At 43.9% G+C, this 72,089-nt stretch overlaps 2 protein-coding genes across 2 annotated transcripts in view; both read right to left on the reverse strand.

Moving 5' to 3' along the window:
• Positions 1-305, reverse strand: part of LOC112219604 (ornithine decarboxylase antizyme 2-like) — a 10,461-nt gene extending 10,156 nt beyond the window's left edge. The window contains 1 exon segment of the mRNA XM_024380973.2: positions 30-305. Coding sequence (XP_024236741.1) covers positions 30-160 — 131 coding nt within the window. The 5' untranslated portion in view covers positions 161-305.
• Positions 306-6,808: 6,503 nt separating this feature from the next.
• LOC112219603 (inactive tyrosine-protein kinase PRAG1) lies at positions 6,809-49,973 on the reverse strand. The gene is made up of 7 exons (XM_024380972.2): positions 49,635-49,973; positions 41,912-42,295; positions 39,906-41,716; positions 27,076-27,242; positions 12,788-13,554; positions 9,650-9,931; positions 6,809-9,437 (listed from the first exon to the last, which is right to left on the reverse strand). Exons 2-7 carry the CDS (start codon positions 42,176-42,178, stop codon positions 8,637-8,639), a joined length of 4,095 nt encoding a protein of 1,364 aa, XP_024236740.1. The 5' UTR covers positions 42,179-42,295; positions 49,635-49,973; the 3' UTR covers positions 6,809-8,636.
• Positions 49,974-72,089: the final 22,116 nt, after the last annotated feature.

Genomic DNA, 72,089 nt, shown 5'->3' on the forward strand with positions numbered 1-72,089 from the left:
CTTCGCTATTTTCTCCCGTCTTCACTTACTTGCCAATCATGTCACAAATATTAACGTTACTACTTAAATCCGCCATTGTAGTACAGAACTGTGGTTTTCCTTCTTTCTCGCGAGCAAAGCAATGACTGTTTAAGATCCGCTGGAGGTTGGATTTTACCATCCGGCCTCGGAGAGAGACACGACTGGCTTCTGACTGCTCGCTGCAATGGTCGGCTGAGGAATAGAGCTTGATCACTTCTGAACTCCAGCTATGAGCTACGTAGGGGAAACAAGCGATACGTAGCTACTTAGAGGTGAAGTTAGCTACATGGGGGCGTCTTCCGTGCGAGTGGAAAAATACCACGGCAAGTAAACTAACAAAGACAGGCAGACAGCAGGGTTGATGTTTGTCATCAAGGTGAGACGAGTTGAATGTGCAGTCTCCATGCAACATTATAATTAGCCTTTCAGTTACATTTCATTTGTTTGAAAGGTACAGCATCATTGATGGCTTGAACACAGTGGGTGAATTAAAACCTGGCTTTATTCATATTATTGTCAATTTAATGTAATACAGTAGCTACATATTTGTATAGGTTTGCATATTGTTCCCCTGCAGTATAAAATACTACTTTGCCATAACAAACTAGACATTTTGGCTAAAAACATTTTCTCTGTGAACCCAACAGTGGACTGGAGAGACTGCATACCTATGTTCTCTCCGAGCAGGTTAATCTCCTTGGGATGAGGATATAGCCTTGGATTGTTTATCTGGCTCTAAAAGGTGTCAATGTCAGTATGTTTGGTGGATAAGCTTTGAGGAGTAGCTATTTATCTTGGATGCTATTACCAGAGGCAAAGCAAGAATACGTCCCAAATGGCACCCTATTCCCTGGGTGTCATTTGGAACGTGACCCAAGACAAGTCAGTGCTTAAATTGACCCCAGTGACTTTTTTTTATTTATCTCGGAGTAAAACATAACATTCATACATAACTGTTGAAAGGCTGACAAAGCAACTGGCCTATACCTATTGCCTCATCCAATCTGGCCACTGCCATTATGATGTGTACTTACCGGTAGTCTTATATTGGTATGTGAAGCCTATGGAGAGAAATGCAGCAACATTCACGCTTTAGGCTGATTCATTTCCTTTCATGTCTTTAGCCAGCCCCAAATCAAAATGCCAGACTATGCTTATCATATTAACCATGGCATGAACTGGGTACTGTCCCAAATGGCACCCTATTTCCTATATAGTGCAGTACTTTTGACCAGAGCCCTATGGGCAGTGTACACTTTTGCACTATAAAGGGAATAGGGTGTAATGCCTAAAGTATTTCAGTTCATAATAGCCAACTTGTTGTGATGTTGAGCGGTCTGCTGCTTGCTCCAAGTAAGGGTAGCTGCAGCCCAATATGGTGACCGGAGTATGGGCGAGTGGGTGTGTCGAAAGTAGTGGGTGTATGGAATGCGAATCAGCTAATTGGGCAGATTTGTTGCCACTTTGCCATAACTAATATTGATAACCGTCTAGATGTCACCTTGATACATACAGTACCAGTCAAAACGTTGGACACACCTACTCATTCAAGTAGAAGGCCATTGTGTTCATCAAAACTATGAAATAACACAAATTGAATCATGTAGTAACCAAAAAAGTGTTTAACAAATCAAAATATATTTTAGATTATTCAAAGTAGCCAACCTTTGCCTTGATGACAGCTTTGCACACTCTTGGCATTCTCGCAACCAGCTTCACGTGGAATGCTTTTCCAACCGTCTTGAAGGAGTTCTTATTCTAAAATGGTTTAAAATAATTCCTCATCAATCTACACACTATACCCCATAATGACAAAGCGAAAACAGGTTTTTAGAAATGTTTACTAATTTATTAAAAATAAAAACTGAAAAACCTTATTTACATAAGGCCCTTTGCTATGAGACTCAATTGAGCTCAGGTGCATCCTGTTTCCATTGATCATTCTTGAGATGTTTCGACAACTTGATTGGAGTCCACCTGTGGTAAATTTAATTGATTGGACATGATTTGGAATTGCACACACCTGTCGATAAAAGGTCCCACAGTTGACAGTGCATGTCAGAGCAAAAACCAAGCCATCAGGTCGAATGAATTGTCAGTAGTGTGCCGAGACACGATTGTATCGAGGCACAAACCTGGTGACGGGTACCAAAAAATGTCTGTATAATTGAATGTCCCCAAGAACACAGTGAACTCCATTCTTAAATGGAAGAAGTTTGGAACGTACAAGACTCTTCCTAGAGCCAGACTCCCGTCCAAACTGAGCAATCGGGGGATAAGGGCCTTGGTCAGGGAGGTAACCAAGATGGTCACTCTGACAGAGCTCCAGAGTTCCTCTGTGGAGATGGGAGAACCTTCCAGAAGGACAGCCATCTCTGCAGCACTCCATCAATCAGGCCTTTTATGGTAGAGTGGCCAGATACAAGCCACTCTTCAGTAAAAGGCACATGACAGCCCACTTGGAGTTTGCCAAAAGGCACCTAAAGGACTCTCAGACCATGAGAAACAAGATTCCCTGATCTGATGAAACCAAGATTGAACTATTTGGCCTGTATGTCAAGCGTCACGTCTGGAGAAAACCTGGCACCATCCCCATGGTGAAGCGTGGTGGTGGCAGTTTTTCAGCGGCATTGACAGGTAGACTAGTCAGGATCGAAGGAAAGATGAACGTAACAAAGTACAGACAAATCCTTGATGAAAACCTGCTCCAGAGCTCTCAGGACCTCCGACTGGGGCGACGGTTCACCTTCCAACTGGACAATGACCCAAAGCACACATCCAAGATAACACAGGAGTGGATTCGGGGCAAGTCTCTGAATGTTCTTGAGTGGCCCAGCCAGAGCCCGAACTTAAACCCGATCGAACATCTTTAGAGAGACCTGAAAATAGCTGTGCAGTGGTTTAAAACATTTATTTAGTTTTACATTTATTTAATTTGATTTTTTATTTATTTTAAATTCTCCCCCATCCAACCTGACAGCTTTTCAGCGTATCTTCAGAGAACAATGGGAGAAACTCCCCAAAATACTCCCAAAAGTCAGTTAAGAACAAATTCTTATTCACAATGACGGCCAAACCCTCCCCTAACCCAGATGGGCCAATTGTTCGCCGCCCCTATTGGACTCCCGATCACGGCCGGTTGTAATACAGCCCAGGATAGAACCAGGGTCTGTAGTGACGCCTCTAGCACTGCGATGCAGTGCCTTATACCGCTGCGTCATAACCCAAGAAGACTCGAGGCTGTAATCCCTGACAAAAGGTGCTTCAACAAAGTACTGAGTAAAGGGTCTGAATACTTATGTAAATGTGATATTTCAGTTTTTTTATTTGCTAAAATTTTTAAACCTGTTTTTGCTTTGTCATTGTGGGGTATTGTGTGTAGTTTGAGTGGGGACTATTTAGTCCATGTTAGAATAGGCTGTAACGTAACAATGTGGAAAAAGTGGAGGGGTCTGAATACTTTCCAAATGCACTGTACATACATTCTACTACTCAATGGGCATTAAAGGCAACATCACCGGGACACAGTGCTCTTTGCTCCCACTTGACAAGCACTACTGTCTGGCAACGGTGTGGGAAATATCCAATATCAGGGTGAAAGTCACAATAAGCATACAACACATGAAGCAACAGTGCACCCATCAATACTTTTAATGAAAAACAAACAAAAGTCAGTTTTATAACTGAACACTTAATTGTGTAAAACTAACAGTGCAACTCAGACTCATCCTCTGGCTTAAAAACAGAAGTCCAAACTCTTGCAGTATGGTAATTCAATGTATGATAGTTGCCTGGTAATAAACGGAAGAAAAACAACACGACTCAATCAAAACCGTCTAACATAGCAGATCGCTTTCGACACACCCACTCCTTTCCACAGCTCTGCACTGTCCCCCTTTGCTGGCTGTAATTAAACTATGACCTACATGTAATGTGTCCTTTGGACCACTAGGCGTCATCCTTGCATTATAAACACCGGTAACAGGTTTGAAGTGTTCTAGCTACATTGTCATTCATGTCAGTTATGTTCAAGATGTTTGTTTTGTGTTTGAGCAATTGCATGGCTGGGTATCTGAAAGGTTTGGGGTGACAGGACAAATTCAACTTTGGATGGTTTCTCCATGAGTTCATATACTTAAAAATGTAAATTGTGAAAACACGAGTTTGATATGGTGCTGAATTGAAACGTGCAAGGCTGACTAATACAGAAAATAGTAGAAAGTATGAGACACAGGTCCTGTCTCCCCTACACCTTCTGCAGCTAGCTGAAGTCTAAACATGCATTTCAAATGACACCCTATTTCCTATATAGTGCACTACTTTTGACCAGAGCCGTATGAGCCCTGGTCAAAAGTAATGCACGGAATAGGGTGTCATTTCGGGTGTAGGCAAGCCGATGTGGTAAACAACTGTCTCTCGGTATGCCTTCGCTTATTGTCAAAACAGATTCAGTGGAGTGCAGATCTGGCTTGTACAGGCTTGTTGTTTACAACTGTGTAACCACTCCAAAAATCCCTCTGTACAGCAGTGGAACATTATGATTTAAGGGTATGATGATTACCTGAACAGAGGAGGAATCGTGATAAATTAGCCTAAAAGGAGCATCTATTCTAAACGTTCTAATTATTGCCCAATCTTCTTGTGTTTGACATACATTGTGTTTCATACTCAGTAGGAACTTATACATATTCGTACATTCAGTCCTCATGAGATCTCATAGATTTGGAAATCAAAGTGAAGTGAATTGAATTGTGACAGGGGGTTGGTTAATGTTAATCTATAGAGACCCAAAACCTCCCAACAGCTTTTCATCCCACGTCTGACCTGAGCTCTCCCACTCCCCCAGGGTAAAAGTGGAGGACTGAAGGTTGCTGTGGTGTGTGTGTGTGTGTCTCTGTAGCAGTGGCAGATATGTTGGTTCAATTGAACCATAATGAAGGCATTTAATTTGCACGAAGAGTGCCTTGGTCCTTCCTGAAACAGTTTGTTAGATCTCAAATTTTTACCACATTTTTCACAATGTGACGACTGAAACCTCCACATTGTGTAATGTTGAATTACAGAGAGATTACAAACAGGAATGTTAAATTGTCGTTTCCTTGCAGAGACTTTCTGCTTGCAGTGGCGGTCAGTGCTGTTTAAGATGAGGGAGGACAATTTATTTTTTCATGAGCATGGCCTTATTTCTATTACAGCATATTGGTTGACTCTCATTCATATTCCATTCACCCAGTTCAATGTAACAGTGATCAGTTTAGGCTACCTCATGATTATCAGATTTTCCCTATACCCATTATGAGGTTGCTGGAACCTAGCCAATGAATGAAAGTTTACAATGTAGTTGCACACAGGGCGAGAGACAATTTTGAGGTGACAGACAGTGACATTCAGTACTGCCTTGCACACTCTTGCCTACATCTAGCTGATATAGGGTGTAATCATTAGTCCAACAGTTGCAAACAATAGTTTCTATTGGGCAAATTCCAGTATAATTATCCCCGTTTTGTTCCGTTTGCTTACGCGTAATAAATCTTTTCAACAGAATTGGCAGAATGAATACAGCCCTGATCAGGCGTAAACACAGTTCACTTTCATAGCAGCCACATTGTATTCCTTCTCGCATCCATGCACTCTCATCCTCTCACTTCTTCCCTTTGTGGCCAGGCGAAATGTGGCCAGGCGAAAAAAAACCTTTCCAAACCAAACCGCTACACTCTGCCTACATCGTTGTCACCATGTTAGCTAAAGTAAAGTATAGCTAATATAAGTAACGCGTTAGTAAACCCACTACAATCATGCAGTAACGTTAGTGTGCAGTCAGTAAGCAGTTACACCGGTGGGCCCCCGGTGGCAATAAATGAGTAATACCAAAAGCTTACCATGAATGAATTGGAAGAGTTCCAGTGTTGTTTTGGAAGGTCATAGCCAGCTAGCTAACATAGCATCCCTCTTTCTGAGCAGGGTGTTTCAGTAGGCTAAACTAGGTAGTTGCATTTGCTTGCTAAGTAAGTGAAACTGAAAAAAAAGGAAATCTCTCTCTTGCTTCTCCTTCGTTTTGGAAAAAATAAATTTGTTCAAAACTGTTCAACTATTGTCTTTCTCTCTCTTTGAGTCGACTACTCACCATTTTCTACACTGCAGTGCTAGCTAACTGTAGGTTATGCTTTCAGTACTAGATTCATTATCTGATCCTTTGATTGGGTGGACATGTCACTTCATGCTGCAAGAACTCTGATAGGCTGGAGGACGTCCTCCGGAAGTTATAATTACTGTGTAAGTCTATGGAAGGGAGTGAGAACCATGAGCCTCCTAGGTTTTGTATTGATGTCAATGTACCCAGAGGAGGACAGAAGCAAGCTGTCCTCCAGCTACACCATGGCCGCTACCCTACAGAGTGCTCTTAAGGCTACTGTAGACCTTTTTGGCAGAATAGTGTTTTAATCAGTCATTTGGTGGAGTGTTTATATTTAGTATAGTTTTATTTAAAAAGGATAACTTTCTAAACATTTTACAATTGACATTTTTATGATATTCACTGAGGAGGATCGTCCTCCCCTTCCTCCTCTGAGGAGCCTCCACTGACTGCTTGGTACCACATTTGTACCATTTTGTACAAATGGGCTTTCACATTTTCCTTACAGCTCCCTGACTCAGGCATTCGAGCCTTTTTTTTCTCCATTTCATTAGCAGCTAAGGTCTTACAAAGTACCAGGCCATAATCAGCAGCACACTTATATCCATTCACAGGTTCCACCCATTGATTCAAAACAGAAAGACTGAGACGGAGTATGGTGTGAATGTGTGAAAACATTTACAATTTATTAATAGATGCAGGTGAGGCTCACAAATTCTGTTAATAACTTGTTAGTCATCAGAGAAGTGTAAATGTTCTAGTCCCATAATGATAACCGCAGTGGAATAGAACAGTATTTGGACTGTTTCCTTTGCAGCCCCAGGCCATATTTCTCATTGGAGAAAAAGCTAAGAAGTTAAAGTGTGTGTGGAAGCAGTCTGCTGCAGTGCACTGGCAAACGAGAGGAGACACAGCAAGCGCAACAGCAGAAGCATTAAAACATCAACCTCTAAAACAAACAAAGTAATAAAAAGGGAAAACCAATCACAGGTAGCTTCCCAAAATGGCACCCTATTCTCTAAATAGTGCACTACTTTGGACCAAAACCCTATATTGGCCCTAGTCAAAAGTAGTACACCATGTAGGTAATATAGTGTTATTTTGGACGTAACCAAAAAAACAAAAAGGCATTCCAGTGACTAATACAGGTTAAACAATTGGATATCATAAATACTTTCACTATGGATCTTATCCATTGCAATTATTAAGACCTGCTTGAGTGGGGCACAACAGTTGATCTACAATCTCTGTATGTACAAGTTATATCTGTCTCCAGACTAGTCTGTGAAATTCCAGTTTCACACATCGAAGAGGGTGTATAGGGGTTACGATTTACAATGAAGTTCTCAGTCACCATAACACATGGAGAACTAAAGGCACTCTAACAATTTTATAATATCGAAAACAACAATTGTAGATGATATTAAGGTAAGTATTGGCGTAAGTGGGGCCATAGCAGTGGTGGTTCTGGCCATCTTAACTAATGCAATACACACCGTATTAAGTGGCATTAGGCAGTACACATTTTGAATTGGTTCAGGTCAGACTAGTTCCATTCAGTCAAAACAGCTTTGCCTTTAAAATGGCTACCTCTCTAAAGACCAATACCCTTATTCCCCATATGGATTAACAAGGTGAGATGCAACATCATACCTTTACACTGAATAGTAAGCATCATTCTAGAACCTGTCGACTCCGTGTCAACACTTTTACTATATGTGCCATTGTAATATAGGCCAATGTAAATACTTGTGTGTGACCCTCTATTTACATTTTGTAATAAGCAAATAAAAGTTAAATAGCTGCACAGGCACAATCAAACATTTATGTCAAGACTTGCTGGAGTGGACAGGGATGAAATACCATCGAGAGCTCTTACTATTTCAAAGGGCAATGGGTATCAAGAAGTCCTATTAATTAAGGACAACACAAGACCGTAACAGTTAGAATGTCTTGGCTCGACTGTTGTTCATTTGTACTTTGCATTATAGTAAGTGTAAATCTTTGTCTGATTTGCTCCATTCTGTGCAAGTCTCTTCTCACAGGGGCTGTGTTTGGGGTGGAGAGTGCAGAATGCTCAGTCTGGCCAGAGAGACCATTCCATGTTAGGCTGTTCTGTCCAGCCCTGGCCTGGCTGTGCTTTTGGACAATCTTCAGTGGTCTGCCTTAGTCCATACAGTAAACAAAACAGCAGTCTGTAAACTAGAACACATACAGTAGAAGCTGAATGGTCAGTCAGTGATGCCTTGCTTTCATGCATGTAGTTGTAAAGGAGGCAGGCAGGCAGCAGGTTCACATTGTATTTTCGTATATCCTCCGTGACAGATACAGGGAAACCCAAGGCATTGGTTCATTGTCTCTACACATTGTCCACAAACTCGCCCCAATCCTAAAACTATCCAATCTTTTCAGATCTCATGGAGTGCCTAGGGAGCTCGGGGTTGCTTTGGGATTCAGACAGTTTGTCCAGTCAGTGTTTCAGTCATTTGAGTGAGTAGAGCAGTTCAGCAGTATGACACAGGGACAGAGGGTGAGCGGCGCTGAAGTACTGACAACACAGCCAGTCCTCCAACTCTGCGTTCCTCTCCGGCTCCAGAGACCTCTCAGCAAACTTCATCATCAGCAGGGCTCTCTTCACGTCCAGCCAGTTGAGGAGGCCCTCGTGGCATGGCCCTTCTCCGGGGCCCAGCCTGTCTCGGTTCCCCCACCGCTGCTGCTCCATCAGGTCCCTCCGGGGGCCCCACAGTAGGCTCTGCAGCACCCGCTTGGCCTCCTGGATGTGGATGCGTTTCATTGGGTCTGGCTGGAGGAGCAGCCGGGTTAGTCTCTGGAGCCCAGTGGAGTAGAGGGAGACTGGAGGAATGGGGGGCAGGTCCTCACAGTTGTAGTCCTGTTCTTTCAGTTTTGGGCTCACCTCGAATGGGTTGGGCTGGTGGAGCAGCTCGTAGATCAGGATTCCCGTTTGGAACTCGTCGAATTTCCGGTACTGGGCGGCCGACACGATTTCCGGGGCCAGGCGGGCGTGGTCGCGTTTAATGCGGGGATCATTGGCAGCGGAATCCTCAGTGTTTCGCTGCTTGGCCTTGGCGAAGCTGGCGATGACCAGGCGGGGGAGGTGCTTCTGGTCGTAGGGGGCATTGGGGTTGGCCTGCAGGGGGCGACGGTGAGGGATCAGGAGAAGGTTCTCCAGACAGAGGTCGCGGTGTGTGACCCCGTGCTCCTTTAGGTGCTCCAGACCGTTGCACAGCTGCAGCAGGAGGAAGCAGACCCGCCGTTCGTACACCTAGATAAAAACAACATTTCAATAGTAGAACGCTATTCATCAGAAATCACGAAGCTCTGTACATCAAAACAAGATTATTTTTAAAGGCTGAAAGCTTAAAGCAAAAATGAAGAAAGTTATGAGTGTCCCAAATGGCACCATATTCCCTATATAGTGCACTACTTTTGACCAGGGGCCTAGGGTGCCATTTGAGACGCAGACAGACAACTGACCTCTGGCTGAGCCTGGTGGAAGGACGCCCACTCCTTCACGAAGTCTGCCGTACTCTGCTGTGGCACCTCCTGGGTGATAACCACCACGCGTTCCTTGTCCCCCTGCGTGGGGTTGGGCCCGAGGGGCAGTGAAGCCTCATCAGGGGGGAGCATGCTCTGGGGGACGCAGGCGATGAAGTGACCACAGTCCTGCTGGAGGTTGAAGTGGGGCGGGAGGGTTTGCTGGACAGACAAGCCGTAGAGGTGACCCTGCTTGGCTTCAGAGGTCTGGCTCTTACAGATCTGGAGGGAGAGAGAGAAACATACTGGTTATAGTTAGGTAGAGAATGGAGGAGGGGAGAGTCAACGACATGATGTGGAGAGAATTAGGAAAATGTCTGCCTGGCACTTTCAGAGAACAGAGTGGAGGAGGAAGAGACTGCTTAGACCACAATGTGCATAGTGGAGAAAATACTTGAATTACATTGATAGACAAGAGTCAAAGCCCTGATGTGGACAGAATGTGGAAATACTTCAGTTATATTGAAGCAGTTGTATACTATCTCTGCATCCAGAATGAAATCTCGCCTGTGTGCTTGCACGCTACTCGTCTGTCACAAGAGACTTTGCAAGAGTCTTTCCCCTTATTGTACTACTACAAGTAGAGACATTAACACATTCTCTACTTGCACTTGGTGTGATTTAGTATTCTCACTCGCTGTCACCAAGCTTTAAATCCTGCATTCATTCCGATCTTGTTTTCAAGCAGACAAACACTGGTACACTTATGGCAGCTATGATGAATGAGTTTCATCATGTACAATACGTGAAAAGCCAAACACTGTGTGTTGCATCCCAAATTGCACCTTATTCCCTATATAGTGCACTACTTTTGACCAGAGTCCTATAGACCCTAGTCAAAAGTAGTGCACTATATTGGGAATAGGGTAAGCTCTGATATGACATAGGGTACTTCCCAAATTGCATCCAATTCCCATATATAGTGCAATACTTTTGACCAGGGCCCATAGGGAAATGTAGTGGACTATATAAGGAATAGGGTGTTATTTGGGACGGTCTGATGATTAATATGAAGGCTGGATTATTTCATACACTGTGTGTGTGTGAGAGAGAGGGGATCTTTGATATATGTGTGTGTGTGTGTCTGTGTGTGTGTACAGGCCTTGACAACAGGCGTGTGTATAACTGTAAATCCTGGCTGGCATGAAAAGATTAATGGACACAGAGACATTAGGAAAGACTATGCAGAGCCTCTGCAGCAAACCTCCCTTAACACACAGGGCCCTGCTCTGGATTTACACGTTGCTAATGACTTTGGGACAAAGGTCAGTCAGAATGAATGCAGAGCAGCACACCCTCCTCCCTCCACGGCAGGCTACAGTACATTCCCTGGAGGAACACTAGAATGGTGGGACCTTCCTTCTCTTCCCTCAGAGAACAAACTAAATCTGTCCCAAATGGCACCCTATCTCCTATATGGTCAAAAGTAGTGCACTACGTAGGGAATAACATGCCATTTGGTACATACACAAAGTGAAGGGGCTGTGGCTCCCTCTGGTTCTCTAAACAGTCAAAAAGCTTGTTAAGGGGTCGGCTTACTTCATTGGACAGGTTTTATTGTTTAGCGAGCTAGTCTTTAACAAGGTAGGAAGATGACCTTGATTGATGAGTAGAACTTACACAGTCCAATCACAGGGGAGTCTGAACATACACAATCCAATCAGAGAGGAGTTTGAGGGCCTCCCGGGTGGCGCTGTGGTTAAGGGTGCTGTACTGCAGCGCCAGCTGTGCCACCAGAGACTCTGGGTTTGCGCCCAGGCTCTGTCGTAACCGACCGCGACCGGGAGGCCAGTGGGGCGACGCACAATTGGCCTTGTGTCGTCCGGGTTAGGGAAGGTTTGGCCGGGAGGGAAATCCTTGTCTCATCGCGCACCAGCGACTCCTGTGGCGGGCCGGGTGCAGTGCGCGCTAGCCAAGGTTGCCAGGTGCACAGTGATTCCTCCGACACATTGGTGCGGCTGGTTTCCGGGTTGGATGGCGCTGTGTTAAGAAGCAGTGCTGCTTGGTTGGGTTGTGTATCGGAGGACGCGTGACTTTCAACCTTCGTCTTTCCCGAGCCCGTACGGGAGTTGTAGCGATCAGACAAGATAGTAGCTACTAAAAACAATTGGATACCACGAAATTGGTGAGAAAAAGGGGTAAAATAAAAATAAAAATGGAGTTTGAATTTAAACTACAGATTAGAAAGAACCTCTTCTCACGGTAATTATGTCTCTCACCCACACACACACATCCTCGCCACATGCTTGTTTATAATTCCACACGTCCTCGCCACATGCTTGTGTATAATTCCACACGTCCTCGCCACATGCTTGTTTATAATTCCACACATCCTCGCCACATGCTTGTTTATAATTCCACACACCCTCGCCACATGCTTGTTTATAATTCCACACGTCCTCGCCACATGCTTGTTTATAATTCCACACACCCTCGCCACATGCTTGTTTATAATTCCACACACCCTCGCCACATGCTTGTTTATAATTCCACACACCCTCGCCACATGCTTGTGTATAATTCCACACACCCTGCGCCACATGCTTGTTTATAATTCCACACACCCTCGCCACATGCTTGTTTATAATTCCACACATCCTCGCCACATGCTTGTTTATAATTCCACACGTCCTCGCCACATGCTTGTTTATAATTCCACACGTCCTCGCCACATGCTTGTTTATAATTCCACACGTCCTCGCCACATGCTTGTGTATAATTCCACACATCCTCGCCACATGCTTGTTTATAATTCCACACGTCCCCCCCCCTCTAAATATATTCTCAGCCTTGTTGTTTTGTCTTTCAGACTTATTATAAACATTAAACACCAGAGTCCTCGATAGCAAAACATTTTGATTGTCAAGCACCACATGCTTGGCCCCCAAAACAATCCCACTTTGAAACTCAAGAACACAGATAGACATATCTCCCTAGGGAAAGCGTTCTTCTGACCTAAAAGGGGCCTAGATAAAGGTTAACTAAGAAAGTTTGTATTCAGTTACCTTGACTGTGTGTGTAGTGTAAAACTTGAGAACACAGAGAGCTATGGAGATGAAAGGTATCTAATGTTGTCACCTTGACAGCGTAGGAGTTAGATGGGTCGGAGGCGCAGGCAGCAGAGTAGTACACAGCATCGCCTGCATTACAGCTGGCTTTGTTACAGGTCAGTTTGAACAGGGACCAGTTGCTCTCATCAAAGCGCAGCGTGTTCTTCTGACTGCGGGTGAAGTGGTCCTCACATTTCAGAGCCAGGCGCCGCAACGACTCAGCGTACAGGCCTCCCAGCTTAGAGTAGATGCCCTCTCTACTGTCTATGTTACTGAGCAGGGTCTGCAGCTGCAGGCTAGAGCCGTGGCTGGGCCCGGAGGCTGAGAGGTGAGGGCCGCTGAGCTGGGGGGAGGAGGAGGAGGTGATGCTGCCCCGGCTGTGTCCTCCGAGTCGACCACGTACTTTCAGGGGTTCGTCCAGGGTCCGGGAGTGCAGGGGGCGACCCGGAGGGCCATGACAGCGCTCTAGGGATTCGGAGGAGTAGAGGGGACGGGGGTCGACAGGGGAGGATGGGAGGCTGGACAGGGATGGTACGTCTGGACGAGATGCGTTGCTTTCGGAACCACCGGTGAAGGGGAGGCGGGGGAAGGCCCAGAACAGGGGTTTCCCGGCTGCGCTGTCAGGGGCGGAGACAGTGCGGTTCACCATCTTCTTCTCGGGGAGAGGCGGTGGCTGCAGCTGGTTGGAAAGGTTGTTGCTAGGGAACGGGTCAGGGTGAGGAGACATTGGAGAGGAGTCCATGGGGCTTCTGGGAAATGGGGAGGCGCACGACAGACGAGGGGCATCGTGGGAACCTGTAGAGAGCGAGAGAGAAGTCATCAGTATTCATGTTGATATTGGATATCACACAGAGACAGGCTACAGGCACAAGATAAAATATTACATTTGAAGCACATTTACATTTTTTTTATATACTGAATTTACTTAAACACTGGAGAACTACTAGTACCAGCAGCATCAACACTTCTCTGATCAAACAGTTGCCGAATCCATATACATATAAAAAACATTTGATCAAAACATCTCACACTAGAAAACAACTCTGAGCTGACTTCTCTGAAGCGCGTGTGTGTGTGTGTGTGTGTGTGTGTGTGTGTGTGTGTGTGTGTGTGTGTGTGTGTGTGTGTGTGTGTGTGTGTGTGTGTGGTGTATGTAAGAACCCAAGCTGAGCCATAAGGGAGACTGGGCATCTATCACACCACTATCAGAATTTTTTTATCTGAAATCGCAAGCACCCACTAACGTGTCATTTCTGCAGATTCTAAGTGTTTGCGCTAGTAATGTATCAATATTTGTCTATGAAATGACCAATGAACATATAGCACAACTTTGGATTCAAATGATCAAATGATTTTGATCGTTTTGAGGTTTTTACTGAGTAAGCCTCTCTTCTCCTCTTGCTTTGGCAAAGCAGTGCTGCTCGCCAAAAGGGTTTGCTGTCCTGATAATGGAATGATAATTCGGAAAGTATTCGACCCCTTGACCTTTTCCACATTTTGTTATGTTACAGCCTTATTCTATCCCCCTCATCAATCTACACACAAGACCCTACAATGACCAAGCTTAAACAGGTTTTTAGAGAAAACATTTTTGGAAATATCACATAAGTATTGGTGAAGCACCCAATTTCTAGTTACAGTCTTGCCCCATCACTGCAACCCCCATACGGACTCGTAAGAGGCGAAGGTCAAGAGCCATGCGTCCTCCGAAACACAACCCAGCCACACTGCTTTTTGACACAGTACCCAGAAGCCAGTCCACCAATGTGTCTGAGGAAACACCGTACACCTCGCGACTTTGTCAGTGTGCAGTATGCCCGGCTCGCCACAGGAGTCGCTAGAGCCTGATTGAACAACAACATCTCTGTCGACCAAACCCTCCCCTTATCTGGACGACACTGGGCCAATTGTGGCTGGGCCACTCAAGGACATTCAGAGACTTGTCCTGAAACCACTCCTGCGTTGTCTTGGCTGTGTGCTTAGGGTCATTATCCTGTTGAAAGGTGAACCTTTGCCCCAGTCTGAGGTCATGAACACTCTGGAGCAGGTTTTCATCTAGGATCTCTCTGTACTTTGCTTCGTTCATCTTTCCCTTGATCCTGACTAGTCTCCCAGCCCCTGCCGCTAAAAAACATCCCCACAGCACGATGCTACCACCACCATGTTTCACAGCAAGGATGGTGCCAGGTTTCAAGCCTTAGTGTTCCATCTTGGTTTCATCAGACCAGAGAATCTTGTTTCTCATGGTCTGAGAGTCCTTTAGGTGCCTTTTGGCAAACCAATTGGGCTTTCATGTGTCTTTTACTGACGAGTGGCTTCCGTGTGGCCACTCTACCATAAAAGCCTGATTGGTGGAGTGCTGCAGAGATGGTTGTCCTTCTACAAGGCTCTCCCATCTCCACAGAGGAACTCTTGAGCTCTGTCAGAGTGACCACCGGGTTCTTGGTCACCTCCCTGACCAAGGGCCTTCTCCCTCGATTGCTCAGTTTGCCTGGGTGGCCAGCTCTAGGGAGTCTTGGAGGTTCCAAACTTCTTCCATTTAAAAATGATGGAGGCAACTGCGTTCTTGGGGACCTTCAATGCTGCAGAAATGTTTTAGTACCCTTCCCCAGATCTATGCCTCGACACAATCCTGTCTTGGAGCTCTACGGACTATTTCTGTTTTTATATATATATATATATATACATATACAGGTGTACCTTTCCAATCAATTGAATTTACCAAAGGTGGACTCCAATGAAGTTGTAGAAACATCAAGGATAATCAACAGAAGCAGGATGCACTTGAGCTCAATTGAGCTCAAAACGTTTTTGCTTTCTCATTATGGAGTATTGTGTGCAGATTGAGTTTTTATTTTTTATTAAATCCATTAAAGAATAAGACTAATGTAACAATGTGGAAAAAGTAAAAGTGGTCTGAATACTTTCTGAATACACTGACTGTGTAAAGCAAAACTATCCAAACTATTGCTGATGGTGAACCTGAACAATCAAAATAAAATCGAACGCAAGCCTCGATCTACAGGTAGGCTATAGCCAGATCCGAGTTGTGTCTCTAGTAGCTTAATTCTATTCTGGTAAAACACCATTTTCAACAGCACATTTGATAACAATAAGCTTGAAAATGATATTGGTTGTCAATCAACTAATAAAGCCTAATATTGTGCAAGCCATTTTACAAGCATTTGAATGCTGAAGGTGCCCCGCAGCTACAAGATCAGAAATAGACCTCTCTTCGGGCAGTGCGCGAAGCTGGGCACAGTGTGCAGTTTCACTAGGCTACTGGTATTCCCTGGGGTTGTTCGGCACGCAAAGGGACTATCAACGCATTTATAAGAGCGGTATTTTCAGAAGGTAGAAAGAAAGTTATTTGAGAAGAAAGAAAAAAAACTAGCCGACGATTCGTCACCTTTGAATTGATTTTCTGACTGATGCATGCTAGATCTGGATTGGATTGGGGTCCCGATCTTAAACATTTGAACTAGGAACCAATGCGTATTAGTGAATCGTTACATGCCCAGTATGAGCAATAGGGAGAGTGAGGAGAGCGACTAACTGCCGCTAGTCGTTACTGTTGAACTAGGAGCCTACCGCCTCAGGCGCCTGTATTGATTCTTATAATTGGAGCTTTGTGTCCTTGTGCCTCCCTCACCCAGAATGCTATAAATATATAGTACATTACCAATACAGCACATTACCCCTCACCCACAAACCTACAGTACATTAACCCTAACCCATAAACCTATAGTACGTTTTCCATAAACATACCGCACATTATCCATATGTAACAGATTGCATTCTGTTCTGCCCCGAGTGGGAATTAAACTAGCGATCTTCTGCCCAGCAACTCAAAGCCAACCATCTTAGCCAACAGAGCAAGCTACATTATCCCTCACCCATAGACCTAGAGTAAATTACCCGTCACCCATAAACCTACATTAAAGTACATTATCCACAACAGCATCTGCCTGGATGACTTTGGCTAGCTGTACCCATCCTATCACTGTGTCTAAGTGTCTCTCCCTTATAACGTCTAACATCTTAGTCACATTTCATCTATTCAAAGTTCCCTGAGAGGGCGTAGTGAGGGAGTTCAATATGATGATCAACATGTCTGCTGTGCTATACCATTAGGAAATGGTGAATTAAAGAGTACAATATAAAGAATGTGAACCTCCACAGTCTAACCCAGAGAGATGGGTAAGTGTGTGCTTGTTGACAGAAAGGCTGCTTCTCAAATGGCACCCTATTCCCTACAAAGTGCACTACTTTTGACCAGACCAGACCAGGCTCTGGTCAAAAGTAGTGAACACCGTAGGAAATAGAGTCATAGAGTCACATTTTTAACACTGACTAAATGAGTGAGTTTCCAGAGCGGAAATCTAAAGGAAAGATGGCATGTCTGCATGGAGCAGCAAAAGCCCGTATTTTCCTCCTTATCAAAGTCCCATAATTATCTCTTCAAACACTTCCCAGGAAGTGAGGCAATTACATACTGTCTGGAAGTGTCCCAAATGGCGCCATATTCCTTTTGAGTGCATTACTTTTGCCAGGAGACCTGTGGTCATAAGTAGTGCACTACATAGAGAACGAGGTGCCATTTGGGTTGCATCCCCTGGGCTTATATGGAGAGACGAAGACAGTGACGCCAGACAAGAGTGATGGTGCGTCAGACCTCAGCCAGCAGTGTGCAGGGTTAGACACACGCACACACTCACTTGCACTCAAACACTGATTCAATCTGTCTGTCTATCTGGGAAAAGTATATTTCAAAACTAAGGCTGGTCACACAGACAGAGAGACAGGCACACACACAAGGACAGAGAAATGAACGCTGGACTTCTGCTACTATAACCTCATATCTGCAGTAGCCTTTTCCTCTTCTGATTGTTCTCTCAATCTCAACCTAGTTAGATGGCTTCCTTCTAGTATGTGGTGCCACAAATGGAAAACAAGTGAAGCCGTTTTTCCTAATCAGGTAACATGGTATAAAGGGCAAGATTTCCCCCAGGACCAACTCTTGGGCACAATTATTTTACATTATTGCAAGAGGCTGCAATTTTCTCCTTCCTTTGACACTCCGTTAATACAACAACAACAAAAGACTACGGTACCTCCTCCAATAAGATGCGCTAGACTCTGTTCATTCACTCTCTACAGACGCAGGATCTTAAATGCAGGAAATGAAACATTTGTAGTGTAGTTGAGATTTACACTTTGAAATTTCAGACTTGATTTTCCCTTACGAAAAATGTATCAACCCCTACAAAAATGTCCATTTAATTATAATCCGCATAATAATTCACATTTCCTTTTGCGGCAGGATTAATTTCCTGCTGTAGCAAACTGTAGATCCTACGTCTGCACATGCACAGAGGATGCTGACCAATCACAAGCGAACTCTCTCACTCTCTGCATGGCTTGTGCATGCTGGCCAATCACAAGTGTCCCTCAAATCAAATCAAATTTATTTGTCACATACACATGGTTAGCAGATGTTAATGCGAGTGAAGCGAAATGCTTGTGCTTCTAGACAATGCAGTAATAACCAACAAGTAATCTAACTAACAATTCCAAAACTACTGTCTTATACACAGTGTAAGGGGATAAAGAATATGTACATAAGGATATATGAATGAGTGATGGTACAGAGCAGCATAGGCAAGATACAGTAGATGGTATCAAGTACAGTATATACATATGAGATGAGTATGTAAACAAAGTGGCATAGTTAAAGTGGCTAGTGATACATGTATTACATCAGGATTTATTTATTTATTTTACCTTTATTTAACCAGGTAGGCAAGTTGAGAACAAGTTCTCATTTACAATTGCGACCTGGCCAAGATAAAGCAAAGCAGTTCGACAGATACAACGACACAGAGTTACACATGGAGTAAAACAAACATACAGTCAATAATACAGTATAAACAAGTCTATATACAATGTGAGCAAATGAGGTGAGAAGGGAGGTAAAGGCAAAAAAGGCCATGGTGGCAAAGTAAATACAATATAGCAAGTAAAACACTGGAATGGTAGTTTTGCAATGGAAGAATGTGCAAAGTAGAAATAAAAATAATGGGGTGCAAAGGAGCAAAATAAATAAATAAATAAAAATTAAATACAGTTGGGAAAGAGGTAGTTGTTTGGGCTAAATTATAGGTGGGCTATGTACAGGTGCAGTAATCTGTGAGCTGCTCTGACAGTTGGTGCTTAAAGCTAGTGAGGGAGATAAGTGTTTCCAGTTTCAGAGATTTTTGTAGTTCGTTCCAGTCATTGGCAGCAGAGAACTGGAAGGAGAGGCGGCCAAAGAAAGAATTGGTTTTGGGGGTGACTAGAGAGATATACCTGCTGGAGCGTGTGCTACAGGTGGGAGATGCTATAGTGACCAGCGAGCTGAGATAAGGGGGGACTTTACCTAGCAGGGTCTTGTAGATGACATGGAGCCAGTGGGTTTGGCGACGAGTATGAAGCGAGGGCCAGCCAACGAGAGCGTACAGGTCGCAATGGTGGGTAGTATATGGGGCTTTGGTGACAAAACGGATTGCACTGTGATAGACTGCATCCAATTTGTTGAGTAGGGTATTGGAGGCTATTTTGTAAATGACATCGCCAAAGTCGAGGATTGGTAGGATGGTCAGTTTTACAAGGGTATGTTTGGCAGCATGAGTGAAGGATGCTTTGTTGCGAAATAGGAAGCCAATTCTAGATTTAACTTTGGATTGGAGATGTTTGATATGGGTCTGGAAGGAGAGTTTACAGTCTAACCAGACACCTAAGTATTTGTAGTTGTCCACGTATTCTAAGTCAGAGCCGTCCAGAGTAGTGATGTTGGACAGGTGGGTAGGTGCAGGTAGCGATCGGTTGAAGAGCATGCATTTAGTTTTACTTGTATTTAAGAGCAATTGGAGGCCACGGAAGGAGAGTTGTATGGCATTGAAGCTTGCCTGGAGGGTGTCCAAAGAAGGGCCGGAAGTATACAGAATGGTGTCGTCTGCGTAGAGGTGGATCAGAGACTCACCAGCAGCAAGAGCGACCTCATTGATGTATACAGAGAAGAGAGTCGGTCCAATAATTGAACCCTGTGGCACCCCCATAGAGACTGCCAGAGGTCCGGACAGCAGACCCTCCAATTTGACACACTGAACTCTATCAGAGAAGTAGTTGGTGAACCAGGCGAGGCAATCATTTGAGAAACCAAGGCTGTCGAGTCTGCCGATGAGGATGTGGTGATTGACAGAGTCGAAAGCCTTGGCCAGATCAATGAATACGGCTGCACAGTAATGTTTCTTATCGATGGCGGTTAAGATATCGTTTAGGACCTTGAGCGTGGCTGAGGTGCACCCATGACCAGCTCTGAAACCAGATTGCATAGCAGAGAAGGTATGGTGAGATTCGAAATGGTTGGTAATCTGTTTGTTGACTTGGCTTTCGAAGACCTTAGAAAGGCACGGTAGGATAGATATAGGTCTGTAGCAGTTTGGGTCAAGAGTGTCTCCCCCTTTGAAGAGGGGGATGACCGCAGCTGCTTTCCAATCTTTGGGAATCTCAGACGACACGAAAGAGAGGTTGAACAGGCTAGTAATAGGGGTGGCAACAATTTCGGCAGATAATTTTAGAAAGAAAGGGTCCAGATTGTCTAGCCCGGCTGATTTGTAGGGGTCCAGATTTTGCAGCTCTTTCAGAACATCAGCTGAATGGATTTGGGAGAAGGAGAAATGGGGAAGGCTTGGGCGAGTTGCTGTTGGGGGGGGGTGCAGTCGATGATACGTATGCATATGAGATTAATAATGTAGGGTAAGTAACATTATATAAGGTAGCATTGTTTAAAGTGGCTAGTGATATATTTACATCATTTCCCATCAATTCCCATTATTAAAGTGGCTGGAGTTGAGTCAGTGTCAGTGTCAGTGTGTTGGCAGCAGCCACTCAATGTTAGTGGTGGCTGTTTAACAGTCTGATGGCCTTGAGATAGAAGCTGTTTTTCAGTCTCTCGGCCCCAGCTTTGATGCACCTGTATTGACCTCGCCTTCTGGATGATAGCGGGGTGAACAGGCAGTGGCTCGGGTGGTTGATGTCCTTGATTATCTTTATGGCCTTCCTGTAACATCGGGTGGTGTAGGTGTCCTGGAGGGCAGGTAGTTTGCCCCCGGTGATGCGTTGTGCAGACCTCACTACCCTCTGGAGAGCCTTACGGTTGTGGGCGGAGCAGTTGCCGTACCAGGCGGTGATACAGCCCGCCAGGATGCTCTCGATTGTGCATCTGTAGAAGTTTGTGAGTGCTTTTGGTGACAAGCCGAATTTCTTCAGCCTCCTGAGGTTGAAGAGGCGCCGCTGCGCCTTCTTCACGATGCTGTCTGTGTGAGTGGACCAATTCAGTTTGTCTGTGATGTGTATGCCGAGGAACTTAAAACTTGCTACCCTCTCCACTACTGTTCCATCGATGTGGATCGGGGGGTGTTCCCTCTGCTGTTTCCTGAAGTCCACAATCATCTCCTTAGTTTTGTTGACGTTGAGTGTGAGGTTATTTTCCTGACACCACACTCCGAGGGCCCTCACCTCCTCCCTGTAGGCCGTCTCGTCGTTGTTGGTAATCAAGCCTACCACTGTTGTGTCGTCCGCAAACTTGATGATTGAGTTGGAGGCGTGCGTGGCCACGCAGTCGTGGGTAAACAGGGAGTACAGGAGAGGGCTCAGAACGCATCCTTGTGGGGCCCCAGTGTTGAGGATCAGCGGGGTGAAGATGTTGTTGCCTACCCTCACCACCTGGGGGCGGCCCGTCAGGAAGTCCAGTACCCAGTTGCACAGGGCGGGGTCGAGACCCAGGGTCTCGAGCTTGATGACGAGCTTGGAGGGTACTATGGTGTTGAATGCCGAGCTGTAGTCGATGAACAGCATTCTCACATAGGTATTCCTCTTGTCCAGATGGGTTAGGGCAGTGTGCAGTGTGGTTGAGATTGCATCGTCTGTGGACCTATTTGGGCGGTAAGCAAATTGGAGTGGGTCTAGGGTGTCAGGTAGGGTGGAGGTGATATGGTCCTTGACTAGTCTCTCAAAGCACTTCATGATGACAGAAGTGAGTGCTACGGGGCGGTAGTCGTTTAGCTCAGTTACCTTAGCTTTCTTGGGAACAGGAACAATGGTGGCCCTCTTGAAGCATGTGGGAACAGCAGACTGGTATAGGGATTGATTGAATATGTCCGTAAACACACCGGCAAGCTGGTCTGCGCATGCTCTGAGGGCGCGGCTGGGGATGCCGTCTGGGCCTGCAGCCTTGCGAGGGTTAACACGTTTAAATGTCTTACTCACCTCGGCTGCAGTGAAGGAGAGTCCGCATGTTTTCGTTGCAGGCCGTGTCAGTGGCACTGTATTGTCCTCAAAGCGGGCAAAAATGTTATTTAGTCTGCCTGGGAGCAAGACATCCTGGTCCGTGACTGGGCTGGATTTCTTCTTGTAGTCCGTGATTGACAGTAGACCCTGCCACATGTCTCTTGTGTCTGAGCCGTTGAATTGAGATTCTATTTTGTCTCTGTACTGACGCTTAGCTTGTTTTATAGCCTTGCGGAGGGAATGGCTGCACTGTTTGTATTCGGTCATGTTACCAGTCACGTTGCCCTGATTAAAAGCAGTGGTTCGCGCTTTCAGTTTCACGCGAATGCTGCCATCAATCCACGGTTTCTGGTTAGGGAATGTTTTAATCGTTGCTATGGGAACGACATCTTCAACGCACGTTCTAATGAACTCGCACACCGAATCAGCGTATTCGTCAATATTGCTATCTGACGCAATACGAAACATATCCCAGTCCACGTGATGGAAGCAGTCTTGGGGTGTGGAGTCAGCTTGGTCGGACCAGCGTTGGACAGACCTCAGCGTGGGAGCCTCTTGTTTTAGTTTCTGTCTGTAGGCAGGGATCAACAAAATGGAGTCGTGGTCAGCTTTTCCGAAAGGAGGGCGGGGCAGGGCCTTATATGCGTCGCGGAAGTTAGAGTAACAATGATCCAAGGTTTTTCCACCCCTGGTTGCGCAATCGATATGCTGATCAAATTTAGGGAGTCTTGTTTTCAGATTAGCCTTGTTAAAATCCCCAGCTACAATGAATGCAGCCTCCGGATAAATGGATTCCAGTTTGCAAAGAGTCAAATAAAGTTCGTTCAGAGCCATCGATGTGTCTGCTTGGGGGGGATATATACGGCTGTGATTATAATCGAAGAGAATTCTCTTGGTAGATAATGCGGTCTACATTTGATTGTGAGGAATTCTAAATCAGGTGAACAGAAGGATTTGAGTTCCTGTATGTTTCTTTCATCACACCATGTCTCGTTAGCCATAAGGCATACGCCCCCGCCCCTCTTCTTACCAGAAAGATGTTTGTTTCTGTCGGCGCGATGCGTGGAGAAACCCGCTGGCTGCACCGCCTCCGATAGCGTCTCTCCAGTGAGCCATGTTTCCGTGAAGCAAAGAACGTTACAGTCTCTGATGTCCCTCTAGAATGCTACCCTTGCTCGGATTTCATCAACCTTGTTGTCAAGAGACTGGACATTGGCGAGAAGAATGCTAGGGAGTGGTGCACGATGTGCCCGTCTCCGGAGTCTGACCAGAAGACCGCCTCGTTTCCCTCTTTTTCGGAGTCGTTTTTTTTGGGTCGCTGCATGGGAACCATTCCGTTGTCCCGTTTGAAAGGCAGAACACAGGATACGTGTCGCGAAAAACATATTCTTGGTCGTACTGATGGTGAGTTGACGCTGATCTTATATTCAGTAGTTCTTCTCGACTGTATGTAATGAAACCTAAGATGACCTGGGGTACTAATGTAAGAAATAACATGTAAAAAAAACAAAACACTGCATAGTTTCCTAGGAACGCGAAGCCAGGCGGCCATCTCTGTCTTCTGTCGGCGCCGGAAGAACAAGTCCCTGCTTAAAGCGTGCAGTTAGACTCTGGTGAGGAAAGAAAGGGCTTTACCTGTGTGTGTTTGTGTGTGTGTGTGTGTGCCAAAGAAGGGCACACCTTCAGTGGTATGGCAGTATTTTGGCTACAGGCAAACCGATGTCAACCAAATTGAAGTGTTGTGTAAAAAGTGGCTCAGAGTTGTGGCAACAACAAGAGACAACAAGACAAATGTATTAAATCACTTGAAGAATAACCATCCCCTACTTTACGATGATTGCATGGTGGAAAAAAACATCTGACAGTAGGAAAGCCCCTCAGCCACAACCAGCCGCCGAAACAGGCATTGATTACAGACATAGAAATCACAGAGGCTATCCCCTATCACATAGCTTAAAGAAATGTTCCTATTTACACAGTCAGCAAAGATGGCTTCAAGAAGATGATGAACAAGCCGGACAGGAGATACACATATTTCCCCAAGTCGCCATTCCCAACACTGTATAACAAAATGAAGGGAGAAGTTGAAACGTTGAATGACTGGACCAAACTCCAATGTTTTGGACAGAGGCTGCACCTTGCAATCGGTGACCTATGTGTTCAATGTTTTTGTCTTATCATTTCAATTATAATAACGATTGAGTCTGCTTATACATAATTACACAATCATAAGCTTCCTATTCCATCTGTAGCCTATGGGTACCTGAATAAATAATTAACTTACGTTAATTAAGAACTCAATGGTAAAATAGAAATAAGGAACTCATTATGTTATTCATTAATTAATGAAATGCTTTGCTTAGAGCACATTATTTAGATAATAAAAATGTGTTTTAATACAGTTGAAGTCAGAAGTTTACATACACCTTAGCCAAAACTCAGTTTTCACAATTCCTGACACTTAATCCGAGTAAAAATTCCCTGTTTTAGGTCAATTAGGATTACCAGTTTATTTTTAGAATGTGAAATGTCAGAATAATAGTAGAGAGAATGATTTATTTCAGCTTTTATTTCTTTCATCACATTCCCAGTGGGTCAGAAGTTTACATACACTCAATTCGTATTTGGTAGCATTGCCTTTAAATAGTTTAACTTGGGTCAAATGTTTTGGGTAGCCTTCCACAAGCTTCCCACAATAAGTTGGGTGAATTTGTCCCATTCCTCCTGACAGAGCTGGTGTAACTGAGTCAGGTTTGTAGGCCTCCTTGCTCGCACACGCTTTTTCAGTTCTGCCCACACATTTTCTATGGGATTGAGGTCAGGGCTTTGTGATGGCCACTCCAATAACTTGACTTTGTTGTCCTTACACGGAACCCAAACCGGCTGCGCACGTGCGCTATCGTGCATACATTTACTTTGTCCCCCTACACCAAACGCGATCACGACATGCAGGTTAAAATATCAAAACAAACTCTGAACCAATGACATTACTTTGGGGACAGGTCGAAAAGCATTAAACATGTATGGCAATATAGCTAGTTAGCTTGCACTTGATAGCTAATTTGTCCTATTTAGCTAGCTTGCTGTTGCTAGCTAATTTGTCCTGTGATATAAACATTGAGTTGTTATTTTACCTGAAATGCACAAGGTCCTTTACTCCGACAATTAATCCACACATAAAACGGTCACCCGAATCATTTCTAGTCATCTCTCCTCCTTCCAAGCTTTTTCATCTTTGAACTTATATGGTGATTGCCATCTACACTTTCATAGTATTACCACGACAACCGGCAAAACAGTTTGTCTTTCAATCACCCACGTGGGTATAACCAATGAGGAGATGGCACATGGGTACCTGCTTCTATAAACCAATGAGGAGATGGGAGAGGCAGGACTTGCAGCGCGATCTGTGTCAGAAATTGGAATGACCTCTGTTTTAGCCCTTGGCAACGCAGACTCTTGTAGGCGCGCGCGAGCGAGCAGTGTGGGTGCAATAATTGAATAACATATATTCCTACATTTATTTTGCAAAGCTCGCGCACGCGAAGCGAGCGGTGTTGTCAGGGTATTAGGACATTTTGACACAACTTTGGAAGTATGCTTGGGGTCATTGTCCATTTGGAAGACACATTTACAACCAAGCTTTGACTTCCTGACTGATGTCTTGAGATGTTGCTTCAATATATCCACATAATCTTCCTTCTTCATGATGCCATCTGTTTTGTGAAGTGCACCAGTCCCTCCTGCAGCAAAGCACCCCCACAACATGATGCTGCCACCCCGGTGCTTCACGGTTGGGATGGTGTTCTTCGGCTTGCAAGCCTCCCCCTTTTTCCTCCAAACATAATGATGGTCATTATGGCCAAATAGTTCTATTTTTGTTTCATCAGACCAGAGGAAAATTCTCCAAAAAGTACGATCTTTGACCCCATGTGCAGTTGTAAACCGTAGTCTGGCTTTTTTATGGCGGTTTTGGAGCAGTGGCTTCTTCCTTGACGAGCGGCCTTTCAGGTTATGTCTATAGAGGACTCGTTTTACTGTGGATATACATACTTTTGTACCTGTTTCCTCCAGCATCTTCACAAGTTGTCCTTTGCTGTTGTTCTGGGATTGATTTGCGCTTTCGCACCAAAGTACGTTCAACTCTAGGAGACAGAACGCGTCTTCTTCCTGAGCGGTATGACGGCTGCATTTTTCCATGGTGTTTATACTTGCGTACTATTGTTTGTACAGATGAATGTGGTACCTTCAGGCGTTTGGAAATTGCTCCCAAGGATGAACCAGACTTGTGGAGGTCTACAATTTTTCTTCTGAGGTCTTTGCTGATTTATTTGGATTTTTCCATGATGTCAAGCAAAGAGGCATTGAGTTTGAAGGCAGGCCTTGAAATACATCCACAGGTACACCTCCAATTGACTCAAATTCTGTCAATTAGCCTATCAGAAGCTTCTAAAGCCATGACATCATTTTCTGGAATTTTCCAAGCTGTTTAAAGGCACAGTCAACTTAGTGTATGTAAACTTCTGACCCACTGGAATTGTGATACAGTGAATTATAAGTGAAATAATCTGTCTGTAAACAATTGTTGGAAAAATTACTTGTGTCATGCACAAAGTAGACGTCCTAACTGTCTTGCCAAAACTATAGTTTGTTAACAAGAAATTTGTGGAGTGGTTGAAAAACGAGTTTTAATGACTCCAACCTAAGTGTATGTAAACTTCCGACATCCACTGTATATAGGTGTAATAATTCTATCTATTATCATATGTAGCCTATAACAATGTTGGAAAATATTTGTTTCACTTGGTTTTATATTTAGTTACCACAGTATGTATGTTTAAAAATCGCAACTCATAATCTCAATTGCAATATCTGGCCCCCCAAAAAATCGCACAGCCTTGTGTGTAGCGCTCAATTAATTATTTTTGTTCTGCTCTTGTATCTCTTGTCTCTAGTTTTTGTGTCCCGGCGGGTGGCTGTACTCACCAGAATCAGAGAGGGCTCTGTTGGAACCTCCAGGCAGGCTGTCAATCGAGGCTGAAGGCAGGCTGCTGCTCCCCAGGCCACAGAGACTGTAGGACAGGCTCTCTACGGAGCCCTGCTGGCTACTCCGGTCCAGCTCCACACTGCTCTGACTCATCTTACCAGACACCCTGCAGAGAGAGGAACATAGAGACTGACTGACTGTGTGTGTATGTGTGGGGGGGGATTGTTTAGTGCCTTATCTCCATATCCAGGAAGTTAAATGAATAATAACAAAACAGCTTCCCACCATTAAAAACAAATGAACACTCACTGTTATCATGTCTGATGCTTGCACTGCTTAAAGACAACTAACAAAATGTCTCTATTGCACCTCTCAACAATTACAGACAGTGTTCTCTATTCTTCCAACCAGTTAAAAATAACACAGAATCTTAGTACTCCTGTCTAATTTCAGGAAACTGGTCGAGCGCGTGGTGTTTGTGTGCGTTGTGTTGTGTTGTGTGCTGCTTCCCTGTCAGTTTTGCTTCAGGGAATGAGACGGTTGTTTACGATCTACTTTTGTTTCTCTTTCATCTTATCTAGATATCGCAACCTGTCTGGATGTGAATAAGACAGTATGGCCACTCCATTAGGTAACTTGCCTCAACTCTTCACAAGAACACAGAAAACATCAGTTAGATTATTCTCACTTTCCTGGCTGACTGAGTGTTTGTTGTTGCTGTGTCTCTTTAGATAAAGAATTTTCTAGCACACAATACTTAGAACCAAAACAATGCCAATTCATGAAAGAGAGACAATACAGACTGTGGTTTGCCGAATTGACCGTTCAACAATGCTGTTTTTGAAAATGTTTGCCCCTTTCCACCTCCTAGCCCCATTTAATAATTTACCTGTTCTCCAAATCAACCGACAAAAGCTCTACTCTAAAACGATAGATAGAAAATCAATTTTTGGTTTCCCCTGCCATGATTGCGCCTATCTGATTATATCTGAATGAAAAGGAGCTCCATCCTCCTGGGGTAGTTTTTCTGATCATGGGACGCAATTAGACTGAGTGAAAAAGCCGGCCACTGCTATTCAGTTGCTTCATTATAGCTGGTTAATGGGATAACAGAGCTTAGGACCGGCTCCTTCATCTCAGATTGACTGGCTCTATTGCTCTATCCACTGGGCCTTTTAATTGCAATCACCTCGTAAATCACCACAACAAAATGTGTGTGTGTGTGTGTGAACCCTACTCATTCTTGAGCAGAGCAGGATCCAGTATTATTTTTCACACCAAAGGTTTACAGTGGCTTGCGAAAGTATTCACCCCCCCCTTGGCATTTTTGTTGCCTTACAACCTGGAATTAAAATATTTTTTTTGGGGGGGGGTTTGTATAATTTGATTTACACAACATGCCTACCACTTTGAAGATGCTAAATATTTTTTTATTGTGAAACAAACAAGAATTAAGACAAAAAAAACTGAAAACATGAGCGTACATAACTATTCACCGCCCCAAAGTCAATGCTTTGTACAGCCACCTTTTGCAGCATTTACAGCCGCAAGTCTCTTGGCACATCTTGGCACATCTAGCCACTTGGATTTTTGTCCATTCTTCAAGGCAAAACTGCTCCAGCTCCTTCAAGTTGGATGGGTTCTGCTGGTGTACAGCAATCTTTAAGACATACCACAGATTCTCAATTGGATTGAGGTCTGGGCTTTGACTAGGCCATTCCAAGACATTTAGATGTTTCCCCTTAAACCACTTGAGTGTTGCTTTTGCAGTTGCTTTTGTCCTGCTGGGAAGGTAAACCTCCGTCCCAGTCTCAAATCTCTAGAAGACTGAAACAGGTTTCCCCTCAAGAATTTCCCTGTATTTTGCTCCATCCATCATTCCTTCAATTCTGACCCGTTACCCAGTCCCTGCTGATGAAAAACATCCCCACAGCATGATGCTGCCACCACCATGCTTCACTGTGGGGATGGTGTTCTCGGGGTGATGAAAGGTGTTGAGATTGCGCCATAAATAGGGTTTTTCTTGATGGCCAAAAAGCTAAATTTTAGTCTCATCCCACCAGAGTACTTTCTTCCATAGGTTTGGGGAGTCTCCCACATACCTTTTGGCGAACACCAAACGTGTTTGCTCATTTATTTCTTTAAGCAATTGCTGTTTTCTGGCCACCCTTCCGTAAAGCCCAGCTCCATTTTTTAATAATGGATTTAATGGTGCTCCGTGGGATGTTCAAAGTTTCTGATATTTTTTTAGAACCCAACCCTGATCTGTACTTCACCACAACGTTGTCCCTGACCTGTTTGGGGAGCTCCTTGGTCTTCATGGTGCCGCTTGCTTGGTAGTGCCCCTTGCTTAGTGGTGTTGCAGACTCTGGGGCCTTTCAGAACAGGTGTATGTATACTGAGATCATGTGACACTTAGATTGCACACAGGTGGACTTTATTTAACTAATTATGTGACTTCTGAAGGTAATTGGTTGCACCAGATCTTATTTAGGGGCTTCATAGAAATGGGGGTGAATACATATGCACGCACCACTTTTCCATTTAAAAAATATATATAATTTAAACAAGTTATTTTTTAAATTTCACTTCACCAATTTGGACATTTTTTTTAATGTCCATTACATGAAATCCAAATAAAAATCAATTTAAATTACAGGTTGTAATGCAACGAAATAGGAAAAACACCAAGGAGGATGAATACTTTTGCAAGGCACTGTATGATGATGGAAGACGGTGGAAATGTTGAGGTGGAGGTAAAAAGTCAAGGACAGAGTGTGTGTGTGTATGTGTGAGAGAGTGTGGTGGGGGTGGGGGTGAGTGAGAGGTTGAGGTACTCTCTCTAAGTTTCAAACTCTGAGATCATTTGTATCCTAAATATCAGATTTCCCTCATCAGATTTTCCCCCCAGCTACCATAGGAATGTAATAGTGTTAATTAGTGTCCCGAGTAAATGTAAAGACAACCTCCTCAGTGACAGTCAAGGATACATTACAGGGAAGGACCTTGAGCCTTTAAGAGAAGACATGCATGGACAGCCTCCCATCATTACGGTCTCATGAAAATGTCTTATAACTGGACATTTGTTCTGAATCGTAGGGACACTTAGGATGGGATCCAAACCAACGCAGATAAATGTCCTGTGCACTGCGATAAACTTTCAAAGGCAATTTCCCAGACATTTCCAGTTATCACGTTCCCGGTAAACACTGCTATTGTAGGCTCTAGCATGAAATCACCTCACCTTCATTGCAGTGTACAGGTAATCCATCTGTGTTTGTCTGGATCTCAGTACTTATACCTTCAACTAATATGTAGAAAGTAAACAACAGGGCTAAGAAGCCTTGTGGATCTGTTGACACTCATGATATCATTACATGCATGTGGTATTTTTAAAGAAGCATCAGGGTTGAGGGGAGGGATGAGTTATATGGGGTTGAGGAGCGGGTGAGTTATGAGCGGTCAAGTTATAAGGGGACTACAGATGGCAGTGTTGAAAGATGAGCCTCACTTGCCTGTGGGTGATGTTGTGGTAGATTATGTTCTTCAGTACTGAGTCTAACTCTCTCTTCTCTTTCTCTGTTTCTCTGAGTCACCCAGCCCTCCTTTGAGTTACAAAAGAGAATAGCTACCTAGTAGCGAGGTAACTTTAAAGTAGGCCGCAGCCTCCATCACTTCCCCTGCCTGATGGTCAGTGAACTGTGACTACGTTGTCAGATGATGGTTGGATAAAAAGGTTACCAAAACAATAACAATCTCTGAAACCTTGTTTATCATGGCATGGCTTCCATTAGGTCTTCAAGCATGTGTCTTTCTGATAAATCACCAGTGTCTAAGCGGTTGAGTAATAGTGTACATTGACGCCTACCTGGTGGCCAACCTGCCTATACTGTGCTCCTCCCCTCGCTCTCCGTCCCTCGCTAGCTCGCAATGAAAGATGTGTGTTTGTGTTCTTGGAAGTACGGCAACTAATCAGTCTCCTCCGTGATCTTGACACTCAGAAATGGGAGTTGACACCGGGTATTATTTTGGAGTCGACTCTCCACCACTACATCATCGTTGTTAATAGTTGGAAACATGGCAGAGAAAGGCAAGCGAGAGCAGCAAAGTCCTGTATGGTAATACTCTGAGAAGTTAAATGAGAAGGAAATGCAAACTTTGCAAGGTGGAATTGAGGTACAGTAATGGTAGTACAGGTGCAATGCAAGGATCATACCCTTTCTTTCAATTTTTGCCTAAAATGACATACCCAAATCTAACTGCCTGTAGCTCAGGACCTGAAGCAAGGATATGCATATTCTTGATACTATTTGAAAGGAAACACTTTGATGTTTGTGGAAATGTGAAACTAATGTAGGAGAATATAACACATTAGATCGGGTAAAAGACAATACAAAGAAAAATGTTTTTTATTTGTATTTGTTTTCATCACCTTTGAAATGCAAGAGAAAGGCCAATATATGACTTAGGAATCTAGGCGCAATTTCATTTTTGGCCATTAGATGGCAGCACTGTATGTACAAAGCTTTAGACTGAGCCAATGAACCATTGCATTACTGTTCAATATGTTGTATCAAGACTGTCCAAATGTTTAACCATGTGAAAGGTACCGTGAAACCCAAACGTTTTGCCATTTAAACGTTAAGATGTTTTTTTCATTTATCATCCCTAACTTGAAACTCTAAAACTAGATAGAAAGTATGTATAAATAATAATAGACCTATATATTTAAAATAAGTGCCCTCTTCCTGGCCCGCAAATTGATTTTGAGGAACAAATCGGTGAAACAAAATCTCTGCGGCCCTTTGTTGAATTTTGAAATCCAGATGTGGCCCTCCTCACAAAAAGTTTGCCCACCCCTGATCTAAACTATTATGTACTACATCTGTACTATTACTATACAGTAACATATCTAAAAGTTATTTCTGTTCCAGCCCAGTCATTATGAATATTTCCATTTGAAAAATGGTGGAATAGGGAATCGAGGAGGACAGTTCTGGTTGAAATAGATTACTGCGAACACGATTTCTCTTCACAGAGCCAGAGGGTGACCTTGGCAAGTAGCCTATTTAGCGATCGATACAGAGTGTTAGAGGATGATATGAGGACCATTGATGGGAGTCATGTGCTGCTATGAATAGCAATAGAGAAGCCCACTCTTATGATAATTCATCATAACATTATTATAGAGTACATTATATGTACATATAGGGTCCCTGAATGCATTCATGCGGGTCTTACTCAGAAAATACCATCCAGATCTATAACTGGCTCATTGCTGTTGGACAATATAGAGAAAACTGAGTGAATGTTATGATATGAAGTCAAGTGACAGCATCATCATTTTGTATGCTACCCTATCACCATGGCTGGCTGTGAAAATAGCATTCCTGTAGCCTTCTTCCAGCAACAGCACTGCAGCATCCGCAAGCTAGCCTGTTAATTAAACATGGTGTTAGGCTAGCAAGGTTATAAATACAACATTAACACAGCCTGATGAGGACTACCTGCTGTGAAGAGGCCACACACATACATCACACACCACACACACACACAAGAGTAGCTGTAGCTGCTGTGATTGTAACTGGGAATGGGGATCCAAATAAACGAATAAGACACACAGGCAACACAACAGTTTGTATCAGTTCCAAGACAAAATGATCCCATCTATAATAAAGGACAGCAGCCAGTGACACACTGTGACACATACTTATAGCACTACAGACATAGAATGACTAGATTCTGTTTCAATGGCTGAACCGTTCATTTCCTTTTTAAGCATTTAGCAGACACTTCCTATCTAGAGCGACTCACTTGAAGTAAGTGTGGAAGAGTTCACACAACTCCAGGACCATTCAGTGATTCACCAGTAACGTTGGTGTGTTGTAATGCTGTTGCAATGCTAATTTTCTTGCCTTGCAAATGCAGGTTAGTTATTATTTTGAGAAGAATAGTGACCATTGTTTCAGCAACAAGGTCATATGAAATGCAGGCCAGTCATAAACCACTGCCTTGCTGCCAGGGATATTAATGTATAGCCACAGGGCCCTCCCTCCCTCCCTCTTTGGGAAGTATATTAATGTATAGCCACAGGGCTCTCCCTCCCTCCCTCCCTCCCCTCCCTCCCTCCCTCCCTCCCTCCCTCCCTCCCTCCCTCCCTCCCTCCCTCCCTCCCTCCCTCCCTCCCTCCCTCCCTCCCTCCCTCTTCTCCCTCCCTCCCTCCCTCCCTCCCTCCCTCCCTCCCTCCCTCCCTCCCTCCCTCCCTCCCTCCCTCCCCCCTCCCTCCTTCCTTCCCTCCCTCCCTCCCTCCCTCCCTCCCTCCCTTCTTCCCTCCCTCCCTCCCTCCCTCCCTCCCTCCCTCCCTCCCTCCCTCCCTATCTCCTCTCTCTATGGGCAGCAGTCACTGTACCCATAACATGTGCAGAGCAGAACTACAAGCAGCAACAGCAGCAGCAGCAATGGGACGTGTGGTGTGGTGCAGCAACAGCAGCAGCAGCAATGGGACGTGTGGTGTGGTGCAGCAACAGCAGCAGCAGCAATGGGACGTGTGGTGTGGTGCAGCTACAGCAGCAGCAGCAATGGGACGTGTGGTGTGGTGCAGCAACAGCAGCAGCAGCAATGGGACGTGTGGTGTGGTGCAGCAACAGCAGCAGCAGCAATGGGACGTGTGGTGTGGTGCAGCAACGCTTCGTTTCACAGTGCTCCGTCTGCCACCGCTGAGAGCTACGCCTTAGAGAGCTTTATGTTTTATGAGTCCTCAAGGTCTCTGTCAGTCATGCTCCCAGGATGGATATAACCCATTTAACGTTCAGATATATCCTACATCCGTCTGTCGCCAACCGTCTTTTATGGAAGATGCGTTTCACCCCATCACCTCCTATCCAGATGACTGGGGCTGCATGCCAAATGGCACCGCATTCCCTTCATAGTGCACTCATTTTGACGAGAGCCCTAGTCTCTGGTCATAAGTAGTGCATTATAAAGGGAATAGGGTGCCATTTAGGACGCAGCCTGTAACCTCCATCCACATCCCAACCCTGGAGAAATACACCTGGAAGGCATGACATGGGGAGGTTTATGTAATCAGATAGATACGGGCATCTCCTATCTGGGCAGCAGGCAATGGATTCACACACAGGGCTGGTTTCAGCTCTCAGCTCTGACAAGCAGTGCCAACCTATCGGGGACACCTGACAAGAGATCGCCTCTGACCTCTAACGATCTCGATCCTACTGCAATATTATTGTTTCAGTCCATAAGTTGTATGGTTTTGGTCTGACGAAAAATAACCTTAATTTGCAGTACTTCCAAAAACACAATACAGAATCTGAATTTGACCAAGATTAGAACCATCTTATTCAACATAGGGCAACAAAGAAAGTTCACTAAATCATACCTACAAGACCATATTGTTTTTGTTCAACAGAGTTTGGCTAAAGGTATGTTTTCAGAAAAGTCTCATACAGTACCTGAAGTATCAGCAAAGGTCCAGGCAGGATGGCCAGACACATTATGATTCCAGGTCCTTACTCTCGTTCAAAAAAAACACAAACTATGAAGTATTGCAACACTCCCTCAACAAGAGTCATGTGTGTATTTAAAGTCTCTCTCCACAGAAAAAGCAATGGCACCTTTTAAACGCCAAATAAAAACACCCGTCTCACAACCTCCACAAACCACACAAACACACTTCTTCACTGCAGCGTTTCCCCTGTACTCTTTCAAACCCAGCAACTATGCTATCTAGTCTATTCTCTGCCATCCGAAAGGATAAAGCTAATCTCGGGGTGAGGGGGGGGTTGTCGGATCTTGGCTGGGGGTGGCACCTCATGCCATGGACAGTTTGGGAGTTGCCCCAGGCAACAATCTGCTCTTCCACTACTTTAGGCAACCCCTCCAGGTGTCCTGCCCTGACCTAACTGACACACCCACATCCCATAATACACACACAGGACTGATGGGGGTAAGATGGTAGGCCACACACAAATCAAATTTTATTTGTCACGTACACATGGTTAGCAGATGTTAATGCGAGGGTAGCGAAATGCTTGTGCTTCTAGTTCCGACAATGCAGTAATAACCAACAAGTAATCTAGCTAACAATTCCAAAACTACTACCTTATAGACACAAGTGTCAGGGGATAAAGAATATGTACATAAAGATATATGAGTGAGTGATGGTGCAGAGCGGCATAGGCAAGATACAGTAGATGGTATTGAGTGCAGTATATACATATGAGATGTACAACGGTTTGGACCAACTGTCACCAGGGTTGTTCCACCTCAAAAAGCACAATGAAGAGCATTTCAACATCCACCATCATGGCATTGTTTTAAAAAAAAAATTCAATGACCCTGTAAGCAGTCTATTGACAAGGTGTGACAGTAACCCATGCTTTGTTTTTGTTGGTACCATTGACTTGCATTGGATTTGTGCCACAAATGCTAAAACGTTAGCATTTGAAACAGTGGCCTTGTAAACTAAACCAAAGCATGGATTGCTGTCATACCTTGTCCACAGACACTTACAGGGTAAGGAGACTAATATAACTTTGTAATTTGGGTGAAATATCCCTTATCGTTGAGGGGGTGTTTTTTTTTTTTGTAAATCACCTAATAACAGGAACAGCACCATCGAGTGGTCAGAACCTGGTAATATCAGGATGTAGGATGGGACATAAAACCTAACAACTTCAATGACCAATTTCTCTGAACAGAGGGAAAAAAACATCACCAAATCCACTGAGAATACATGACCTAGGATGAAGATAAATGCTCAGAGCTGCAGCTCCACACTACCAGACACAGAGAACTGATACTCTATACTCGTTGTTGGGATTAGTGTGGCGGGTCCGTGGGTGACTTTACACCATTTCTTTGGATTCCTCATGTCTTACTCATTGTTAGTTTGGTCCAAATTGGATGTAAGATACAATATTTACTGAATATTATGTGAACCCTAGAAATTAAAATGGCCAATTTGGGTGTAATCAATTAGCTTAATTTTCTCAAAGATCAAATTGCAACAAAAATCACGTTTCAGGAATGCTAATCTTTTATGTTTCCATCTACAGAAACGATTGCGGAGCAATATGAGATGGTGGGTATCAAGGCTTGCGGAAATCACATGGAATGACCCACTAAGGATGAAAGGACTGCATCAAAAGTATCACCTCACACAAGGACCTCCCAGTGAGGACGTTTGTTTGGTTCCTCACAGTGATCAAAGAACTGATGATGATGATTCCCGTCGTCAGAAGGACAGACTTCTCAACCATCTGGTTCTTTAATGATTCATCACACAAAAATGCTGCCTCATCAGGGTTTGGTTGGTTTGCCTGTTTTCCTCCTTCTCAGCCTTGTGGAAGCACCACTGCATCACTGGATGTGTCTCAAATGGCACCCTATTCCCTATGGGCTCTGGTCAAAAGTGTAGGGAATAAAGGGCCATTTGGGACACACAAACTGTCTGTCTTCCACTTTCCTGTGTTTACACTCTTCTCAAAGGCTTTCCAAGACACGTTGTCTCTGTGGGATTAAAGTCTGATGTTTCCGGAGTTATATTGGGTGAACTGTGAGCTGTGAAGTTGAATCTGTTGTCATCTGGCTGTTTCTTAGCAGAAGACAGAGAGGGGAGATCTTGTGAAGCTGACAGAGGGAAAGTTGACTGTAAAGTCTATGTGAGGGTTAACGTGACTCTGAGGCATGTTGTTTAAACACGGGAAGAACCGGCGTGGCAGTTCATGCCTAGTCCTACTGTGCGCTATAACAGTTAAGCTCCTGGAAAACAAATACGAAACGAAACACCCAAAAGCATAACGGTTGCTAGGGCAAGGCATGTTCCCGCATGTGTCTCTAGAAAGTGCATTTGTATCAGTAGCAGCATGCTAGCAATGTCATAATATAATGGGACAGATGCATCAGCTTACTAGTATTACAACAAAAATAAGGGTCTGGGAAATGCAATCAGCAACAGGGGTTCTAGAGTTCCCTACAGCCAGCCAAAACAAAAGCCGCTACTTTGACTCATTTGTTTCATATTGAAAAGTTTCAAATGTCAAACTTTAAGTTGCCAAATCATTAAGAGGTAGAACAGTGTCTGGGATCATCCTGATACCTCAATGACCTTGCTGCCCAATAACGTAGCCTAATGCTGTATGGGTTTGACACCCTTTTAACACACGTTAATATGAATCCACAATGAACACTGCTACAGCTTCCCTGCAGTTTAAAACCTAGAAATTAGATGTCGAAATAGTCACCTACACAGAAAACCAGGAGAGAATCAGCACATTCTTGTTGACCAAACACCGAAAGCTGCTCTGTTCTGAACTCTGCAAGGACTTGAGGAATTTGCAGTTGTATTCTAAACCTACAGCATGCCCGACAAAAGCAAGGTTTATTTTAAAATGACCACTTGACGTCAACATGGCGGCAAACTATGTCTCCTTCTGCTTTGGGTATATGAGTCAGAAACCTCAGCGTGTATTAATAATCTGAGGTCTAAATAGTAGATGGGGAAATGTCACTAGAGTTTAACAGCTAGGTTATTTTATATCGCCATGTGACTATATTTGTTTCATAGGCAGGTCACAACTAGCTATTACCGATAATAGAAACATTGATTCGTTTCTAGAACATTTGAATTAGAGCTTAGTTAAATGATTTGTTTCATGAACATTTGAATTAGAGCTTAGTTAAACGCATATTCACATCTTAGACAGATGCACAATAACATATCACCATCTTAGTTAGTTGACAATGTTTTCTTTGTGTGTGCCTCTGTCAGTGTCATTGAGACAAGTGCACAAGGACCCCCCAGTCCCATCTATTGTGTGGTGGCCAAAACAAATGTAGAATATGACAGGGAACATTTTTACTGCCCATTTTGTTCTTGACTTTTAGAACAAAAAGTTGCAGTTACAGGACTCAACTTGCACGCAGTTTTAGTTTGCAGTTGCAGGTTGCAAGTGACATCATCTCAAACAACTTTGCTGTTACATGAAGCGACTCCAACGCGGTTCAAATAGCATGCAACAGCCAAATGAAATTGAAGTTGCTTCTGTCATATTGTTTGAGAATTCTAAACTCACCCCATGCCATCTGCTGCATTAGGCCTTGTACATTGTGACAATGGGGCAGCAATGAAAATGAATGGGCCTTTAGCTTTTGTGATAGCATCAACATCCGGGAACGCTGGCGAAACAGACCAAGCAGACCAGGCTGGGGTTTGAGAAGTCAATGAGAAGTGAAAGATTCGTCCTTAGTTGTACATTTTCTTGTAATCTAAGCACAACCTAGATTTGAGCCAATGTCTTAAGTAATTGAACATGTTGTTACTCCAACCTGGTGAAAGTGACAAGCTGACCCGTTTTAATTTGTGTGAAAAACTCCTTCATATGGAAGGAGTGTCTTTTTGATTTTGACGGGCCTGCGCGTAATGCAGTTCGGCGCCAGGCGACTGTGAGACCCGGTTTATGTATTTCTACGCATGAGCTTAACTAACTAACGTTGTCATGTCATCGCCTACAAGTGTGATCAGGGATTTCTATTGGAGAAGCAGTTTCTGCCTATCTTCATAATGTACTGTCTGTGTTGTTGACATGACAACTGGGCCGGCGTTCCAAACCTTCGAATGTGACAAAAGCATAAGTTCTCATTGGCTGTTTCTTACGACTAGTTGCATGAAGTTGAAAAGCTTCAACTGGATGTAACAACCTTGCAGATGAGATGCTAATTAGATGCAAGGGTTGTTTCACTGAGCACTCAAGAAGCAACTCAGTTGCAAGCAACTAAAGTTGTGTTCCGAGTTGCGTTGTGCAACCCCAGCCTTAGACTACTACAAATGGAACAAGGAATGCATTGAGACTGGTTCCCGGAACAGTCTGAATGATCCTACGGGTTCTAGAATGAGAATGGAGGCTGATACCGGCTGAATAATCTCACAATGAAAGGCGAGATCACAGTAGGCACGGTCGCCTCGCTCGCCTTGCATCACTGCACAAGACGAGGGAGCGACATTTAACCATCACACGCAGAGAGAGAACCAACCACATGGCTGCTACAACAGACCTCTCTAGTCAGCTGATTAGGTACACCAAAGGGGTGGGGGGGGGTGAAACTATTCATCTGCTGTGTTCCCAAAATAGTCTGACAAGTGAATAGTTAATTATCAAACAGCAAAAACCTTTTAGAGTACAAGGGACATTTAAAATGTCTACACTACATAAAGCAAGTGTTAATGCCCTTGCGTTGCTTAATTTATGTACTGCCTAGTGATGAATGAGTTCCATTACTGTAAAGACTCGAACTCGATTCTATGGTCTGTCTGGCATGCTGTACTATACTATGCCTGAACCAGAGCAGTGCATTGGGTAAGTGAGGAGCCTTTAAAAGCTATAAAGAAAATGACAGAGTGGAAATCAAACAACCACCTAACTGAACTGGTACCTTAAGAATCACGTTTGCCTAAAATGTTGTCTCATCAACATGAAGCAAGCCATCTAATTCCAACTCGAATGACTGAAACACAGAACTCAATGACAACACTGTATATTCAACTAGTAAGCTGCAAAGACCAGCCATGGCCTTTGCTCTTTCAGACTCGCCATCGTGCATTCTACACTCTCAGGAACACCATCCGTGGCACAATGCTCAGTGTGAGGGAAATAATCCAGGTCCGTACAGTACGGAAGAGTGACTCAACGACAAAGATGCGTAAAGATACTTCACCACAGTACAATGACTGCTCTTCATTCTACCCTCTCAGGAATGCCATCCACAGGCCATACAGTGTGTAAAAACAAACGGCCTAGGCCCAGTTTCTTACCTGTGGTGTTTCTTAGGCGGAGGGGGTGGAGGAGTGGGGCCCTGGCTTGAACTCTTCCCGTCTGCTGAGAGCTGCACCGGGCTGGAGACGGACGACGGAGTCAACGGCTGCGTTTTGGCCAACATGCCCCTGCTATGTTTGCCCTCCTCCACGCTGCCGCCGCTGCAGCCTGCCTGCTTCCGTTTCTGACTGGCACCATTGTTGGCCACGGTGCCTGGCAGGGTCTGGGTGCTGCCCTGCAACCCCCCAGCGGGTCTCCAATCCCTGGCCTCCCTCCAGACAGCCGCCCCATTGATGAGCCCCATCACCCTGTTCCGAGAGGAACTCTCCTTGGCATGGCCCTCCTCCCCCTCCTCCTCCTCCTCGATCCGGCCCTCCCAGGTCCAGGCGGTGGTGTGGAGCTTGTGCCTCCGGACCTCCGATGAGGCTGAGTTGTGGGGCTCCACCTGGGGCTTCACCTGCACCTGGACGTCGCTCTCCCTGGGGGATAGAGACAGAGCCTGGATTCCCTGGATGCTGAGCTCAGGGAGAGGGACTGGGGAGAGACTAGAGGTCCCGAGGAGTGGTTTGGGGGAACGGTTGTTCCTCTTGGGGGGGATAGGGGGGCTGTTCTGGGGCTTGGGCTGGAGGGAGGCAGGGGAGGCTGGGGATGGTGTGGAGGATGTCTCTGTGACAGAGGAGCTAGAGGGCCACTTGAAGGCTGGACTCCCAGGGTTGCTGAGGGCCGTGGGGCTGAAATGTGACCACTGGGTGCTGACAGCTGAGTCCGGGCTGCTCAGGTAGAAGGTCCGGTTGTTCTCCTCAGTATGGGCGGCCATGACAGTTATCTTTGCCCTATGGTTCTGACCCTCTCCTGTGAGCTCCAGCTCTGAGCATTGCTTTTGGGCCTGGGGGGGGTTGGGCTTCCCGTTCCCCCCAGCGCTCTGAGGCCTCCTCTTCCTCTTGGTGCTCTCAGCATAGATGGGCTCTGAAGACATTGTCTGTCCCTCTGAGGGAGGGCTGGCTGAGGAGGCTGAGAGGTTCTGAGGAGTGGGACTATCTGGCCCCAGCAGTCTGAAGCCATCGGGTCCCGTGAGGGAGTCTGTGCTGCTGCGATAGGAGCAGGAGTCTGACAGAGACAGGCTGGAGACAGGCTCAGAGAGAAAGGAGTTGGTTCTGCCACCTCCACAGGGTTGAAAGTTGGGCACTAGTAGGCCCGGAGAGGCCCCTGAACCCATGGCGGTTAAGGCTGGGACGAAATAAGTGCTGGACGAGTCTGTGGTACCAGACGTGAGCCCGTTACTTGGGGCGGCTGTGGCGGTGATCAGACCGTTACCAATGCCGTTACAGGCTGTCGTGGTTGCCGTGGCGATGATGTTGATAGCAATACCCAAAGGTGCTTGTACATCCTGGACGACCTGGACTTTGGAAGACGCCCTAGTGTCGACACCATTCCCATTGTAAGTGCTCTTGGTGGTTTTGGTAGTCTTGGTGATTTGTTGCCTGTAGGAGAATTCCCCGTTGCTATTCCCATTCTCCTTCAGATTGTGGGCACTATGAGGCCCCCGGCCGTGGCCATCCTCCTGGGTCACAAAGATACTGCTGATGATCATACTAGAGTCCTTCTGCAGGGCAGACGGGGACAGAGGGGACAGGGGGCTTAGAGGTCCAGGGGAGAAGCGGCTGCACGGGTAGTCCATCTTCCCAGGGGTTGTAGTACTGTGCAGTACTGCTTCCCTCAGGGCCTTGTTACAGCCGTTACTGTCTATGTAGATAGGGGACAGGTCCAACATCTTAAGACCCAGTCTGTCCCCTGGACTCTTCTGATTTTCCTGGTGACACATGGAGGGGAAACACATGGTTATAGAAAACATACAGTAATTTATTGAATCACTTTAATTAAGTGACTCTAAAATCTATGGGTTTCTATTGGGTATTTATTATATATTGACATGGTCATTACATAGGAAGTAAAATGCAAAGGAGTGCATTTTCACAAATCTGTATTTGAGTTGGCGAGATCTCACCTGCTCTATGTTCATGTTGACATCTGCCAGCATGTCGCTGGTGTCAGGGTGCATCATGGTAGGGCGGACAGCGATGGTGGGTTTCGAATAGAGCAAGGGCACGGTTACCCCCTGGCCATCCTCCTCCTCTCCACCCAGACTGGCCCTCAGGGCACCACAGGACACGATGCTGCCCCCGCTGGCACAGTGGGCGCTATGCGGGTGGAAGCAGTTCTTACACGATCCGGGTTTCCACACGTGTTCTGCAAACTCGCCGCAGGCTGACATGTTTGTCCGAAAACAAACGTTTAGCGGTCGTCACTGATTGGTTGTGGAGGCAATGGAAAGATCCGACATGGTTGACCGGTACACAGAAGCCTGGTGTCACAAGATTGTACAGAAGATCTGCAGAGAGGAAAGCAGAAATCAGAAATGGATAGTGAACAGATTTGGATTTTGCTGTGGCGATTCTCAGTACTGTTTCTTGTCTGATCTTCAAGAGTTAATCAATAACCATTTCAACCCAAAGGAATGCTATTGGGAGCATACATACAGTGCTTGAGCAGAGGTTCAGGGAGCTGAGCATAACACTGGAGGTTATGAAGATAAGGCGCTGTTGAAAGCATTTCCTACAGCATACTTATTTCAACACCAACTGAATTAAGAAATACATCTTCATTCATATCAACGCAATGAATTACACTTTTTAGGAACAGGCATTTGATAGTGGATTGTGGTGTTGCTCAATGATCACTGAGTCAGGATGAAAATACTTCACACCCACTGGTGAAAACCAAAAGGTGCAATCCTCTCCTCTCCTCTCCTCTCCTCTAACTAACAGAGTTGGCATTATGTCTGGTTCGGGAATCACCAAACTGTCTGTCTGCAGGATGAACTCGGATAGAAAGACGACAGTAAACACCTCATGATCATGTTGTTTAAGAGTTACTAGGATATATTCCATCCCGTCTATGACACTGTGGGAAGCTACAAGTGTTCCCATCGATTCTAACCCATTACTTAGCTAGACCAGTCTCTGACTGTATGTCAGAGACCAGTCTCTAACTGTATGTCAGAGACCAGTCTCTAACTGTATGTCAGAGACCAGTCTCTGACTGTATGTCAGAGACCAGTCTCTAACTGTATGTCAGAGACCAGTCTCTGACTGTATGTCAGAGACCAGTCTCTGACTGTATGTGTGGTACCAGGCAAAATGTGTAGAATAGCAGGAACATTTCTTAAAAACCGCTAAATGTTCTCTTAGCCTCATGGCAAAATATAAACAATAGCATGAGATGAGCTATAAAACAGCATCATTTTCTCTCTGACCCACGGCAAAAAGTGTGCGGTACCAGAAAAGGCTTAAGCAATGACAGTGATCAACCTATGTCCCATTGGTTCTACACTAATGCACCATTGATTCCAATCGATTCTAACCCATTAATTTAGGTTAAATCCATCAAGTGTTTGACTGTGTGAGGTGCCAGTAAAAGTTGAAACTATGACAGGCTTCAAGCCCTTAGTGGTAAACTCAACAAGCCCCACCACTATCACTCCACTCCAGTGTTGTCTGTAACTTAAGACGCTCTCAGCTTTGTCCTCGTTCCCAGGGCTCCTAAATTAGAGGATCCTACTTTCTGTTCAACCCACACGACCCCCAGGAACATAAAGGCGTTTAGAATGCAGTCTCACGTTCTAGAACGTCTGAAACATCACAGAGGTCGGAATGCCTTGAATGTAGAGAGGCGCAAGTCGCACCAGGGTGAATCTCACACCACCACCCCAGCACCACTAACACCTCTCCCCGTGTAAGTCCTGTTGAAGACTGAAGGACGATGAGAAAATCCACATGACTAGGAGGTTCATTTGTCTTGTTCCTCCTGGGTGTCGTGCTCTCTTCACACAGAGCTAAATACCTAGAGACGAACCTTGGAAATGGTTCACAGTAGTACACACACATATCCCCACCCCCTGAATTAATTAGGAAAGCAATACGTAGCGTAATAATATAAGAGGTTACTCATCCAATATCAAACAACACCAGAAACTGGACGATTTATGGTATTGATATTATAGCTTGTGTTTCCCATGTAAATAATACCTAGGAACCAACTAATAGGCTAGACACAGGCTGTAGGAGGGGAGTTTGTTGAGATGCATGTTTACATACACAGTACAAACTGTCTGGAAAGCACCGGAAAGAGCACTGATTTTTGTTCCAACTCTTGTTCCAATAGCATGAGTTACAAATGTAGCCTATATTCAAATATGTGACCAATAGAGCGAATTGGCAATACAGACAGACAGTGTGGTACATGGTCTACTTCTGAATCATCAACTAGCTCTCAGTCTCATGTCAGAATTAGACGTTCATCCAGGTTTCTCAGACGTCAAATTTCGAAGTTGTTGCAAACGTTGTTGTTGCAAAAGTGTCTAAGGTTAAGTTTAGGCATTAGCTCCAAAATCTTAAGGTTAGGTATTAATTGTGAATGGATAAGGTTTGAGAGGCTTAAAACTAAAATCTCAAAAACAACTTTCTATCGCTAGATTCAAATCAAATCAAATTTTATTTGTCACATACACATGGTTAGCAGATGTTAATGCGAGTGTAGCGAAATGCTTGTGCTTCTAGTTCCGACAATGCAGTTATAACCAACAAGTAAGCTAACTAACAATTCCAAAACTACTGTCTTATACACAGTGTAAGGGGATAAAGAATATGTACATAAGGATATATGAATGAGTGATGGTACAGAGCAGCATAGGCAAGATACAGTAGATGATATCGAGTACAGTATATACATATGAGATGAGTATGTAAACAAAGTGGCATAGTTAAAGTGGCTAGTGATACATCTATTACATAAGGATGCAGTCGATGATATAGAGTACAGTATATACGTATGCATATGAGATGAATAATGTAGGGTAAGTAACATTATATAAGGTAGCATTGTTTAAAGTGGCTACTGATATATTTACATAATTTCCCATCAATTCCCATTATTAAAGTGGCTGGAGTTGAGTCAGTGTCAGTGTGTTGGCAGCAGCCACTCAATGTTAGTGGTGGCTGTTTAACAGTCTGATGGCCTTGAGATAGAAGCTGTTTTTCAGTCTCTCGGTCCCAGCTTTGATGCACCTGTACTGACCTCGCCTTCTGGATGATAGCGGGGTGAACAGGCAGTGGCTCGGGTGGTTGATGTCCTTGATGATCTTTATGGCCTTCCTGTAACATCGGGTGGTGTAGGTGTCCTGGAGGGCAGGTAGTTTGCCCCCGGTGATGCGTTGTGCAGACCTCACTACCCTCTGGAGAGCCTTACGGTTGTGGGCGGAGCAGTTGCCGTACCAGGCGGTGATACAGCCCGCCAGGATGCTCTCGATTGTGCATCTGTAGAAGTTTGTGAGTGCTTTTGGTGACAAGCCAAATTTCTTCAGCCTCCTGAGGTTGAAGAGGCGCTGCTGCGCCTTCTTCACGATGCTGTCTGTGTGAGTGGACCAATTCAGTTTGTCTGTGATGTGTATGCCGAGGAACTTAAAACTTGCTACCCTCTCCACTACTGTTCCATCGATGTGGATCGGGGGGTGTTCCCTCTGCTGTTTCCTGAAGTCCACAATCATCTCCTTAGTTTTGTTGACGTTGAGTGTGAGGTTATTTTCCTGACACCACACTCCGAGGGCCTTCACCTCCTCCCTGTAGGCTGTCTCGTCGTTGTTGGTAATCAAGCCTACCACTGTTGTGTCGTCCGCAAACTTGATGATTGAGTTGGAGGCGTGCGTGGCCACGCAGTCGTGGGTGAACAGGGAGTACAGGAGAGGGCTCAGAACGCACCCTTGTGGGGCCCCAGTGTTGAGGATCAGCGGGGTGGAGATGTTGTTGCCTACCCTCACCACCTGGGGGCGGCCCGTCAGGAAGTCCAGTACCCAGTTGCACAGGGCGGGGTCGAGACCCAGGGTCTCGAGCTTGATGACGAGCTTGGAGGGTACTATGGTGTTGAATGCCGAGCTGTAGTCGATGAACAGCATTCTCACATAGGTATTCCTCTTGTCCAGATGGGTTAGGGCAGTGTGCAGTGTGGTTGAGATTGCATCGTCTGTGGACCTATTTGGGCGGTAAGCAAATTGGAGTGGGTCTAGGGTGTCAGGTAGGGTGGAGGTGATATGGTCCTCGACTAGTCTCTCAAAGCACTTCATGATGACGGAAGTGAGTGCTACGGGGCGGTAGTCGTTTAGCTCAGTTACCTTAGCTTTCTTGGGAACAGGAACAATGGTGGCCCTCTTGAAGCATGTGGGAACAGCAGACTGGTATAGGGATTGATTGAATATGTCCGTAAACACACCGGCCAGCTGGTCTGCGCATGCTCTGAGGGCGCGGCTGGGGATGCCGTCTGGGCCTGCAGCCTTGCGAGGGTTAACACGTTTAAATGTCTTACTCACCTCGGCTGCAGTGAAGGAGAGTCCGCATGTTTTCATTGCAGGCCGTGTCAGTGGCACTGTATTGAACTTGCAGCCTTTGGAATCAGAGGAAAATGCTTACGCCCATCCACCATCCCCCTAGCAAAAACGAAACCTACTGGAAGGTAACAGTGCTCACTGTTTCCCATAGGGGCCGGTTTTCACATCATCTCCTGACGTCCTCAGACACGGAGGGACGTCCAATACCGACTTGTATTACGGGTGATCTGGCTGGAATCAAACAGTCATAGCTGCTGTTCCATGTTCTCAACAGGGTATCTACCTATCACCCAAAACAGAAAACAAGAATGGATGTGGTAAGGAGGATTCATATGAGGGGGCTGTCCATTTCTTCAGCTCCATCAACTCTAGAGATGAACACAACACAATACTCAGACAGATTCGGAGTGTATCTCTTTTAGAGGTCGCCCGATTATGATTTTTAAACGCTGATACCGATTATTGGAGGACCAAAAAAGCCGATACTGATTATTGGACTATTTTTTGTTGTTGTTGTTGTAATAATGACAATTACAACAATACTGAATGAACACTGATTTTAACTTAATATAATACACCAATAAAATCAATTTAGCCTCAAATAAATAATGAAACATGTTCAATTTGGTTTAAATAATGCAAAAACAAAGTGTTGGAGAAGAAAGTAAAAGTGCAATATGTGCCATGTAAGAAAGCTAACGTTTAAGTTTCTTGCTCAGAACATGAGAACATATGAAAGCTGGTGGTTCCTTTTAACATGAGTCTTCAATATTCTCAGGTAAGAAGTTTTAGGTTGTAGTTATTATAGGAATTATAGGACTATTTCCCTCTATACCATTTGTATTTCATTAACCTTTGACTATTGGATGTTATTATAAGCACTTTAGTATTGCCAGTGTAACAGTATAGCTTCCGTCCCTCCTCCTCGCTCCTCCCTGGGCTCGAACCAGGAACACAACGACAACAGCCACCCTCGAAGCAGCGTTACACATGCAGAGCAAGGGAAACAACCACTCCAAGGCTCAGAGTGAGTGACGTTTGAAATGCTATTAGCGTGCGCTAACTAGCTAGCCATTTCACTTCGGTTACACCAGCCTCATCTCGGGAGTTGATAGGCTTGAAGTCATAAACAGCGCAATGCTTGACGCACAACGAAGAGCTGCTGGCAAAACGCACGAAAGTGCTGTTTGAATGAATGTTTACGCGCCTGCTTCTGCCTACCACCGCTCAATTAGATACTTGTATGCTCAGTCAGATTATATGCAACGCAGGACACGCTAGATAATATCTAGTAATATCATCAACCATGTGTAGTTAACTAGTGATTATGATTGATTGATTGTTTTTATAAGATAAGTTTAATGCTAGCTAGCAACTTACCTTGGTTTACTGCATTCGCGTAACAGTCTCCTTGTGGAGTGCAACGAAACAGAGGCAGGTCGTTAGAGTGTTGGACTAGTTAAAAGATTGGATCCCCCGAGCTGACAAGGTGAAAATCTGTCGTTCTGCCCCTGAACGAGGCAGTTAACCCACCGTCATAGGCCGTCATTGAAAATAAGAATGTGTTCATAACTGACTTGCCTAGTTAAATAAAGATTAAATAAAGGTGTAAAAAAATATATAATAATAATAAATTCGGCCAAATCGGTGCCCAAAAATACAGATTTCCGAATGTTTTTGAAAACTTGAAATCGGCCCTAATTAATCGGCCATTCCGATTAATCGGTCGACCTCTAATCTCTTTCTTGCTAGAAATGACACTATTCTGCAGTATGTACTCCTGTAGGCGAACATTATCAATGAGTATGGCTGGACAGTTAATACACAAATTCAAGTCTGTTTTTATTTTTTTTAATAAACACCTGAAAGTGAAAATTCTCATATGGCTGTTAAGAATTTCAGAAGTCAAAAGGGAAAAATTAAAAAGCGATTGGCGGGTCTGGGTCAACGTTGTCCTTTCAGACTGAAAATAAAAAGCCATCTCTGTCTGTCTGTCTGTCTGTCTTTCTGTCTCTCTCTCTCTCTCTCTGTGTGTGTGTGTGGTCAGTAGTGTTGTGTTGTTGGGGCGGCAGCAGTCAGGACAGTTTGGCTTCCTGGCACTGTTCTGTTATTGCATGCTAGGCAGAGACAGCAGGGGGTAGGCTTCAGCAGAGAGGCAGCAGTAGTTAATCACCCCCCCCTCCCCACACACACACACTGCATTATTTGCTCAGGGCTAGTGTGGTGCAGTGGGGAATGCAGTCTGTGTCAATGTTAGACTCGGTGGCAACACTTTTGACAGTCATAGTCAGATTAAGACAGAGGCAGAGCAGGGCTTTGTCAAGGACAGAACAGCTGAAAAAACTCTGATGAATTGGTTTACTTTTATACTTAGTCCACATTAAAAAAACACACATTTCATGTACTACTAGTGTCCAATACAGTTTACCTGCATTTGGTAATCACGCTAGTGCCTTCACTTTCAAACTGAAAGCAGCTATGAGACAATTATAAAGACAAGTTTGATACTACAGTATGTAAACCTGTAATTCCATGCTGAAAATGCACTCACATGCATGCGCGCATATATCTAAGGGAAGAAGTTTCCCCGCATGGATCGATACTCTGCACATTCCACGACTGGTGTAATAAACTTAACAAAAACGTTTTATTAACGAAATAGGGCAATACATTCTCAACTCAATCACGGACGAAATATGGAGTTATCGTGAGGATCTACGGAACATTACGCTGTTTTACGAAGGCAAATAACAATGTGTATGAAGGCAAATAATGAGACTACCGCGCCTGTTTGAACATCGATCCAGAATGTCCCATTCCTTGATTGAGGATTCGAACACTTCACTCTCATTTGATCTTTGTATTGTCTTATTCTGCGACTTTAAGAATCCTGAAGGTATCATTCATTTTTCTGAAACAAGTAGTATGCTTACAGCCTCCTAGAGCACGTGCCTAGTTCCTGAATATCTATAGATGTTGACATGTTCATGCTCCTTGTCCTTGCTCAGCCATGGTCTTAAATAACATTTCACATTTATAATCCGATTGCGCTCTGGACTAGGAATGGTTTTTATGCAGGATCACCTGTGACATTCCTATTGAGGTTTCTTAGCCTGGTTATAAACATGGGGCAAATAGCCTACTAAACAGAGGGACAGCTATATGTTCAACCTAGAGACATAAAAAAAACACTGGTTTGAATAAACATAGAGGTGTAATGTGTTGGTCAGAGAGGTGCTATTCGGCTGTCTGGCAAGAAAAACGCATGGCAGAGTCAAATGTTTTTGCTTACCTGCGGACTTGACTTGCCTGGCAACAGCAATTCGCGCCCTCCAAAACAATATAAAATAACTGGGTCCCCAAAACAAGGTGTTTCATTTATGTTATTTGTCCCGCGTCCGACAACAAACGAGAAGGTTTGTTGGGAAGCCTCGAGAAATGAAGCTTGGTGCGGAGTCCCAGCAGCTAGCTTTGATCCGTTGCTCTGGACTCGCAGCGAGGTGAACTGGTAGAGGAACGGGTGAATAGTGAGCTTGAAGCTCCGGCAGCGAGGGGCGGAACTCCCTCAACTATAGGCCTAATAACCTACAGGCAGAGTCGCAGACTATAGTCTGGCCACATTCACGTGGCTGCAAAGTGGTTTTCGGCTCCTAGGTTCACTTTCTCTGCTCGCAACATATCGAGCCGTTCATCAGTGGCTTTCCCAGGGGCAAGGGCATTTCGCTAGAATAGGCTATAGGTGACGCGCGTAATATAATATAGTCTAATTGTTCATTTTACTTGTGAGCTGTTATACAGCAGTTTTGCCCTATTTGTGAAGGGGTGGGAGAAATAAGATGAAATTAGGTCTTTTCGTGGTCACCATATCTATAGGCCTGGCCGCCTGCGGAAGATGTTTATCACATGCGTATAGCCTATGATAAACAGCATACTTATTATACTAGGAGGGTATGTGGGAGATAATCCAAAAGTAATTAAACACGCATTTTGGGCAGCTCCGGGGGTGGTTTTGAGTCTCCCCCGTCCGGCTCTGACAGGCAGTGCTTTGCTTGGATGAGTGCCCCTCTCGCCCCCCGGAGCTCCTGCTTCTGTACGGAGAGAGAAAGACGGGAGGAGCCCCCTGCTGAGCCTCATTATGACCCGGGCCAAAGGAGGCCAAACTCGGCATTGTCGGTACCATCCCATTCCACAACTGAAAGGTGAAACATCACTGTCAGCGAGAAGCTTCGTCAAAACAACAGTCTGACGCGCGATAACGCACACTAGTCTCCACACGCACGTACGCTCGCGCTAACGCACACACATTCACATACACACAGTTGAGTTGACATGCCTCCCCACGGGGCAGACGTGCTTGTCTTTCGCCTGAGCAACCCACGATTAGGCTAATGTGCTGATAAGCGATGAGTCATTTAATTATGAACTTTCAATGGAAATTCAAAACACTTGTCATCTCCCTAGGAGCATCAGCTGTAGATGGGCCTAATTGTATTGTATGCACAGCAGTGGAGGCTGCTGAGGGGAGGACGATTCATAATATCGTCTGGAACAGAGCAAACGGAATGGCATCAAACACATGGAAACCCTGTATTTGATACCACTCCACTAATTCTGCTCCAGCCATTACCACAAGCCCATCCTCCCCAATTTAGGTACCACCAAGCATCATCGACTGTCAATGTATGAACTGTAGAGAAGAATGGGTAAAAAAGGAGAGGACATGTACTGGCATACCAATATAGTACTGCTAGGTTTATCTACATAGTCAGGTTAAAGTTTGGGTAAATCAAATTCCATGTTATCTTCCTTTTTTGGGACACAACCTAACAGGCTGACTACACCACCCGCGTCGCGAGCGCGTGCGTTGTAAAATACATTTAGAAATGTATATTATTCAATTATTGCACCCACACTGCTCCACGTGCCAATGAGCATCTGCTTTGCCAAGGGCTAAAATAGAAGTCAGTTCTCTTTCTGATGCAGATCGTGCTGCAAGTCCTGCCTCTTAGAAGCAGGTACCCAAGTGCCATCTCCTCATTGGTTATACCCACGTGGGTGAGTGAAGACGAACAAGGTCAGTGGCGGCAATGCACCTAATTTATGAAAGTTGCAAATCGCAATATAAATTCAAGAGCAGGAAAAGGCCTGGAAGGATGAGAGATGACTAGAAACGATTCGGTTGACCGTTTTATGTGTGGATTAATTATCGGAGTACAGGACCTTGTGCATTTCAGGTAAAATAACAACTCAATGTTTATATCCCAGAACAAATTAGCTAGCAACAGCAAGCTAGCTAAATAGGACAAATTAGCTAGCAAGTGCAAGCTTGCTAGCTAAATGGCCATAAATGATTAATACTTTTCGACCTGTCCCCAAATTAATATAATTGGTTCTGAGTTTGTTTTGATATTTGAACCTGCATGGCGTGATCGCGTTTGGTGTGGGTGGACAAAATGCATTTATGCACAACGGCGCACGATGACGCGCGCGCACAGCCGGTTTGGGTTCCGTGTAAGAACTCAATTTACTGGCTCTGTAAACTAAAAACTCTAACATCCCTAGCTATCTCCCTCTACCCCCCCCAAACTACACAAAATACCTCATCAGGACAAGGCAAGAGCAGGTTTTTAGAATTGTTGGCTAATTTAGGAAAATATATAAAACAGAAAAATTACATTTACATAAGTATTCAGACCCATTACGCAGTACTTTGTTGAAGCACCTTTGGCAGCGATTACAACCTCGTGTCGTCTTGGGTGTGGCGCTATAAGCTTGGCACACCTGTATTTGGGGAGTTTCTCCCAATCTTTTCTGCAGATCCTCTCAAGCTCTGTCAGGTTGGATGGGGAGTGCTGCTGCACAGCTATTTTCAGGTCTCTCCAGAGATGTTCGATCAGGTTCAAGTCCGGGCTCATGGACATTCAGAGACTTGTCCCGAAGCCACTCCTGTGTTGTCTTGGCTGTGTGCTTATGGTCATTGTCCTTTTGGGAGGTAAACCTTCGCCACAGTCTGAGGTCCTGAGCACTCTGGAGCAGGTTTTCATCAATAATCTCTCTGTACTTTGTTCCCTTCATCTTTGCCTCAATCCTGAATAGTATCCCAGTCCCTGCTGCTGAAAAACATCCCCACAGCATGATGCTGCCACCACCATGCTTCACCGTAGCAATTGTGCCAGGTTTCCTCCAGATATGACACTTGGCATTCAGGCTAAGAGTTCAATCTTGGTTTCATCAGACCAGAGAATCTTGTTTCTCATTGTTTGAGAGTCTTTAGGTGCCTTTTGGCAAACTCCAAGCGGGCTGTCATGTGCCTTTTACTGAGGAGTGGCTTGCATCTGGCCACTCTACCATAAAGGCCTGATTGGTGGAGTGCTGCAGAGATGGTTGTCCTTCTGGAAGGTTCTCCCATCTCCACAGAGGAACTCTAGAGCTCTGTCAGTGTGACCATCGGGTTCTTGGTCACCTTCCTGACCAAGGCCCTTCTCCCCCGATTGCTCAGTTTGGCCCGGGCGGCCAGCTCTAGGAAGAGTCTTGGTGGTTCCAAACTTCTTCCATTTAAGAATGATGAAGGCCACTGTGTTCTTGGGGACCTTCAATGCTGTAGAAATGTTTTTGTACCCTTCCCCAGATCTGTGCCTCAACACAATCCTGTCTTGGAGCTCTACGGACAATTCCTTCGACCTCATTACTTGTTTTTTGCTTTGACATGCACTGTCAACTGTGGGACCTTATATAGACAGGTGTGTGCCTTCCCAAATCATGTCCAATCAATTGACTCCAATCACGTTGTGGAAACATTTCAAAGATGATCAATGGAAACAGGATGCACCTGAGCTCAATTCTGAGTCTCATAGCAAAGGGTCTGAATACTTATGTAAATATGCTATTCCTGTTTTGTTTTTTTTATCTTGAATACATTTGCAGAATTGTCTAAAACCCTGCTTTTGCTTTGTCATTATGGGATATTGTGTGTTGATTGATGAAGGGTAAAAAAAAACATTTAACCAGTTGTAGAATAAGGCTGTAACCTAACAAAATGTGGGAAAAATCAAGGGGTCTGAATACTTTCCGAAGGCACTGTATATAGCGGCAGTACATCATGAACTGCAAGGTGAGCAGTCTGTCGGGCCAACACAGAAACAGAAGAGAAGCTCATTCATTATGACCTCTGTACTATAGCCTTACTGCAACAGCATACACCGTCATCATCATAGGCCCACACTGTGTAGCCAACTACAAGGTAAGCCAGTGTATAGGCAAACTGCAAAAGCATAAGCATTCAGGTATACAAACAGAATACATGCCATGTTTGGGCATCACATTCAACTATAAAGGATTACAGAAGGGGAATAGACAATTGCAGCAAGAAAAGGACATTGTAAGCCTGCCTTCCAGGAGAGAAGGCTGCCTGCTCTGTCTGGCCTGCCTGCTGCAGTATTTACAATGTGAGAAGTGAGCTATGAGTGGAAGGTGGGGAGCTTGCCAAACAGTCCCTCGATTACAGACCATCCCCACGATGAGAGAGATGCTGTGTCAGGATGCTGCTGGAAACTGGACAGGTGTTGCCAAAGGTATATGGACTGTGTAATGGTCAAAAGTAGTGCACTACGTAGAGAATAGGGTGCTATTTCTGAAGCAGGCCGTGCTGCTCCTTTTCCAGCACGCTGTGTAATCTCATGAAGAAGTCCATGCCTGCCAAGCATCTCTCCTGTGGCTAGCTGTTTGAATTATTAAACACAACATCATCTTGAATTAAAGTCAGCCAAAGGATAAGTGGTTTTAAAGCACAAGAAGAAAAAAGTGCAGGGTTCACACTTGACTGGAGGAGTTAGATAGGTCAGTTTGGGCCAATAGGAGTCATATTGTAGCCTCACCCCAGAGTCATTGGGGTTTGTGTATGTATGTGTGTGAGAGAGGGGTGGCACCTCACCACAAAGTCGTTGCTATTGGGGTGAAGAATGGGGATTGGGTAGAGACTACTGAGCAGGGAGGTGTGTTATGATTATTCTGTCAAAATGAAAACTAAACTGCTGACTAAACTGTAATTCTTCTTACTGTATATCTCTGGCAGACCAATCCCAGAGAATGGTTTAATAATCTGGATTTCCCTCTGTGTCAAAAAAGGCAACAATCCCCAACCCTGCATGCCGTCTATCTAAGCTCTCATTAGTTTCTCAATCCTTCTTTTCCGATTAGTTTGCAATATTTAAGGTTGGCAAAGTTGACTATTCTGAAGGCATGGATTGTCCACGTTTGTAGTTGTGAGCACACAAACTTTGATTTCTGTCCTTCTCACGAGTCAAAAGAAGACTTGAAAGTGTGGTGTTGGTAACACAATGACTATGAGCACACAAACTGGTTGGACATTACATCATTCCCCAGGGAAGTGTATTTAAAGCTACTGACAAAATATGTAGCCAGTAGCATGGCCACCACCTACGGAGGTGCCCTCTATTCGTTTTCAAATGTTTAGCTGACTGTGGGTGATGCTGCACTTTGTACTCCTAGGACTGCTTACTGCTTAATGTACCACTGTGTAGTGTCGAGCATACCCGAAGGAATGTTATGTCACGCAGGAAATAGGCTTGGTGCCGCTTCCCCTCATCCCCGACTTCCCCAACTATTATTCCTTCTATCCCACGTGTTTCTCATCTCTCCTGCACGCGTTTTCTTTTTTCCCCACTATCACCATGTTGCTTTGTCTTTTCATTTGTTCGCCCCCCTTCCTAGCTATTAGTCGCAGGTTGACATTTATTGTCATGAGTCTTGTCATTGAGGCAGAACCGAGTGATTTCCCCTGAGATATTCCAGCTGCAAAGTCAAAATTGGCTATATTTTGTGTGCTTTTTGTTCTTAGTTTAAGGTTAAGGATGTAGATTTTATAACTTTGTGGCTGTGCCAGCTAGTGACCACAATGCAGAGCTACCTCCAGAACAAGATTCAAGATGAAAAATGCTAACCTGCTAATGCTAACCTACAAGCAACCCCCACCTCACTTCTGGCCTCACCCCTGACCCCTGGCCTGTCCCAAAATAAGTTCAAAGTTCAACTCACTTCCACTGTTTGTTTGCGATGATTGAAAAAACAGGTTGCCTGGTTGGCTGGTCACAGTATGACACACATACCATATAACTCTTGTAAAACCCTCCTTTACCACACCAAAAGGCTACCACTGCTACTGTGAAAGAACTTTCACCTACAGTGCCTTCAGAAAATTTTTTGGTATTTTATTAGGATCCCCATTAGCTGTTGCAAAAGCAGCTACTCTTCCTGGGGTCCACACAAAACATGAATACACGTAGCCTACATATCAATACAGACACACAAACTATCTAGGTCAAATAGGGGAGAGGTGTTGTGCCGTGAGGTGTTGCTTTATCTGCTTTTTAGTCTCTAAGAGCTTTGCCCACCTGGATTGTATAATATTTGCCCATTATTATTTAAAAAATGATTCAAGCTCTGTCAAGTTGGTTGTTGATCATTGTTAGACATCCATTTTCATAGTCTTTCCATAGATTTTCAATTAAATTTAAGTCCAAACTGGAACTAGGCCGCTCAGGAACATTCAATGTTGTCTTGGTAAGCAATTCCAGTGTATGTTTGGCCTTGTGTTTTAGGCAATTGCCCTGCTGAAAGGTGAATTTGTCTCCCAGTTTCTGTTGGAAAGCAGACTGAACCAGGTTTTCTTCTAGGAATTTGCCTGCGCTTAGCTTAATTAAGTTTATTTTTATCCTAAAAAAACTCCCTAGTCCTTGCCGATGACAAGCATACCCATAACATGATGCAGCCACCACCATGCCTGAATATATGAAGAGTGGAACTCAGTAATGTTGTATTTGCCCCAAACATAATGCTTGTCCAGTATTACTTTCGTAACCTATTGCAAACAGGATGCATGTTTTGGAATATTTTTATTCTGTACAGGCTTCCTTCTTTTCACTATGTCATTTATGTTAGTATTGTGGAGTAACTACAATGTTGTTGATCCCTCCTCAGTTATCTCTTATCACAGCCATTAAACTCTGTAACTTTTTTAAATCACCATTGGCCTCATGTTGAAATCCCTGAGCGGTTTCCTTCCTCTTTGGCAATAGAATTAGGAAGGGCGCCTGTATCTTTGCGGTTACTGGGTGTATTGATACACCATGCAATGTGTAATTAATAACTGCACCATGCTCAAAGGGATATTCAATGTCTGCTTTTAAAAATAAAATGTATCCACCAATAGGTGCCCTTTGCGAACCATTGGAAAACCATGCTCATTTCTAACCATTGCGTGAATTTAACACTAAATATCTGCGTGCGCCATTTCTGAAAAGACTGATCACGCACAAAAATATAGAGATTTATCAACTTGGTGAAAGCATGTTTCCTGTTATAAATCAGACCATAAATATAAAGATCATAAAACTTCATATATATAGGCACATAATTCTGCCTGAAAAAAACCCCATCAGTCACTTTTTATGGTGACATGAACACCCTGTATACTTTGGAAGTATTGGCATTAGGCCATGAACGTATCTAAAGGAAATAGCAATGCATGACGAACTTTATCAAATGTATTTGGATCTGTTGGTAGAATGTTTTCTAATCCAGTGATGTTTCCTGTATAGTATCTGACCATTACTGAAAAACCAAAACAATTGCACATTTCTGTGGACCTGTAAACAGATCGTTTGAATGCAATATTGTTTTGCATTCACTTTTTCCCGACCCTAAAAATGCTCACTGCTTGAGAATTTTGAAACATTGTCTACGTAGACCTACTTAAAGTGGTAGCCTACATACTTCAATGCAAATGATCAACTGTCTATTCACCTGTTATATTCTGTATGTTATGAACCGCGCTCCTTGTCGGATGCATGAAATTGCTTGAAATTATAATAGCCTACATAATAGGCCCAATTAAATGAGAGATGTGCATGGTAATTTGTTGTATGGCTACTTTGGGAATATGAACGCATTATGTAAAGAAAAGGTGAGGAATGTATTCTGCAATGGTTATATATGGTTATATATACAGTACCAGTCAAAAGTTTGGACAGACCTACTCATTCAAGGGTTTTTCTTTATTTTTACTATTTTCTACATTGTAGATAAATAGTGAAGACATCAAAACTATGAAATAACACATATGGAATCATGTGGTAACCCACTCTTTTTTTTAAAACAATTCAAAATATATTTTATATTTGAGATTCTTCAAAGTAGTCACCCTTTGCCTTGATGACAGCTTTGCACACTCTTGGCATTCTCTCAACCAGTTTCACCTGAAATGCTTTTCCAATGATCTTGAGCAAAGCACCCCACACCATCACACCTCCTCCTCCATGCTTGACGGTGGGAACAATACATGCGGAGGTCCGTTCACCTACTCTGCGTCACAAAGACACAGTGGTTGGAACCAAAAATCTAACATTTGGACTCATCAGACCAAAGGACAGATTTCCACCGGTCTAATGTCCATTGCTCGTGTTTCTTCGATCAAGAAACTCTCTTCTTATTATTGGTGTCCTTTAGTAGTGGTTTCTTTGCAGCAATTCAACCAGGAAGGCCTGATTTCATGCAGTCTCCTCTGAACAGTCCATGTTGAGATGTGTCTGTTACTTGAACTCTGTGAAGCATTTATTTGGGCTGCAATTTCTGAGGCTGGTAACTCTAATGAACTTATCTTCTGCAGCAGAGGTAACTCTGAGTCTTCCTTTCCTCTGGCGGTCCTCATGAGAGCCAGTTTCATCATAGCGCTTGATGGTTTTTGCGACTGCACTTGAAGAAACTTTCAAAGTTCTTGACATGTTCCTGATTGACTGACCTTCATGTCTTAAAGTAATGATAGACTGTTATTTCTCTTTGCTTATTTGAGCTGTTCTTGTCATAATATGGACTTGGTCTTTTACCAAATATGGCTATCATCTGTATACCACTCATACCTTGTCACAACACAGCTGATTGGCTCAAACGCATTAAGAAGGAAAGAAATCCCACAAATGAACTTTTAACCACCCGAGCCACTGCCTGTTCACCCCGCTATCATACAAAAGGCAAGGTCAGTACTGGTGCATCAAACCTGGGACCGAGAGACTGAAAAACAGCTTCTATCTCAAGGCCATCAGACTGTTAAACAGCCATCACTAGCATATTAAAGGCTGCTGCCTATAGGCATAGACTAGGAATCACTGGCCACTTTAAGGAATAGAACACTAATCACTTTAATAATGTTTACATATCTGGCATTACTCATCTCATATGTATATAGTGTTTTCTATACTATTCTATGGTATTTTAGTCGCTCGTCCATATGTATATAGTCTTAATTTCTTCCTACTTAGATTTGTGTGTATTGGGTATATGTTGTGTAATTTGTTAGATATTACTTGTTAGATATTACTGCACTGTCAGAGCTAGAAACACAAGCATTTCGCTACACCCGCAATAACATCTGCCAATCACGTGTATGTGACCAATAACATTTAGTTTGATTTGAATGGTCTGTTCTACTGTTAAATGGCGCTTTGGATTGGATTGCAAAGAGCAAAATACTTGAAATAGCTTATCTATTTACTACTGTGAAGTGGGTCCAAATGAATGAGAGATGGAACAGATGATCGCTTAACCTAACTTGTTGTAGGCTATTTTGCGAGTAGCCTGTGAAACCACCACAGTCAGAAAAGGTGAGGAATTTATTCTGCAATGATAATGGAAATTAGAATGTATTATTATTTTAGAATGCAAAGATAAAATACATTGATTTTCATTCTTCTCACTAAAGGCAAATTATTGCATCTTGTTATTATACACTAAAAAAATATATATAAACACAACATGTAAAGTGTTGGTCCTATGCTTCTCTCAGATTTTGTGCACAAATTTGTTTACTTCCCTGTTAATGAGCATTTCTCCTTCGCCAAGATAATCCTGAAAGGTGTGGCATATCAAGAAGCTGATTAAACAGCAACATCATTACACAGGTAACCATAAGCCACCACCAACGTCGTTTTAGAGAATTTGGCAGTACGTCCAACCGGCCTTACAACCGCAGACCACGTGTAACAATGCCAGCACAGGACCTCCCCATCCGGCTTCTTCACCTGCGGGATCGTCTGAGACCTGCCACCCAGACAGCTGATGAAACTGTGGGTTTGTACCGAAAAACTTCCACACAAACTGTCAGAAACTTTCCCAGGGAAGCTGATCTGCGTACTCGTTGTTCTCACCAGGGTCTTGACCTGACTACTGTTCGGCTTCGTAAATGACTTCCGTGGGCAAATGCTCACCTTTGATGGTCACTGGCACGCTGGATAAGTGTACTCTTCACGGATGAATCCCAGTTTCAACTGTACTGGACAGATGGCAGACGTTGTGTGGGCGAGCAGTTTGCTGATGTCAACGTTGTGAACAGAGTGCCCCGTGGTGGCGGTGGGGTTATGTTATGGGCAGGTATAAGCTACGGACAATGAACACAATTGCATTTTATCGATGGCAATTTGAATGCGCAGATATACCATGACGAGATCCTGAGGCTCATTGTGGTGCCATTCATTCACCGCCATCACCTCATGTTTCAGCATGATAATGCACAGCCCAATGTCGCAAGGATCTGTACACAATTCTTGTAAGCTGAAATGTCCTAATTCTTCCATGGCCTGCATACTCACCAGACATGTCACCCATTAAGCATGTTTGGGATGCTCTGGATCGACGTGTATGACAGCTTTCCAATTCCCGCCAATATCCAGCAACTTCGCACAGCCATTGAAGAGGAGTGTGACAACATTCCACAGGCCACATGAACAGCCTGATCAACTATATGAGAAGGAGATAGTGGCAAGAAAAAGTATGTGAACCCTTTGGAATTACCTGGATTTCTGCATAAATTGGTCATCAAATTTGATCTGATCTTCAACAATAGACAAAAACATTGTGTGCTTAAACTAGTAACACACACATTATTGTATTTTCTTGTCTATATTGAATACATCATTTAAACATTCACAGTTTCACAGGTTGTAAAAAGTATGTGAACCCCTAGGCTAATGACATCTCCAAAAGCGAATTGGAGTCAGGAGTCAGCTAACCGGGAGTCCAATCAATGAGACGAGATTGGAGATGTTGGTTAGAACTGCCTTGCCCTATAAAAAATACTCACAAAATTTGAGCTTGCTATTCACAAGAAGCATTGCCTGATGTGAACCATGCCTTGAGCAAAAGAGCAAAAGAGATTTCAGATGAAAAAATTGTTGACTTGCATAAAGCTGGAAAGGGTTACAAAAGTATCCCTAAACTTCTTGATGTTCATCAGTCCACGATAAGACAAATCGTCTATAAATGTAGAAAGTTCAGCACTGTAGCTACTCTCCCTAGGTGTGGCCGTCCTGCAAAGATGACTGCAAGAACACAGCGCAGAATGAACAATGAGGTTAAGAAGATTCCTAGAGTGTCAGCTAAAGACTTACAGAAATCTCTGGAACATGCTAACATCTCTGTTGACGAGTCTACGATACGTAAAACACCAAACAAGAATAGTGTTCATGGGAGGACACCACGGAAGAATCCACTACTGTAAAAAAAAAAAAACATTGCTGCATGCCGGAAGTTTGCAAAAGTGCACCTGGAGGTTCCGCATCGCTACTGGCAAAATATTCTGTGGACAGATGAAACTACAGTTGAGTTGTTAGGAAGGAACACACAACACTATGTGTGGAGAAAAAAGGCACAACACACCAACAACAAAACCTCATCCCAACTGTAAAGTATGGTGGAGGGAGCATCCTGGTTTGGGGCTGCTTTGCTGCCTCAGGGCCTGGACAGCTTGCTGTCATCGACAGAAAAATGAATTCCCAAGTTTATCAAGACATTTTATAGGAAAATGTTAGGCTCTCTGTCCGCCAATTGAAGCTCACCAGAAGTTGGGTGATGCAACAGGACAACGACCCAAAACACAGAAGTAAACCAACAACAGAATGGCTTCAACAGAAGAAAATATGCCTTCTGGAGAGGCTGAGTCAGAGTCCTGACCTCAACCTGATTGAGCTGCTGTGGCATGACCCCGAGAGCAGTTCACACCAGACATCCCAAGAATATTGCTGAACTGAAACCCTTTTACGTTGTGAAGGTCTGATCCGCAACAACAGAAAACGTTTGGTTGAGGTTATTGCTGCCAAAGGAGGGTCAACCAGTTATTAAATCCAAGGGTTCTCATACTTTTCCCACCCTGCACTGTGAATGTTTACACGGTGGGTTCAATAAAGACATGAACACTTAATTGTTTGTGTAGTATTAGTTTTAGCAGACTGTGTTTGTCTATTGTTGTGACTTAGATGAAGACCAGATCAAATTGTATGACCAATTTATGCAGAAATCCAGGTAATTCCAAAGGGTTTACATACTTTTCTTGCCACTGTATGTCGTGCTGTATAAGGCAAATGATGGTCACTCACACCAGATACTGACTGGTTTTCTGTGACCAACAGATGCATATATGTATTCCCAGTCATGTGAAACCCATAGATTAGCACCATATGAATTTATGCAAATTCACTGCTCGACTAAGGGAACTTACAATCATCTGTATGTGTGGGGTACAGAGATGTGGTAGTAATTTAAAAATAATTTTAAACACTATTATTGCACACAGAGTGAGTCCATGCAACTTGTTATGTGACTTGTTAAACACATTTTTATTCCTGAAATTATTTAGGCTTTCCATTACAAAAGGTTTGAGTACTTATTGACTCAAGACATTTCAGTTTTTCATTTTTTATTCATTTGTAAAAATGTCTAAAAACATAATTCCACTTTGATATTATGGGGTATTGTGTGTAGTAGATAAGTGACACAAAATGTCAATTTAAAATGCAGGCTAACACAGCAAAATGTGGAAAAAGTCAAGGGGTGTGAATACTTTCTGAAGGCACTGTAGTACTTGTATACAAAGCATTTTTTGTTCAATTCAGCCATTATCCTTCTGGAATGTGTTTTTGATTGGGGCTCCAACATTTACGAAACTGAGATGGTTGAATGAACAAGAATGATCCAACAATAGGTTTCAGGAAGTGCCCATCTGGGTCAGGGTAGTGTCTTGTGACAGACTGTTAACATAAATGTCATGGTGGGTTGTGAGATTATGGTCATGGTATTGTATTGCATTCACCCAGGCTGCTTCCCAAAGTAAAATGTACTACTTTTGACTAGGGCCGATAGGGGCTCTGGTCAAAAGTAGTGCACTGTATAGGGAAAGGGTGCCATTTGGGACGTACCCCCAGTGTGAGAAAAGCCTAATCAGCAAACAAACCTCAATTCTCAGGTACCTCGTAAACCTACATTCAAAGGATTCAAAGGTACCCTCTCTGTGTAACTGTACGCCTCTGGGAGTCCAGGAGCTAAAACAGAAATTAAAGACCGGTGTGAGCGCATGTGTGTTTTTGTGTGTGTTTAGGTCTTGTGTAGGTTTGTGTAGATCTTTGTGTGTAGGTCTTTGTGTGCCCTTCACTTGTCTGGCAGGAAGTTAGAGACAGAGAGGTGGGTGTCCGTTTCAACAGTGCCTTTTTCCAGCTGTGTTGCTGTGGCGGGTAGGTGTAGTTTGGAATGCAGAGATAACGTGGCCAGCGCTGCCTCTGTGTGTGTGTGTGTGTGTGTGTGTGTGTGTGGTGCCGCACCTTGCCGCCCATGGTTAAACACTGTACACAAGCCCACCAAGAGCACTTTATTGTGTAGCCTCTGTCACTTACTGTCGAGATTTCTCCACTGCCATTCATTGACGCGTTCCTCAACATGTTGCTACAAATCCTCAGCCTCTGTTGGTTATGAAACTAAATCACAGAACATGGAGACATACTGTATGAATCACACTCAGTTTGTCACGGATCTGGCAGAGTTCTTATGTTTCTACTCACAGAGCTTATAGATATGAAAACAATATGTCCTACTGTAAAAACTATATTTCATACTTAAGTAGAGCATTTCCCATGTTGTTTTGTAGTGTACATTTAGCAATGAATGTTAGTTTATTCCTTTTCAGAAGAGTATTTTCAATTTAAGTCATTCTAGAAGAACATTTCATTCCCCATTGCAAACCTACTCAGCTTAAATCAATACGTGAAGTCACCAGACAACATTGTGAGCATCAGCTGGTAAGAGTTTGGTGGCCGTGTGTTTGAGTGACTTGTCCTCTCTCTCCAACCAAACTAATGTACCTTCCACACTCGGTCTCTTCCCTATGTTTGCAATGTATCTCTGCTCTTGCACTTAAGCCACACAAGGCCATCTGCCAGAGGCATTAGCTGTCCAGGCTTCAGGCTACAAGGGACCAACCTGGGTTCAAATAGTATTTGTTATCTTTCAAATACTTTGAGTGTTTTATTGACACTGCCTGGGGTTACATATGGGCAGGGTTTTGATTCCTTTGCAGAAAGTAAGCTCAATATAGTGCAGATAAAGTCATTGAAAGACAATGAATGCTATTTGAACCCAGGTCTGCAGTGGAGTCATGTGAGTTTGATGTTTCACGAGGCGTGTTAATGGCTTCTGCATGGTAGGTAGCCAGAGAGTCAGTCCTCTCACCCAGGAAGGGGGCTCTCACACACCCAGCCTCTTCCTCGGGGGCTGTTTCATTGTGGGGTAAAAACCTCTTCAATTCCCCCTGGCTACCACTGCCCCACCCTGTTCTACCAGCATGGGCTTAGTTAGAATCCATTTTGACATGTAGCTGGCCAACAGTTACATCAGTAATGGTCTCTTCTTCCCCCAGGGGCCATTTCATCGTGCTGTAAAAAACACTTCCTCAACTCCCCTCTAGCTACCACTGCCCCACCCGGCGCTAGTCTGGCTTTACCTCCACCGTCTTAGCTGGAATACATTTTGACATAGTGTGTTACTCCTTCTAAATCTGTAATGGTTTCTCCCCAGGGTCTATTTCACTGTGGGGTAAACACTTCCTGAACTCCCCACTAGCTACCACTGACCTTATCTTGCTTTACCTCCATGGGCTTAGCTATACATGTAGCCAAAATTTTGAGTGTGCCCCTTCTAAATCAGTAATGATCTCTCTCCCTCTGTGCTAAGTGGTTTTAGAGGGCTGTGGGCATCTGAAGAAAAGCTGTTGTGAGGGAATATGACATCTGACCTTCCCCTGAGCTCTGTCCCTGTAGACTGGTCATAAGGAGTTCTTGGGAATCTGAAAATGTGCAAGAGAGGGTTATGTCACAGGAAAAGGCATGGGGTGAGGATTGATTTTAGTCCATTGAAATGGCTTTTTAGTCCAGGGACTAGGTTTATCTGTCCAGGAAAGCAGAGCTGCATGATACATATTGGAGGAATTGTACATTTATTTGTGCTAGTTCATTCATACCTATGAGATCTCATCCCTAGTGACAGAATAGACTAATTGGTTGATGAAATAAAGATAACCAATTTTGTTATTTTAAACATGATTTATTAATCCTGTGACTGATTGTGTTGTACGGCATGAGAAAGGCCGTTGTTATTTCAGTGGAGGCTATGGTATTTTATAGTTTACAACCAATTATTCATAATCAAGAATCAATAGAAACGACGATAGTCTATCCTTACAAAGCCTATTGATTCAGTGTTACACGGAATTGAACTGATTGGGGCATTAAATAAATAAAACGGAAATTCCTCCAAATTACATAAAGACATGAGACAGAAAATCAATGATTGCAGATGCAGCCAAACCCCTAAAGCAGGGGTGTCAAACCAATTTTGGTCTTCAACGAGGTCCCAAAGGACGCACTGAATTTTAAAGTTATTTCCTCACTGTCAAAATTAGCCCAAAATAGTCCTCTATCCAGCGTTTTGGGAATTTCCGACGATCCCTGACTGTCTAGCTTTCAGTTTCGTGATTATTAGTGAGCTGGACACAGTAAAGAAACTGTACAAATATTGGTCCATTATCATTTCTACACCGAGTCCTTTTAATGTATATCGAGGCTCTATGTTTGACACCCCTGCGAGAGAGCGAGAATATTCACACACAGGCCTTTAACCTCTCATTAACCCTGTCTTCTCCCCTCTGTCTCACTGTACAGCTGCCTCATCAGATATATGACGCACAGCCCCGTCACTGTAATTACACAAATTGACAAGACAATCCCTGTGTCAATCTTACTGTTCCCTGTCGGCAGACTGGGCCGGACTCCGCTGTATATCTCAGATAGAAAACCAAGAGTGGATATCTGTCAGTCGGTCTTAAATAGTTCATTACCACAGGGATGTTTGATTGGAAAGAAAAGGCATGGGTGGTTGTCTGTCAGGTTGTGGAATGATGAGAGAGCTTGGAAAGAAGGGGAAATGAAATACAATACTAATACGCCAATTGTCTTGGGTCTCTATTACAGGAGTCTGTAGCCTGCTTTACTGTGAGGTACGAAAGAAAGAGACTGACTAGAGCAGACATTTCTATTCGAGTCTAATTGTCTTTATCCTGATTGGCCAAAGCTGTCATTACCATGCAGTAGGGCACTGTGTTGTTTGAACCAGAACGGCTCCTCAGTGGCTCCTCAGTGTTTAATGACATCCTTTAGCCTCTTGCTACTATTGCCACTTAATCACAGACAGACAATCAGGAGAGAAGAGAAGAGGAAGAGAGGAAATGAAAGGAGTGGAGAGGGGGCGGTTGAAGAGAGGAGACAAGAGGACTGTAGAGGGGGAGAGAGAAGACAGTCTAGTCTGTGTATCCACTTATCTGCCACTCAAGTATGCAGATTCTAGTCACGAAGTGGATGCAATCATAATCACATGAGTTCTTCTGTTGAGAGCTTATTGGTTCCCTGGCTGGTTTAGGCTACAGAAGACTCAGTTAGAGGATTGGGAGATGAATATAAATGCAAGAAGATAATGATAATCATCTAGACTAGTCGTCTGGAGGGGACGGAATGAGAAGTGGGACTTACATTTTATCTTTAAAAAAATCTGACTTCCACATTTCATTATATTATTAAATAAAGAAACATGTTCTGGAAAGAAATGATGGTTCAGGATTCCCAATGAGAGTGCTGTAATACATTTTCTTTACCAGCTTGATTCATTATATTTGAGAAATATTTGGTCACTTCAGCTTCTTTAATGGGGAACTGCACCTGCTGATTTAGCCACATTTTTTGGCTTGCTCTTCAAGAAATGCTGGTGGCTAACAGCATTTCTACAACCGACTGGAGTGTGGACATCAGTTCATCTTTCAATCACCCACGTGGGTATGTACTCCTAAACACCAATGAGGAGATGGCACGTGGGTATATGCTCTTAAAAACCAATGAGGAGAAAGGAGAGGCCGGACTTGCAGCGTGTTGAGCATCACAAATTGAACCTATGCCTGGCCACGCAGACGCTCGGTGAGGAAGGCGAGCAGCGTGTTGAGCATCACAAATTTAACCTATGCCTGGCCACGCAGACGCTCGGTGAGGAAGGCGAGCAGTGTGGGTGCAATTATTGAATAACATGTACAGTTGAAGTCGGAAGTTTACATACAGTGTGGCAAAAAAGTATTTAGTCAGCCACCAGTTGTGCAAGTTCTCCCACTTAAAAAGATTAGAGAGGGTCTGTAATTTTCATCATAGGTACACTTCAACACTTCGACAGACAAAATGAGAAAAAAAATCCAGAAAATCACATTGTAGGATTTTTAATGAATTTATTTGCAAATTATGGTGGAAAATTAGGATTTGGTCAATAACAAAATACTCTCAATACTTTGTTATATACCCTTTGTTGGCAATGACAGAGGTCAAACGTTTTCTGTAAGTCTTCACAAAGTTTTCACACACTGTTGCTGGTATTTTGGCCCATTCCTCCATGCAGATCTCCTCTAGAGCAGTGATGTTTTGGGGCTGTTGCTGGGCAACACGGACTTTCAACTCCCTCCAAAGATTTTCTCTGGGGTTGAGATCTGGAGACTGGCTAGACCACTCCAGGACCTTGAAATGCTCCTTACGAAGCCACTCCTTCGTTGCCCGGGCGGTGTGTTTGGGATCATTGTCATGCTGAAAGACCCAGCCACGTTTCATCTTCAATCCCCTTACTGATGGAAGGCGGTTTTCACTCAAAATCTCACGATACATGGCCCCATTCATTCTTTCCTTTACACGGATCAGTCGTCCTGGTCCCTTTGCAGAAAAACAGCACCAAAGCATGATGTTTCCACCCCCATGCTTCACAGTAGGTATGGTGTTCTTTGGATGCAACTCAGCATTCTTTGTCCTCCAAACACGACGAGTTGAGTTTTTACCAAAAAGTTATATTTTGGTTTGAGCTGACCATATGACATTTTCCCAATCTTCTTCTGGACCATCCAAATGCTCTTTAGCAAACTTCAGACGGGCCTGGACATGTACTGGCTTAAGCAGGGGGACACGTCTGGCACTGCAGGATTTGAGTCCCTAGCGGCATAGTGTGTTACTGATGGTAGGCTTTGTTACTTTGGTCCCAGCTCTCTGCAAGTCATTCACTAGGTCCCCCCGTGTGGTTCTGGGATTTTTGTTCATCGTTCTTGTGATCATTTTGACCCCACAGGGTGAGATCTTGCGTGGAGCCCGAGATCGAGGGAGATTATCAGTGGTCTCGTATGTCTTCCATTTCCTAATAATTGCTCCCACAGTTGATTTCTTCAAACCAAGCTGCTTACCTATTGCACATTCAGTCTTCCCAGCCTGGTGCAGGTCTACACCATAATTTGCAAATAAATTCATAAAAAATCCTACAATGTGATTTTCTGGATTTTTTTTCTCATTTTGTCTGTCATAGTTGAAGTTTACCTATGATGAAAATTACAGGCCTTTCTCATATTTTTAAGTGGGAGAACTTGCACAATTGGTGGCTGACTAAATATTTTTTTGCCCCACTGTACACCTTAGCCAAACACATTTAAACTAATTTTTTCACAATTCCTGACATTTAATCCGAATAAAAATTCTCTGTCTTAGGTCAGTTAGGATCACCACTTTATTTTAAGAATGTGAAATGTCAGAATAATAGTAGAGAGAATGATTTATTTCAGCTTTTATTTCTTTCATCACATTCCCAGTGGGTCAGAAGTTAACAAACAATCAGTTAGTATTTGGTAGCATTGCCTATAAATTGTTTAACTTTGGTCAAACATTTCGGGTAGCCTTCCACATTTTGGCCCATTCCTCCTGACAGAGCTGGTGTAACTTAGTCAGGTTTGTAGGCCTCCTTGCTTGCACATGCTTTTTCAGTTCTGCCCACAAATTTTCTATAGGATTGAGGTCAGGGCATTGTGATGGCCACTCCAATACCTTGACTTTGTTGTCCTTAAGCCATTTTTCCACAGCTTTGGAAGTATGCTTTTGCCAGTCCCTCCTGCAGCAAAGCACCCCCACAACATGATGCTGCCACCCCCATGCTTCACGGTTGGGATGGTGTTATTCGACTTGCAAGCCTCCCCCTTTTTCCTCCAAACATAATGATGGTCATTATGGCCAAACAGTTCTATTTTTGTTTCATCAGACCAGAGTACATTTCTCCAAAAAGTACGATCTTTGTCCCCATGTGCAGTTGCAAACCGCAAACCGGCTTTTTTTATGGCGGTTTTGGAGCAGTGTCTTCTTCCTTGACGAGCGGCCTTTCAGGTTATGTCGTTATAGGACTCGTTTTACTGTGGATATAGATACTGTTGTACCGGTTTCCTCCAGCATCTTCATAAGGTCCTTTGCTGTTGTTCTGGGATTGATTTGCACTTTTCGCACCAAAGTATGTTCATCTCTAGGAGACAGAACGCATCTCCTTCCTGAGCGGTATGATGGCTGCGTGGTCCCATGGTGTTTATACTTGCATACTATTGTTTGTACAGATGAACGTGGTACCTTCAGGCGTTTGGAAATGGCTCCCAAGGATGAACCAGACTTGTGGAGGTCTACAACTTTCTGAGGTCTTGGCTGATTTCTTTTGATTTTCCCATGATGTCAAGCAAAGAGGCACTGAGTTTGAAGGTAGGCCTTGAAATATATCCACATGTATACCTCCAATTGACTCAAATGATGTGATTTAGCCTATCAGAAGTTTCTAAAGACATGACTTAACTTTCTGGAATTTTCCAAGCTGTTTAAAGGCACCTTTGACCCACTGGAATTGTGATACAATGAATTATAAGTGAAATAATCTGTCTGTAAACAATTGTTGGAAAATGACTTGTGTCATGCACGAAGTAGATGTCCTAACAGACTTGCCAAAACTATAGTTTGTTTCACAAAAAAAATTGTGGAGGGGTTGAAAAACGAGTTTTAATTACTCCAACCTAAGTGTATGTAAACTTCCGACTTCAACTGTATATGCATATATATACTCATTTATTAATTTCAGGGTTTTCCTTTTTTTTTTACAAGTCAAAACATGTATGTAGCAACTACAGATTGTGTCACGGACATCCTCCTCTTCATCTGAAGAGGAGAGGCGAGACGGATCGGAGGACCAAAATGCGGCGTGGTATGTGTTCATCATGAATTTTAATAAAGAAAACACTGAACACTGAAACACTATACAAAAACAGTAAACAAAATAACAATCGTGAAGCTAATGCGAGCTGCGCTGAAACAAGCCATCAACATAGACAATCACCCACAAACAAACAGTGCAACCCAGGCTACCTAAGTATGATTCTCAATCAGAGACAACTAATGACACCTGCCTCTGATTGAGAACCATACTAGGCCGAAACATACAAATCCCCAAATCATAGAAAAACAAACATAGACTGCCCACCCCAACTCACGCCCTGACCATACTAAATAAATACAAAACAAAGGAAATAAAGGTCAGAACGTGACAGATTGCCCCTTTATGTCTATCAATAGTGTGCAAGTTTTGTATGTCCATTTTATCAGCATGAATTAGATTGAGCAATAAAAGCCCCACTTTTACTCCATAGGCTTGGAGCCGCACTATGCAGCTGTTGCAAGAGCACATTTTTCTCTGTCTGTCCACTGGTTTCAAAAACAATGATTGATAGGCAGCTTCAACTTCTTGAATTGAACCATTATCACAACAGCCACAATCCGTAAGGCGCGAATAGCTAAATGAGAGAGCAGCAGTGTGATTCCCATTAATGCGCTATGTAGATATTAATAATAAGTGATATCTGTATCGCCATAGACGACACCACTGCTGTCATCCTTACCTCCAAGCGTTTATTAAAGTTGGATCATCTTTGGATGCCGACAGCAATCGCACCATTGGAAGACAAAGCTTGGACTGTAGCCTACAAAAGCCTATTCATGCTCTTTTCTCCATCAAACACATATGGTTTGATTACAGTTACCGTTTCTTTGTTATCCCTGTATTCCGTTACTCCCCAACCCTACCGACCGCATACTTAGGTTCTTCGGCAGGGCATGGAAACCATAGAACGTTGGCCGTGGAGGCACGGTCAATCCATATAGGGCCTGTGATCTTTGGAACGCGTTGGGGGCGATGAAACAACAAGAGACCCATTCAATGAAGGGAAGCGAAGTGGGTGGAGGGGCGATTTGCACGTGGAGCTTGTCAAAAGGGGGCAGGATTTGTTGACCTAATTGAAATCCAAACACAATCTTAATTTATTTGGTGTGATGCACTGAGGTTCCAAACTCAGTTTCAGAGGAGACTGACATTATGACCAAAATGATCCTATTTACACTTTGTAGTCAATTTTGACACTAGAATAAATGTGTTTGACTCATATCGATGCCTCATAGGCTGTTTTCAAAGGGATTCGTTGCATTTTAGGGGCAGTCACTCTAATTTGTCAGTGAACACATGTGAGTGTGACATGGAACAGCACGCTTGTCAGTCAGTAGGGTCTCATACTCTTTTATTTGTGTCATTCTTTAACATATTGTTTTCATACCCCAAATGAACATTTTATTTTCAGATTTCATGACATTGTTAAAGACCAGTATGTTCCAGCCAACTTTGATTTACACATTGTGATTAATGCAGCAAACGAGGCTGAGCGAAACAAACACAAAGGTTTAAATGAATTAATTCTAGAGTGTGGTGTTTATGGGGTGTCACCCACTCCCTAACACCCTTAACACTAAACAGTGCCTGGTGGATGGATAATGGGAGAGTGGATGGCTTTAGCAGACAGAGTGCCAGAACAGGGAAACATGGCCATTTGTGGAACACTGTTGTAATAGCCTACAAAATGAGCACACGTTTTTCTATATTTCTCCTAGCCTGGAAATCATACCTGAATTCAGCTCCGTTTCAAATTTGTTTCAAAACAATAGTGAACCATAACATAATTCAGTCTGTATTTCGAGGGAGTATTAAAACTATTTTGTCATATTCTCTGAGTAAACAGTATTTGATAGTAGGCTACAGAACCATGTTGTTGGTTATCATTGAGAACAAAACTATTTTGTCATATTCTCTGAGTAAACAGTATTTGATAGTAGGCTACAGAACCATGTTGTTGGTTATCATTGAGAACAAAACTAGACTTAGTTTTCAACATCTGCCTCTCAGACACATACAATGCTGGTTGGCTGCAATGTCTTACTTGTACTGTAACTCCCCTCACTTCACCTAAGCGCTCCTCTCCCACCTCAGCTTTGACTCAGGTAGCCAGGGGAATGATTTAAGTGTCTGACTGCTTTAAAACAGGTTTGGCTTTCCTGAAAGTATCCTTCGTAACAGTTACCTGGAGACATGACTGAGCTCTTGATTTTGAGTGTTCGGAGAGGTTCAGCACATTGCAGGGTGATTGTGACTAGCAGCTCACCTTAGCTCTGTC

The sequence above is a fragment of the Oncorhynchus tshawytscha genome, linkage group LG20 (genome assembly GCF_018296145.1).
Source record: "Oncorhynchus tshawytscha isolate Ot180627B linkage group LG20, Otsh_v2.0, whole genome shotgun sequence".
NCBI classification, from domain to species: domain Eukaryota; kingdom Metazoa; phylum Chordata; class Actinopteri; order Salmoniformes; family Salmonidae; genus Oncorhynchus; species Oncorhynchus tshawytscha.

Bases quoted from the DNA above. Each gene is read 5' to 3' on its own strand.
- LOC112219603 (XM_024380972.2), bottom strand. From the start codon at position 42,178: ATGTCAGCCTGCGGCGAGTTTGCAGAACACGTGTGGAAACCCGGATCG. The intron at 27,243-39,905 runs GTAAGAAACTGG...CTCTCTCTGCAG, and splicing joins CCGCCTAAGAAACACCACAG to GGTGTCTGGTAAGATGAGTC. The intron at 9,932-12,787 runs GTGACAACATTA...CTCTCCCTCCAG, and splicing joins CTAACTCCTACGCTGTCAAG to ATCTGTAAGAGCCAGACCTC.